The 60,000-nt window shown below is 36.4% G+C and overlaps 2 protein-coding genes across 6 annotated transcripts in view; one reads left to right on the top strand and one right to left on the bottom strand.

Moving 5' to 3' along the window:
* Positions 1–14,675: 14,675 nt before the first annotated feature.
* Positions 14,676–40,038, bottom strand: LOC136848099 (sarcoplasmic reticulum histidine-rich calcium-binding protein-like). Of its 5 annotated transcripts, none has more exons than XM_067120306.1 (7): positions 39,810–40,031; positions 33,359–33,545; positions 28,650–28,804; positions 26,627–26,770; positions 23,495–23,647; positions 16,528–16,780; positions 14,676–15,960 (listed from the first exon to the last, which is right to left on the bottom strand). In XM_067120306.1, the coding sequence occupies exons 1-7, from the start codon at positions 39,825–39,827 to the stop codon at positions 15,839–15,841; spliced, it is 1,032 nt and encodes a 343-aa protein (XP_066976407.1). In that variant the 5' UTR covers positions 39,828–40,031; the 3' UTR covers positions 14,676–15,838. The 5 variants fall into 5 exon arrangements, with proteins under 5 accessions (XP_066976407.1, XP_066976405.1, XP_066976406.1 ...); XM_067120304.1 differs by having other exon boundaries at positions 14,676–15,350; XM_067120302.1 differs by lacking the exons at positions 14,676–15,960; positions 16,528–16,780 and adding an exon at positions 20,284–23,155 and having other exon boundaries at positions 39,810–40,038.
* Positions 40,039–55,907: 15,869 nt separating this feature from the next.
* Positions 55,908–60,000, top strand: part of LOC136847942 (hornerin-like) — a 50,957-nt gene continuing 46,864 nt past the window's right edge. The window contains exon 1 of the mRNA XM_067119961.1: positions 55,908–55,975. Within this exon, the coding sequence (XP_066976062.1) occupies positions 55,908–55,975 (68 nt within the window). The remainder of the gene's footprint in view (positions 55,976–60,000) is intronic.

Here is a 60,000-nt window from a genome sequence, read left to right as displayed (position 1 = left end):
GGTTTCTTTTTCTCCTGTTTTTAGATGTGGGGATTTTGAGTAATTTGTCAATTCTTTTAAGACAAAAGTTTTGTATCATTTGCGTTAATTGTATCATTTATGTTCTTTGTTCATTTGTGTTATTTGTACCATTTGGGCCATTTGTATCATTTGTATCTTTGAAAACTGTTGTGTGGTAAAAGTAGTAGGCGTAAAAGGGCGTTGGTTGTTTTAGCTATGGGGCGACTGCAATGGCGATAGCAGCGATAGGTGGGGTAGTGGTTATGGCCCTGACGAAGGTTGGGATATTGGAAGCTAAGGTAGCTTATCAGAGGAGAGTTTTGGTAAAGTTAAGCGGGAGTAACATAGAGTTACGTGAGCGTATTGAAGATTTGGGGAGAATGTACAATGTGTATCAAGTCACTGTTCAGGGGATTAGTGGTGACCTAGATTTGACAATAGCCCTATTTACAGTTCATACGACGATTTTGAGTATTGAGAAAGTGACCGAATCGTTGCTAGACGAGATCAAATCTCAAGTAAAAGGTATTTTACCATTGGGGTGTTAGAATCAATCTCGAGGAATGGAGCTTTAAGTGGGGGTCCAACATAATTTTCACAGGTAGTGATTTATATAGATACAATAGGATAATAAAAGTAAGTTTATCAGACAGGGAGTTAATCGTGGAGATTCCTGCTAGTACTAAGGACCCATTTCGTAGTAATTCAGACCTTTTTCTAATACATATAATAATAGAGTAGTGATGTTAAAGGGACTAGACAATATGTATATTATAGGAACCAGGTTTCAGTCAGTAGCTATTGATTATAAGGACAGATGTACATTAGTTCATAATAAGTATATGTTTGTGATAGTAAGGGGTTTGTTTCGAGGTATATTGGTTTAGAGGGATGTGAGTTTCAGTTGACACATGACTTAACTACTACTACTACCACCGGTTCCAAATGACTACATGGTTATGCCGTTGGAAACTAATTCAGCGATTTATTGTCGAAGATGCAGATTGATGGAGGTTTATCGCAACGCGTCGACACCGTTCCTTCTGGAGGGATCACAGCTATTTGATGGCGCATGCAGAATAGTGTGTACGCAATTTATTGTGGTTAGCAGGAGGATCTGCTATTCGTCGGCGAGGGTATTTATGCAACCTGCGTGATTACCATGATGTTGTGGAATTACAGGCTGTACTGGAGATTACAACGCTGCCAGGGTTGAAACAAGTGGAGGAAATAGACTAAATAGAACTATTACAAGTTAGTCTTATTTTACGGGGTTAAGAACCAGTTGGTTACCTGGCAACGGGACCTACAAGCTTATTGTGGAATCCGAACCACATTATAGCGAGAAATGAATTTCTGTCACCAGAAATAAATTCCTCTAATTCTTCATTAGCCGACCGGAGACTCGAACTCGGGCCTAGCGAGTGCTGGCCGACAATTCTACCGACTCGCCCAACGAGGAACTGTGCTTTCGGTGCGTTACTGATAATTATCATAGTCATGTGTGTCGCCATTTTCTTAAAGTGTAGGCGACTATGCTGCTTCAGGGAGGAGCAGTCTCCGCAAGTGCAAATGATGGTGAATCGTGAAACCGCACATTGAATAAGTGCACTTTGTGTTGGGGCGACACAAAGGTAGGTGGTCCGAGCTCTGTGCACTGGTGTAAGTAGGAATTTGTGAACATGCTCGCGACACACGACCTCTTGCGATGTTTAGCAAATTTCGCAGGTGGAAGATGTGTAACTTGGGTGTTTGATAATTAAGCACCTGTCGCAACATTGCTTGACGCATTCTGTGCGATTTAGCGTTGACCACAGGAATTTGATCTGAAGTGCTTCGGACACAGTGATAAGTGGAGCGGAGGCTAGCGTCAGCATAGATTGTTCTCGAAGCCCATATCCGGTTAGAAATCCTGATTTTGGGTGCGCCAGTTCCTCGTTGGGCTAGTGGTTTCCGTTCTCAGCTAGCACTCTGCTGGCCCGAGTTCGAATCTCCGACCGTCCAATGAAGAATAAGAGGAATTTGTTTCTGGTGATAGAAATTAATTTCTCGCTATAATGTGGTTCGGATTCCACAATAAGCTGTAGGTCCCGTTGCTAGGTAATCAATTGGTTCTTAGCCACGTAAAATAAATCTAATCCTTCGGGCCAGCCCTAGGAGAGCTTTTAATCAGCTCAGTGGTCTGGTTAAACTAAGGTTTAACTTTTAACAGTGGTAGAGTACCTTACGTGCGAAGGGCCTTTTGCGAAATTTATTGATTGCTGTGAAAGAAACGGTGGCAGACAGACATTGAAAATTCCAAGCTCTCATTCCTTGGTGGAAGGAATGTTTCAAATGGAGCCATGATTAGTCATGCATGTGCACAGACATGCATGTAACTTGGCCATTATGGGGAGTGATCATTTTAAAGGAACTATGACTGACGACATAATTTCAGTGGAGACTTGTCTGGGTTAGAGAGTGAAATGGGGAAGAATCCCATTTATAATGTTGGTGTTTGCCAAGATGTTTTGTTGGGGAAGATATTCATTTATCATTTACATTCTTTGTAGTTATTTTAACATTTTTCTTATTTACCATGTTTTTCAACTTGTTATATGTTAGCTTCACAGAATAAACTATTTGTTGTAAGATAAGTTTGATTTCCACACCTTAGAAATAGGAACAGGAGTATGAGAGAGAGAGAGAGAGAGAGAGAGAGAGAGAGAGAGAGAGAGAGAGAGAGAGAGAGAGAGAGAGAGAGAGAGAGAGATCTCGAAGGCCGTCGTGGTCGGCTACCAGCGTTTGCAACTTTTTCGAAGGTAGGTGAAAACAAAGTTGTATGGGTTTTTCCATACAATATATATATCTACATATATATGTGTGTGTGTTCGTGTGTGTGTGTCTATGTATAAAATGTGTATGTGCCTGCTTGTTTACTAATATGAGCATGCTCTGTTTCCATAAGTTATATTGTCTCTCAAAAATGTCAGACTAATTGTATTTTGTATTTTTTACAATATGACTTTTTTTTTTGTTGATATGTGAATTTTTCCCACATGGATAACCTTATTAAATTTATGGTGATGCCTAATGAATGTTTTTATAATGCATTTGTGCGAGAGGCCTCAAAGGGGAGACTGCCTCTAACCCTCTGCCCCGCGGATGAGGCAAATAAAATATTTTGGATAGATACCAGCATATGAAACATCTTTTTGCGGTACCGTGCTCTTTCTGATTTGGAATATATGTGTTGTAGAGCAACATATTAAAAAATTCCTTAGTAGAAAATGTGAAGGAATGAATGAGAAACATTGAAAAGTTGCCAAATATTTATTAAAAGTAACTATTATACGACTCGCCGAAGAGCGAATGTTTGAAAAAGTAAATATTGTAATTTCGAATAGTAAAAAACATCAGTTCCCTTTGGCTTTAGCGAATTAAAAATCGTAGTGCTTACCGGTATAATTTGAGAAAGTAAACATTCTCCAGTTCTGAAAAAAAAACTTATTTGCATCATTGAAGGTTGAAGAAAATTATTGCCCGGGATTTTTCGTTTTGTCTTGTGAAATTTAGCTTCAGGTTTCAAGCATCTGAGCTTGTTTTTGCAAATATTTTGTTATCCCATGTACCAGTCATGCAGTCAAATTTTTTCGTTGCCATTTAAAGAATTTCAGCTATTTTGTAATGGGGATTGTGTTGATGTTTTTATGAATATTTTTGCTACAGGTATGTTACTTTTATTTTTTAAGAACTATACTCTAATAAATATTTGTCGTTTAATAGTTTATTTTTCATAAATCATTTTTATTTTCGAAGAATCAAACGCATGTGCTAACTTGTCTGAATGCAAGAGTATGGGAAATTTAAGCAATGGGTGATTTACGCTGAGTACATATGTGATGACTTTGCGATCTTGGCTATTGCTCAATAAAGATCCGCTCAAGCAGATATACAATGACCATTATGCTGTGGAAAATTGCTTCTCAAATTATTTGTGAACATGAAATGACTTTCATACCAAACTCTTAAGGTCTGCTGCAAGTGTCAGAGCATTGATTTTTGTAGGAGGTTGCCCAAACACATTCGCTAACAGGTGTGACTGCTTACGTACCAACTCAGTGCTCCATAGCATCTCTGCTCCACAGATTAGTGGTGTAACGAATCTTGCTGCGGACGTCAGAATTACTTCATATTGTCACATCTCGATCTAAGACTTTGTAGTGGCAGGCGTATCCAAAAATTGCGAATTCGAGAACTTGAGAGGGAATTGTGGTTTTCACAATTACATAGTATCTGGTAAATAATGACTAGTAGATTCTGCATGTATGTTATTGCCTGGTATTCATTGATGGTCAAAATTCAAATGCTGACTAACCACAATGTTATTATCATCCATAGTATTTTTGATATTCATATTGATTGTGTTTAGCTTGAATATTCCTTGATAAGATAATATATGCGTACATAATAAGATGTTATTTATTTACTACTATCCCTAGTTTAATTTTTTAAAAGTAGAAACTAGTTTTGGTAATAATTTCCTGGTCTTAAATATTATATAAGTTCCTTATTGACAATAATCAGAAACTAGAGATGACCATAGCAATGCAGATGTGATTCCCTAATAAAAGATTAGCAACGCTCTGAGTTTGCTTATTCCTCTCTCTCTCTCTCTCTCTCTCTCTCTCTCTCTCTCTCTCTCTCTCTCTCTCTCTCTCTCTCTAAAAATTCAATTTCTTGGAGAGAATAAGGAAGTCTAGTAACGAGAGAGAGAAAAAGATAATCCCGCTTGCATTTTTGTTCTGAAATTAGCTCTTTTTTCCCCTTCAGGGTGCCTTCGCCCGGAGGACATCCGGCCTCGTGTAGCCATTTCCTCTCTTGCTTACGCCAGTTCAGTTGCCTGCTGGAAGACCTTTCTTTGTAACGATGCTTCAGTTTGCTTTCGTCAGTTTTTTTTTTATTTCTATAGAAGGTCTTTTTGCTATCCTCTTATTTTCTACCAGTAAAACCTCCTTTTCTCTTATTTATGTTATTCGCATTACTGTAATTTCCGAACTACTCATCTTACGTCGTCTTGGTAATTGTGGTTACTCTAGTTCAACTATTTCATTCTTTCAAGAGAAAACGAATTAGAAATATGTTCCTCATTTATGGAAGTCTACAAGATTGAGTGTTGAATTTAGAGTACAGATTAAGAGTTATCTTGGAAGTTCAGTGTTGTGGGCAAATTCCGGATGGCTGCTCAATCAGTAGAAAACGGCTTTGTAAGCCACGGCAAGTGGGCGTTTCCCGTAAGAATATTTTTTTCAGTTTAATGCCACTACCATTACTGCTGCTACTATTACTACGTAATTGCTGAAGACTGGGTATAAATATAAATTAAAGTATTTTGGCTTTACCACACCAGTATGGTAAAGCCAAAATACTTTAATTTATATTTATACCCAGTCTTCAGCAATTACATAGTGGTACATCATAAAAACGACAAAAACCAAAGAATGAGGTTTTTGGAGATTATGAGTGAATGAAGAAATGCAGGGGAGAATGCCATTAATAATTATTTAATCAGTAATCTATAAAAAAGGAAAACTAAAGAAATAAAATCAAATTAAAAAATGTTTTTCTTAAAATTTTTTAGCTGAGAATGTATTGTGTCCAGTTTGTTCTATGTGCTAATCTAGTGAGCATTTCACCCCCTCACGAGCTGACTTTCTGAGCCTTATTGTGGCCTGTTTACACTAAACCAATCTCTGAGGTTTGTGAAAAGCTCCAGCAATGGCTACGGAAGCTTGTTTGTTATTTTTGACTCGAGTATGCTAGTTTTTAAATGTCTCAGCAGTTATAGGTCATACATGTATATGAATATTCAAGCACCAAAATCGTTGGCTTTTGACCTCATCGTGACCCAAGCAGTAAAGGGTCTTAAGGAGACTCAAAGGCTAATATAATGAGTAGCTAGGCTTGCCTCAGGGGTTAAGTTGTGCAAGAGTCAGTGCTCTAGATTCTGACGTCATTATGACCCATTGCAGCCTGTTGCTGACTGTCAAGATGTACTGCATATTTTATTAACATTTGGTTTTCACAATAAATGGGAGTTAATCATACGCCCAACACGCTTTATTTTGCTTTTATCCAGTCGTTTGCATTGATGGTTTTATAAGTAAACAACATTCTTTGCATATGCATTTTCCTTCTATGCCGAATATCATTATATTCTTTCTTAATACAAACAAAAAATTAAATGTGATTCGTGTAAAGCTGCATTCATGCAATACCTGAGAAGATCACCCTCTCTGGGAAGACATTGTAGTGAGAGTGTGAGAGAGACAGCACGCTAATCGTTAATATTTCTCACTTACGTTGAATCGCGTGAGCCAAATTGGAGAGCCAATCTCTGCCAGCAAACACTGGCAGTCTGACAACAAAAGCGCTGTGAAAAATTTCAATTCCCGGTAAAGAGGCGGAAATAATGAATGGCTATGCTCGCTACGGTGAGCAGCTGTGTTTGCAGGTACCACTCTTTGCAATATCTCTCTCTCTCTCTCTCTCTCTCTCTCTCTCTCTCTCTCTCTCTCTCTCTCTCTCTGCACGTCTATTTTTATTGCGTAACTCTTGTTTTCTGGGAGGAAGGAGGAGTGGAAGGGAGTTACTTACAAATCAACCACTTTCATTTAAGTCTTAGAAAGCGTCACTCGTCTTTTGAGATGTCGACTTGATTAATTTATACATAGTAGGGATTGTATTTAAGATGATGGCAATTGAAGCTGCCCTAACGGAAATGAAAGCCATCAGCTTCGATGTTATATTGTTATATTATTTAAATACCGGTAGTCCCAAATGAACTGCCAAAGTGTGATGAGTTGTTGTAGCAATTGTTACGTTAGCCAATTTCTTTAATTCTGCCCTAGTTATTTCATGTTGGCCAATTATTACTGCCGTTAAGTGGATCATTAATATACAGTAATTATTCAAGAATATTTTCAATTATCAAGAAAAGTATTACCGTTACTAATTTGCTTTTTGGTCTTATTGTCACCGATTTCCAGACTACTAAGTTCCGTTTCGAATCTCAGCTACTTTTACAGGGCTTTATTTGCAAATGGCATATGCCAGTCATTGGTGGTGTAACTTACAAATACTGTTTTGCAATATAAACAAGTAAAAAATGCGCCGAAGTTTCTTCAGCGCAATCTAGTTTTCTGTACAGCCGCTACAGCGTTTAATCAAGGCCACCGAAAATAGATCTATCTTTTCGGTGGTCTCGGTATAATGCTGCATGAGCCGCGGCCCATGAAACTTTAACCACGGACAGGTGATGGCCTGGCTTATGTCGTTGTCAGAAGCACGATTATGGGTAACTTTAAACTTAAATAAAATAAAAACTACTAAGACTAGAGGGCTACAACTTGGTATGTTTGATGATTTGAGGGTTGAGGATCAACATACCAATTTGCAGCCCTCTAGCCTCAGTAGATTTTAAGATCTGCGGACAGAAAAATGTGCGGACGGACGGAAAATGCCGACACAGTTTTCTTTTAAGAAAACTAAAAAACTTGGTGGTATGTTTGAGAAATTGCATAAATAAGTGAACGAATTTGCTTCTAAGCGCCCAGTTACAATTCACGAAGGAGATTGATATATCCTTCTCTTATTAACAAACAAACTTCTATGGCAGGCTTAAGAATGAAGACGAGGAGTTATAGAAGAACTCAAGAATCTTTGAGATAGTTTTCCTTTGACTCAGAGCATTTTGAATGTCACTTAACGACCTAGTTATACATATACGTATATATATATATATATATATATATATATATATATATATATATATATATATATAGTATATATATATATATATATATATATATATATATATATATATATATATATATATATATATATATATATATATATATATACAGTATATATATATATATATATATATATATATATATATATATATATATATATATATATATATATATATATATAAACTTGTCTCCGTAAGAGAAATAACTTGACATTTTCTTCCTTAGAGGGATTAATACCAGAGGATGTTGACCTCCAGCTCATCACGCCATGCCCCTTGAGGCGCAAGGAGCTTATGTGGTGATTTAGTCTGGCTATTTTTTGTCTGTTTTTATGTAAAACTGTGCCTTAAATTTGTACAACCATGTCACTAATAGTAGGACTGCATGCATGAGAAGTGAACTTGACATGAATCGTGATGGAAACATTGATTTAGACGTGTTTACATAGATTTGCCAAATACATCGTCAGGACTTTCAAACCAGTAAACTTGTTTGGAAACATACCGGTATGAACCTTTCCTAGGCATGAATATTTGTTGGAATAACCATGGACCCTGATTATAAGAATTGAAGTAAGAAATGGGATGCGTAGAAGCAGAACAGTGAGAAGGATCCTGACAGAGTAGAAGTTATGAGAAAGGTTGAGACTTACAGGTCAGTTTAGGCTAGTAATAAATAAAAAAAAAATAATTCGTGTAATAGATCTGAAAAGGATCTCTGAGGTCATTATTTAAACGTTATTTACTTGACAATTGAATTAGATATAAAGTCAATTGTTTCCCTTTCAAAGTAATGATTGTATACTAAGAAAAAAGCTTAAACTGTTACAGGTATTATGATTCAAGAATATAACTCCAGGCTTTGCAGTCTCACGGGTATTATGTGGAACTCACGAACTCGAGCGTTAGCAAGTTTGTTCAGTTCTGCAAGATGTTAAATCCATTGCCCTCTCAGTTCCTTGAGTCATTACCCTTTTTTCAAAAGTTGGTTCCCACTGTCATAAAAGTTTATGTACACGTTTTTATTTATTTGTTTTCTAATCACCGAGCTTTTATGTAGGCACCCATACATGACTCTGCTTCTTCAGAAGAAAAAAAAAAGTAAAAAATGCGCCGAATTTTCTTCGGCGCAGTCGAGTTTTCTGTACAGCGTATAAGCAAGGCTACCCGAAATAGATCTATATTTCGGTGGTATCGGTATAATGATGTATGAGCCGCGGCCCATAAAGCTTTAACCACGGCCCGGTGGTGGCTGACTTTAACTTTAAATAAAAAAAAAATTAATGAGGCAAGAGGGCTGCAATTTGGTATGTTTGATGATTGGAGGGTGGATGATCAACATACCAATTTGCAGCCCTCTAGCCTCAGTGGTTTTTAAGATGTGAGGGCGGACAGACAAAGCCATCTCAACAGTTTTCTTTTACAGAAAACTAAAAAAGGGCTTCACTACATGTAAGAAAGGTGACAGGAGACAAATAATGAAGGTAAAACCTTTAACAATGTAACTTATACCCGGCGGCCGAAGTACGAGTAAGGTCATGGTATCATCAGTAATGAGCAGTAGTCCTTAATTTTAGCAAATGGCGCTAATCATCTTCGATGAGGAGGAAGAAGTAGGGGGATGGGAGAGAGGTAGAAGGAGGTCTGGGACCTTTGAAAGGGAGTTCCTCAGATGAGCTGCATTGAATAGACGCCAGCGGAATTAAGGTCACTGAATAAGTCATTTTAAACCTTGCTAATCGCTCGTCAGCATTATGAGCGTAAATGATAATGATAATACTTTTTTTTTAGGCATTTACAATTTGAAAATAGTTGGTGAAAATTGGTTAAATGAATGATGCAGGACTCGTAATATTCGTAACTACACTGAAATATTAACGTCATATTGAAAAAATATCTTAGTTAACCCTTCAACTCGTTCGTTCGAACATTCGTCAAAACGTGACTTCCACTGAAGCTTGTCAGGAGAATGTCTTGCATACTCCGAGATGAGATTGTTATTAGGAAGGATTTCATAGGAAAGCAAAGAGGGTTGTCATCGAAAGTATTATTGGCTATTGACATTTCAGAATTTGATTACAGCGCTAGTATATTATTTTAGCGTTATTTCCTTGAATTACAGAAACTTGGCTTCCATTTATTGACTATCGTACTTGTACTTTTTTTCTTCTCTTTTCTTTCATTTTTATCATTAAATATTTCTACAGCATTCGTAAAACAAAAGATCATTGACAGAGGTAGCAGTTTTATTAATTGTTTCTTAAATTTATATTATGGACACTGCAAAAACAATTCTTCGAAGGCCTTGTTTTCTTAAACTAGGAACTGTTTCTCTTGTATTTCCAATATTAGAGTATATAATACTTACAATCGTTCAGTTGATGATTTTTATGCCTGAAATTTGACTGATATATTTTATTTGTTTTATACTATGTTTTGAGAGTGTGCCAGCTATTTATAATTCCAGTATGGTGGCCATTTTACTAAGATGGCTGCCAGATGATCACCGAATATGTAGTCGATTATGATGTTCCGATACTGAATTTGTCAGTCATTCCCACCTGACTGAATCTGATTAGTGTGATTGCAGAGTGAAGTACAGCACGGTTCTTTCTCTGCACATTTTACTTCTTATCACCGCATTCTGTCTTCATGCACATTTTGTCAAATCCACTTAACTTCTTTTGACATTTCCCACTTGGAAGGACACCAGGTTCTGGATGACACATTGGCCTTAGATATGCCTTTTTGATGAGTAGTTCATGTGATGTTTTGCATAAGTACACTTTGTGTTGATGGGATTAAGTTGTATGACCTCTACTTTTGTGCAAAGAGCTTAAGCCTTGCCTCAGCTACAGGCGTGCAAGAATATTCATGTTGGCTTCCGTACGGGTAGAGGGAGCCAGCTCCTGTTGGCTGATGTAACTGCACTTGTGAGAGCATATTCCTCCTTTGTCACGATGGCTATATTGCTTGTAGACTTTTTACATGATAGCCACAGCATCAACAAGGAATTGCAACAGGCTAGTTATTTCAGCTTTTCCGGACACAAAAAGTATTTTGCTTTTAGAAGGAACAGGTTTCTTTATCTTTTGCCACAGTTCTCATCTGTGTCACTGGATGTGCTTAGAGTAACCAGCTTTTGTGCTCTTTCTAGCTTAGTGCTATTGAATAGTAGTCTTCGCCTAGTGTGTTACTTTGCTTCATTTTGTAACAGGGTGGATTCTAGCCTTGCTGGGTGAATTGGTAATGGCATATCACTGATTGTCATAAAACAATTACACAATTTTATTAGCGTTAGTGTAACCAGTAGTCTTGTTTCCTCTGGAATAAATGAAGTTTAAAAATTATCCTTTCACCACGATATGCTCATTTTGATGTCTGGGATACAGATAGGTTCATGCAGTAACCCTAAACTTAACCCTGTCATTCATACAGTATCATTTGAATCCTGTGAGTTGTGCACTATGCACATAACGTTGAAGGCCCCTATGATCCTTGGCTGAGCTACCCAGCTCTGGCATAACAAGTCAATTTAGGTGCAGGTATATAATACCGTAGGGGTCTTTTAGATAGGATTTGGGATACTAATGTGATGTTTAGCTAATGGTGAACCCTATGCTGAATTTCCCAGCAGTCATTGTCACCAGTATTCACTCAGAGAGCGCCACACACACCTTTCTCATTTCTCTCTGCCTAGTTTGTTATCAAAGTTTCACATATAGATAAACTCCTTTGCCGGGCTAACGAACTTTACCTGACCAGAGCTCCTAGTTTTCAGGTGCTAGAGACCCGTCTATCACTCCACCACTATCTTCAAAGGCACTCCTACTACCGGAAGGCTAGGATGAAAACTTGTGTGCCTGAGGCTTTGCGGGTTGCAAGCCATTGATGTATTTTTTTTGGGGGGGGGAAGAGGTCTTGCTTTTTGCCATCCCAACATTAGCAGTTCTTTTTTGCAGGCCATCTTTTAATATAAGTCTCTGGTAAAATGTCATGGATTCTAACTTGCAACTCCAATTTTTAGACTCACTGCAGTGACTTTTTTTTTTTTTTTTTACCCTATTTTGGATTGTTTCATGGTGGCCTGGGATATAAAATACTTATTTGGATGTTGTACCAACGTACTTACTAAAGAATAAGTTGAATAAGACAGGTTATTTAATCAAATGAAAAGTTGGGCAAAGCGACCAAGTTTTATGTTTTATATTTGTGTCTCCGTGGCCTGGCGACCATATTGAAAAGAAAGCCATATTCGAATGTTTCATGGCTAGCACTATTTTTGTCATGAAGTGACGTCGAGACAGCTTTCATACCAGTTTTCGTGTTCTTTTCATCGTATCATCAACTGATCAAAATAGGAAAGAATTGCAGCAGTAATATTCATTTGTATGCTTGGAAATGCAAATTTTTCCATCAGCAGTATAATGAAAGAACAGCAGCAATGATATCGATTTGTATTTTTATAAATGCAACTTTTCCTCTTTTTTTCCACTGCAATTAGAGTCGGTCGTTAACTGTAGAATATCTAGAAAGGCACTGCGTTTTCCTCTCTGAAAAATTTCCTGGTTGTGTGAAAGATCAAAGGGATGGACGAGTAACGAGGAACCTCTCGGATGCTGCTTCTCCTTTTTTGGCTGTTAAATTTTTTTTTTTTTTATAAATTTCTTTTTTTTTATAATTTTTAATTATATCTTATCATACTCATATTTGCATTTTCAAGTATCCTAAAACTTAGCATGGCAAATTATGGCATTTTGTGTTGTTCCACTTTAATATGGGCACACATAATATGATGGAGACTGATAACTGCCATAATTTTCGTAATGATTGTAACAAGCAAACATTCTCCAGTTTCCACAGATACAAAATCTATAAGTTAAAAGAGCATAGTGAGGAGAAAATAGTTAAGAATACGAACCACATAAAGAATGAGAAATATTCCTGTTACTCTCAGCACTTTTGCTGCTGCTAGTGAAAATGATAATAATAATCCTCTTAAAACGTTTTTTTTTTTTAATCACTGTATTTACTTTTTTTATGTAACCTCCATCGCCACGGGTATTTAGCGAGGGACTAGTATCTGTATTAACACACAGCCATAAAGTAAGGAGAATGAAGGTATTTTTTCCATCTTCAAGGCGGTACGTAAGGATGATAATCTTCGGTAATCAGACGCCAAGAACGTCCTGGTTTTACGTGTAGACTCTCTCATATTACCATGTTTTTTTCACGATTCGGGGACGCTAGGTATTACACGAAGGATAGAAATAATCTCTGGTACATACTGTAGACGCTATTTGCTGAATTGCCAGAAAATCATAAATGGATTCTCTAGTTATCGGGTTACTTCATCAAGCGATAATCCTGTCAGAGGAAGTAGCATAGTGACTTGATTTAACAGAGGAATTTTGGGAATTTTATTAGGTTTTGTTGAGTGTTGGGTATTTTTTCTTCACTGTTGAATATTTGTTTTACTGCGCGCAGCTGTTTGTTTAATTTTCCCCTGCCGCGGTTAGTTGCACTTCATAGTGAAAGCATTTGCCTATAAACTGCTTACATTTCATCATTTACATGAGTTCTTCATTGGATGGGTCGATATCGTACTCGGCCAGCACTCTCCTAGGCCCGCGTTCGATTCTCCAGCCGGCCAGTGAAGAATTAGAGGAATTTATTTCTGGTAATGGAAATTAATTTCTCGGTATAATGTGGTTCGGATACCACAATAAGCTGTAGGTCCCGTTGCTAGGTAACCAATTGGTTCTTAGCAACGTAAAATAAGTCTAAACCTTCGGGTCAGCCCTAGGAGAGCTGTTAATCAGCTCAGTGGTCTGGTTAAACTACTGTAAGGTATGTATATCATTTACATGAAAAGTATGAGGCTATTTAGGCTAAGAATGCGTTTTGTAGATGATAGCTTGCAGAGAGATCTTTGCAGTGTAAATGGAACTTTCGTAAAAATGTGCAAACTGAAGATTAACACCTGAAAATACAATAGAAGAAAGAATCGTAGTACTTGTATTCTTGGAAATGTAATTTTTTGCTCTCTTTTCTTTCATTGCAATAAGAGCCAGTCTTCAAATTTAGAATATCAAGAAGGTTTTATACCATATTTACAACAGAGTAGGCCTATTTACATAATTGAAAGCAAAAATACATATATTGTAATTTGTGGGGTAAGATGGTGTTGTTGTGATATGTTGTGGCTGGTGTTTGGCGGATGATGCATTGTTGATAGTAAAGGAAAGTTTAAGAAATCTTTGAAGTTGCTTGTAGTAGCAATATGGTACCAGATTCTGTATATAGGAATTCAGTACGGATGTATGACCGTTGCGCTGACATTTTGTAGATGACGTGAGAAGTGTAGAGAATAGTGAAAGCGTCTGCAAGAAGAGGATCTTAACGCTCTCTTGCATGTAGGTAACACAGTCAATTATTGTCAGTAAAAGAGGTTCCAAACAGGTGAAAGCATATGCGTGTAGATAGTACAGTATTGATTAATATCAGTGAAGAAAAGTTGTTAAAACTGGTGAGAGAGGTTTCAAAAGAGACCTCTGGATAGATGTTATGGAAAATAAATTAAAACTAGGATGATGTTTTGTGTTGCATTTTGTTGTTTGTCACTTGATTACAGATTTTCCTCCATGTTAATTCATTGATATGAGGCCGTACAGTGACCATCTGATTTATGTAAGCACCCATTCGTCTCATAGACACATTCCATAATCATTGTGGGGAACTACTGGTTTGGAGCAGAACACTTGGCTTTCATCTAGTGCTTTGCCAACGAGATTGCAATGGCATGACCACGGAGATTGCCCCAGTATCAAATTGATGTTACATTTTTTGGAAGGATAGCAAAAGGAAAGCAAAGAGAGAGAAGTCGTTTTTGTTATTTAATATCTGAGAAATCTACATTTAGTTTTGAATATTAATAGATAATTCTACATATGATTTAAAAACAAATCACATCTGTTTATGGCATGACGGTAAATGGAAGATGATAATGAATCTGCTCACTCGATGACTGGTATGAAATCAACAAAAGATGAATGTCATTGAAGATGTACCGAGATTCTCTTTAAATGAATCATTCTTTTGTTATTTTAAGCTTTTGTTTTATTTCTGATCCAAGCAAGACAATCATTATATGCTCCATCAAATTAGAGACGGGGGAATGCCCCCCCTCAGGTGAACTTGCCGAAGTTACCGAAGCTCTCGAAGTTGTGTGCTTGGAGAGGCTGGAATCCGTAATGGACTCTGACGGGAGGCGCACCCGCGGAAGACGCCGTTGGGTGGAACGAGGATGCTGCCACCGGAGGTGCTCGTGGGGCCACCAACTTCGGCGAAGGATAGAAGCCGTAGGATGCAGAAGACTTCTCCCTGGACGCTTGAGGAGCAGGGACATAGACAGGGGCAGGGCCAGAAGCAGGGTAGGTAGGAGCAGGGTCAGATGCAGGGTATGCAGGTACAGGGCCATCATGCTTGGCAATTGTTGACACTGGATGGACGTTGGAGTGGGATCCGTAGCCCCCGTGATCATGATGGCCGTAACCTCCTGCAGTTTGGAAGGCCGATTAGGTTTGGGGGATATGAGCACTAATTACAAAATGGAAAGGAATAACTGAAATGAGCACAGCAAAACCACAAGAGTAAAAAAGAAGTTAGATTTCGAGGCCGTTTAAAAATTCTGGATGTTAGTGAATCAAGTCAGATTCGTAGAAGTAATGTACAGTTTTAAGATTAGTTCCAGAATGGAGGTTGAATGCATTGTCAGTTATTTTATTAGAAAGAATAACGAAATGTTAATTGTTCAGCAAGTAAAAATAACTATCTCGTACTTGAATTAAATTGAAAATAACAGCACGTCGTTTCGCCGGGCGAAAGTCAATGCATTTGAAAAGCCGACAATAAATTTTTATTGAAAACTGAATGTCACTGCCTACTTAACGTGTTCAATGCAGAGCATCAATTAAGCGGCCAAGGAATGTTATATTATTGGGCAGTTCCTGGAAGAGTTAGTAAATCATTCTTATTGAATGGTTATCAGAAGTAAGGGTATGGGAAAGAGTAAACAGGTGGAGGAAGAAGAGGGGCGCAGTAATCTCGCCGATAGCAGTACACTGGCACTGGCATTCTGGGAGCAAATGCCGGGTACATCATGTACCCTGTTTGGAAGAAGTGGAAGGTGGAACTTTACCACATGACAGTAGTTGTTCATGTATATAAATGCAAGATTCCATAATGAAAACTATAATTTTTTTAATGTGTAACAGAATGACTGAGACATACTGCAAGAGCGTGAGGCAATTTATTTTAAAGGAAATGTTATTCATTATATTTGTAATGTAGATTACACGCTGATGGGCCATCAGCAATATAACAATTTTAAGATATATAACTATATTTGTATAAACATATATATATATATATATATATATATATATATATATATATATATATATATATTTATATATGTATATATATATATATTATATATATACATATGTGTGTGTAATTTATTTTAAATGAAATGCTATTCATTATATATGTAATATTGCAGATTATGCAATGATGGCCCTTGAGCACTGTAACGATCGTAAAGTTTTTCCAAGACCAGTAGATATGTGGTTACAGTTACGTTGATTAGAGATGACAAACATTAAACAGATAAAGAAATAAAATAACTATTGTTTTGCCCTACCGTTTACACCTCAACCATAAAGTTATCTTACCATGGCCATGATGGTCGTCGTGGCCGTATCCGTGGCCATGGTCGTCATGGCCATACCCATGATGGTCATGGTCATCATGGCCGTAGTCGTCGTGGCCATAATCCCCCTTGTATCCTCCCTTCTTACCGTAGGAACTCTTGTCCCCGTAGTGGCTCTTGTGGTCATAGTGGCCTTTGTGGCCCTTATGGTCATCGTGGTATTTGCCCTTCTCGTGATCACCTTTTTTTCCGTACTTGTCGTGGTATTTTCCTCCCTACGGAATGGGAGAGAATAGAGACGGCATGAAAGTGAAGAACTCTGTTATTTTTGTGTAAGATCTAGCTCAAATTCGATGTCATTGCTGGTATATATATATATATATATATATATATATATATATATATATATATATATATATATATATATATATATATATATATATATTATATATGTGTCTCTGTGTGTTTTGTCTTTACCGTAGTCTGGCGACGTCCTCGAATATGAAAAGACTTATATGTAATGATCACAAAAATAAGCCATGTATTTTGGTTGGCATTGCTCTTTAACCTTGATCACTGGTAGATGTGGAAAGAAGGTAGGTCACCTACCTTCGTTTCACATTTTCCACTGACCAAGATTGAAGCTGAGGTATGTGGCTTTCGTGTTTAAATATCGTAACATCATTCTGTATGTATATATATATATATATATATATATATATATATATATATATATATATATATATATATATATATATATATATATATATATATATATACACACACATACATACACAGTATATTTATATATATTTATATGTATATATTGTGTGTGTATATGTATTGCTTAAAGCACCATATAGGCTATATTCACAATTCTTTGAGCTTTGAAATAACCTCGAAATAAACTCCATGTCTGAATCCACCCTCGCCCAGCTTGGAACCATGATGCTTAGTAAAGGTACCTTACTCCAAGATATTTTATATGGTAATGGTACTGCATTGTATATGTATATGTATGTATATATATATATATATATATATATATATATATATATATATATATATATAATATGTATATATATACACATTACCATACAACTCCCCCCCCCCCCCTTAGAGAAGTGCTGGCAAGTGTTAGACCTCGCCAAGTTTCTTTGAATGAATCTCCTATCCCCGCAGTGTGCTCTAGGGCGTCTGGCATTTTTAAATGGTAGTTATTTATGTTTACACGAAAACCACGCTGCATAATATATAATTTTGCTTATTTTTGTGTTTTATCTGTACTTGTCGTTACTTCTTTTCTCTTCGCTGCTTTCCTTTCTGTCTCATATAGGCATCTTGCATACAATTATTCGTACGTGTAATAATTCTTGTGTACATGGATGTAGGTGCATTAGTATGTTTGCAAGTATTTTTAAGATAAAAACTTATAGATGTTTGGATCTAATTTTTGTAGACTAGAAAATGAGAATCATAATATAGACAAGTAAGAATGAGACGTTGTTTGAAGTGCAGGATGCCAAGAATAAAAGTGAATAAACAAACGTCTTCTTTGTTCGAGTAAAGATACTGTAAATATAAAAAAAAATTAGTAATTTATGAAAGAGAGCGCTAAAATGCGTAAGCTTCCATCTTCACTTTGTTTAGTATGTGTACGTCTGTGACTATGTTAATGCACATTAGGGTTTTCATACATGAAAATATATATTTGCAAGGCCCAATCGAGTTGTACGCCGGTGAAACTTTTGCGTACCGAAGACATAAGTCCTTTTAAGAGCATTTTGAAAAGTTCCTTTCAGAACCTTTCCCTTTCCTTTCCATCCTTCACCTCTTCTTTCATAACTGTCCAAAGAGACAGACACATCTGGCATCCCGGCGAGCAAACGAAGCATTCGTCTTTCCTATTGCAGACTGAATTGGGGAACAGAGTTCAGCTTATTACGAGAAGGCAGTTTTTGCTCGACCCCTTCTTACTCGATTTTTCAACTGCTTGCAAAAGAAATGAGATAAAGAGTTTGCTCAAGTAATGAAGCTGGTCTTTCATCCTTTTATATCTTTATTTTTTTGTTTGCTTTCATTGAAATCGTCAAGCAGTTGGAAAAGAGAGATTTTTTTCTAACCGGCGTAACAGAAGATTTAAGTGACTAATATTTTTGCGCCCGCCAGGGATCGTAATTGGCGTGACGTAAGTTTTAAATGTGCGATAATTCCTGGCATGTCTGAAATTGTAATTGGCATTCTCTAAACTCTTGTGTAAAATTCGCTCGAATTTAATGAAAGGTGTGTGAAGAGTTTCATGTATGTATGATAAAAAACTCTTTTTACTACTACGGTATGAAAGTTAGAGTACATTAAGTAGTCTGATTCCCATTGTAACTTATGACATTTTAATTTAGCAGCTTTAACCATTTGCTTCATCCGTCGTATTATTTCCATCACAGTAATGAAAATTACTTAAAAATTAAATATTCCAGGAAATATGCTTTATGTGTACGTTACGAACAAAGCATGCAGTCGACATCTTGGCGATGTTGCCTTTGCAAAAGAAAAATACAGATCATGAATAAATCAGCAATAACATTCCAGGTAATGTTTTAGTATTAATTGCACGTTCTAATTTTAGAATTCAGATGAATGGGAGGTGAGCAGCTGAGAGTCCTTAGATGAGAGTGAGACACAATAGTTGGCTGAGGCGGGAAGCGTAGGTAGTTGCAATTATGGGAGTTGGGAGAAGTAGGATGACTAAGAATTAACCTGCTTAAGCAGAAGAGAGAATTCAGGCGTAAGGGTCTAGAAATGTTTTATCTGTTTTAAATATGGATGTAGCTGATTTACTGAAGGTTTCATATATATTTTTCCTTTGTGATTAAATTTATTTTAAAATGAAAATAAAACTACTGACATTTCTCAATTATTCAAAGCTATCATTATTGGGGCTGTAGTTAATATTATTGCTACTGTTAACTAATGGTGGTGTTTAGACTCTTATGTATACGTGGACGTACAGTATGTCTGTATGTATGTTTTATTATTATTTTCATAATTTTTTCTAGAATGGACTTGGATATTTCTTCAGATTTCGGTTCCTTTTCAGCTAATCTCCGAATTATTTTATTCCTGTTTTTAATTTTTTTCTAGGGGATTTTTTCCACCTAATCTATTCTGAGGATAATGTTTCGTAGCAAGGACTTTTTCTTTGTCTCAGTTGGACCTTTTCTTGCCAAACTTTGGCATCTGTAACCCACATTCTCTCTCTCTCTCTCTCTCTCTCTCTCTCTCTCTCTCTCTCTCTCTCTCTCTCTCTCTCTCTCTCTCTCTCTCTCTCATGGTCTTTATCCTCTTCCCTGTAAGATTCATGCTATCTTTGATAATCTTTTCTCAACATTTTAACATGGAATGTAAAGATGTTTTTGTTTTCCTTATCATCTGTCAGTAACGGGACTACATTCTTGGAATTAACATCTGGAAAAAAATATTAATAAATAATCTAAAATTATGCAAGATCCGGGTAAAAGGGGAAAGGTTTTAAATATAGGGATACTCGTAGATAAAGATGAAATTAGAATATTAATAACTGAGAAATGACGTAAGGTCCTGTTAAAGGAAACGGAGGTAAAAACGTCAAACGCGATGAAGGTAGAATGCACCTGTGAAAGAAGCTTTTGTTGTTTCATGCTCTTTTACCTGTCTATATTTACGCCTGGCTCGTCTCTCCCATGCCCTGCATCTCTCGTTTTCTTTGCGGGGGTAACTCCTTTGTTTTCTGTATTTCCTCTTTGTGCGCATATATCTGGCCCTTTCTTGTTTTCGCCGTTGGTAAGCCCCAGCTCTTCTCTTATCCCTTTTTATCGTAGCCTGACAGTGCTTGACGTGCTTTTCCAGCTTCCGCAGGGAACGCTTATCGCAAGGATAGATTTCTTTCCTGTCATTTCGTGTATCACGTTGTCGCTGAATTTGTCCAGATAGTTTGATGGACAAGGCAGCCAGGGATTTATATTGCCTTTTGTCTCGATTGGATGCCCTTTTAAGGAAAGTACTTTGGCAGTCTTTCAGGTATTTTCGTAATTTTATGAGATTTTCTTTTTTGCAGACAGTAATTTTCGAGCCCTTCCTCAGACTTCGTCGGATTGCGGCAGAACATTTCGTAAGATATTTCGGAACCTTCCTTAAATCGCCGACCTTACATACCTTTCGTTTGCTAGCTGCTGTTTGTTTGTCCTTCCTGCGACCTTGTTCTTTTACTCCTTTCTTCGATATGACAATGAGTTTTTGGTACTGTTTCTTGTCAGATCTGGATGCCTTCCTTAAGAAATCTTTCTTACACGACAGCAGGAATTTCTTCATTTTACTTAATTTTCCTTCTCCGCAGCCACTTCCCTACGGGCCTGTCGTCTTCTTCCTCTTGACGTTGTCTTGGCAGTGCATCTTATAAGGTACTTTTTAACTTTTCTCAAATCTGTCACTTTGCATTTGGGATGCTTGATACTCTCCTTCCTCTTGTGTCGTCTAGGAGTGACTTTTCGCTCTCTCCTCTGCCGCTTGTGACTTACTTTAGATTCTTTCTTCTTTGGTATTCTCTTGGAGAGAGCAGTCAGTTTAGCATATTTCCTTTTATCACTTCGAGAGGCCTTTTTGGTAAGTGTCCTCTTGCATGATGTCATAAACTTATGTACTTTTGCCAGCTGCCTTGGCCTACACTTTTTTGATGTGGCACATCTGCTCAGGTATCCTGGGATTTTTCTTAGATCACGAATTGAGCATTTAGTTGTGGAGCTGTCTCTCCTTCGTCTTACAGGTTTAATAGCTACTGGCTTATTTAGACTCAGTTTCTCTGACACATTCATAAGTTTTCTGTATTTTTTCTTGTCCCGGTGAGATGCAGTACTGGTGAAAGGGATTTCACACATGAACAGGAACCTGAAAACCTTTGAAAGTTGCTTTTTCTTGCAGGCCTTTGTTTTTGCACAATCACGCAAGTACTTCGGAACTTTTCTGAGATCGTTTAGGTCACAGCGCATCCCTCTGTCTCGTCTGTGCATCTTTTCCTTCTTCCTCGCCTCCTTGTATCTCCCTTTATCAACTATTTCTGTGGACCATCGAAAAAATTTAGCATACTTCCCCCTGTCTTTAGGGGAAGCTGCTATGGTAAAAAAATCTTCACAAAGACCAAGGAATTCTTGAAGTTTCAATAACCGCTTAAGTTTGCAATCTCTCGACTTATAACAGGCTCGTAGGTATTTTGGAATTTTTCTTAGAACATGAATTTTACAGACTGATTCTATACGTTTTTTCTCTTCAACGGTCTCTTCTCTCCACTGTTCGATGTTTTCTCGGGTACTTAACATTTCTGCCTTGATGGTGAGTTCATTATACTTACTTCGATCCCTTTCGGATGCCGTGTGCAAGAAGAACGTCTCACACGACACGAGAAACTCGTAAACCTTCGACAGTTGATTAGTTTCACAGGTCTTGGACCGATCACAAGATCTCAGGTATCTGGGTATTCTTCTGAGGTCTTTGATTTTACATTCTGCTATATTGTCATCTACCCTTTCTTCTTCTTGTGGCTCGCTTTGTTCACCTGGTTCTGTTCCGAGAACTTCTGAGGTCAATATGAGGTTCGTATATTTACTCCTGTCCCTTTCTGATGCATCTCCCAAGAAAAAATCTTCGCATCCCAACAAATAACTGTTTATTTTTAGCAGATGTTCACGCTGGCAGACCTTGGCCCCATATTTCCTTTTAGATTTGCCTCCTTTCAATAATTTTTTGCATCCATTCACATATTTATGCGCTTCTCTTAGATCTTCAATCAGACACTCTGGTTGTGGGTGCTCCTCTTCACTACTACTATCAGTTTTATCTACTTCTTGAATCATGGCTGAAGCCATTGAAAGAAGGCGACTATATTGCCTTTTATCTCGCCGAGAAGCCTTAGACAGGAAAACCATTTCACAGGTTGAAAGGTATTCAAGAGACTTCTCGTAATTTGCAAGCTCACAGGAGGGTCGCCCACTGAGAGGTTCCTTCCGAGAATAACAGTCTTCGATGTAGATTTTCATTTGTCTCAAGTCCTCGACATTACAGATTTCAGCAGCATACTCAGTCTCTTGATATACTTCCTCATCTTCAATAATATTGTTTCTCATGTCTAGTTTCTTTGCTATTACCTTGAGTTTCCTGTATTGTCTCTTATCTCCTCTGGAGGCTTTAGCCAGAAAAGGTATCTGGCAGAAATTCAGATATTTTTTAATCTTGCCCAAGTCCTCCTCACTGCAGGGTGGAGCGCCTTCTTCGGGAGGTCCTACGTCACCAGAATGCTTAATGCAGTACATCAAGTATCTGCGTATCATCCTAAGGTCGTGGACCTGACACTGTTCGTTATAGAATTTGTTTCTTTGGAAGCGAGCTCTTCCTTTCGAACTTCTATCGAGAAGAACGCGTCCAGCGTATCTCATGACCCCGCCAAAGTATTCATCCGGCTTTTGGGTTATAGGGAGGTCCGTCTCTCCATGGCTTTCGTCTTTCGCATTCGAAGAAATATCGTTTATTTTGTCGAGGGCGGATCTCAACCTTGCTATAAGCAATGGCTCTTCAATGTGCTCCTGATTATCTGTGCTACTGGGATATTTATCTACAGTTTCTCCCTAATGGAAAATAAGAGAAAGGATAAACTACATTTGAGCTTAAATTAATAAGTTTTCTGTGATCACTGAAATATTGGATAATGAAAGCATCTATGGGTATGAATAAGGTATGATTGACAGTTAGAAATAGAAATAAAAATTATGTGGCATGAACTCCAACAACTCATTATCTGTATAATTTGGTGTAAGTTTCCAAAGTGTTTCAGAACAAATAAATGAAAATCTTTATGACTGTGAAGTGGAAAAAATGTGCAAAAAGTAGAGCTACACAAACCACCATGAATAAGAGGATGACGATGTGGTCAAAGTAACAAGACGAGCAATGTGGCTTAGCCTTACCTTATACTCTTTACCCTTATAATCCTTTCCTTTGTTGGCCTTGAAATAACTGTCATAATCATCATATTTGTCGTGGTATTTCTTCTTGTCTTGATCATCATAGTACTTTTTCTGGTGGTGATATTCTTCCTTGTGGTACACATTCTTGAAGCCCTAAAAAAACATTTTAGAAAAGCATTGAAGTAATACTGGTTGCAGAGGATTTGTTGTGAAATCTGTTTCAGTAGGATAGTCACTTGTTTTAAACTTATGTATAATAAAGTGTGAATTACAAATATCATATTATTTATCATAGTTTTACCTTATTGGGCAAAGAGACTGAGGGCTCATTTAGGACATAATTTTAAAAGTATTTTGTGGATGAAGATGAAAAATTTTGAGTATATCTTTTTGCAGATGAGATTTTTCAAATCATGGCTGATGACCTTATACAATCTAACAATTATTCAGCAAGGCCCCCAAGCCTGTGTTTTAGTTGAAAGTTACTTTTACGCAATTTAAGCTGAAAAGTGTGCAAACACTGTCATTTTCTTATTTTTCAGGTGTGTAATAGTAGGGAAAATAATTATTATCGCCAATTACTTTAAATTTTTTTCTTAGTAAAGAAACAGTATGCAAAGACTGTTGACTTCTTCACCTAAACTCAGAGTTGTTCGCCTCCTTTTGAGGCATCCTCAGTGAAATGCTCTGCTCTGCAAGAAAATGTAACTGGGATTGATGACTTCAGACTGGATGGACTAAGTTTTATTGCTGGGGGCCAGGTTCAGAATACCAGCCTCAATCAGTGATCTGAATTTTCATTGACTGATGGGGTGAATGGATTGTCCTGGGAGTAAGTATATGCTCTCTCCATCCTTAATGCTGTCCTGGTCACTGATCCCGAGGGCTAACTGGCCACCCGACTAGAACTCGCTGTTGGTTGGCTGGTTTAGGGTAGTGTGGCTGCTTGGTATGCTCCTCCTGAAGTGGGTGATGCCTTGAAGAACATGCTGTTCCTTCTGGGGTTTCGCACCCAAGGTTAGTGTTGCTCCTGATGGGGTTACTGGTCCCTGAGGGCTTGCTGCTGAAGATTGGTACTGCTGCCGTGGGTATTCAGAAGATATTATGAGTCTGCAGCTTGCTGAATGTTGATAGAAGGGGGCTGACAGCTGATGGAGCCCACTTCTTTAAGCTGGGTTATCTTGGAGTTGGTCCCTGTGAACTGTTTGGGTCTGATTATCTTCTGCAAGGGAGGCCTCATGTTGTGTGCTTCAGTGAAGTGTTGAAAATTTTGGTTTCTGTAAAAGTGTAGTGTCACAGGATAGAGGGGGTCCTTCCAGTGTAGGTGTTGGAGTCGACAGTAAAATTCCTACTACTTTGGTGGTGACCTCTCAGGGATCCTGGTCTCTGTACTATTCTGCATTACCAAGGATCTTATGCAGATTGCATTATGATCTTTTGCACACCCACAGGAGCAGCTCCCCATCAAGATCAGTGCATCCCTCCAAAAGCAGACTTCAGCCATGCAACCTTAAAACAGCTACCCACCAGCAAGTTCCAATCATCTCTTAACTGACTAGCTCTAAGACCAGTGACCAGAGCAGCACTGAGGATGGTAAAACCATTATTGTGCTTCATCAAAATTAATGGCCTTCTTATCTAGAGTGATTCAACTTCATAGAATTTTTGTCTTTCTCTTCTCTTGCCACTTAATATTTGTAAATCATATGCACTTTTCACAAACCTATCATAATCCATTCTTTCTGCATGGCCATATTGGTTCAGAAAGCTGATATATTATTGCAGTTGCTATCCTTTATACCATTTTATGTATGCCGTCCCTTTTACTATTCAATAATGTTTTGCACACACTGGTCCTTTTCTTGCTTCACATATTCTTTGTCTATCTTTCATCTTCCCATTATCCACTTTATTTTCTCCCAAATATCTGTACAAATCAACTGCTTTCATTTTTTCATTATTCATATTAACTATTCATTATTTCCTCTTCTTAGTTTCTATTCGTCCTCACAGTCTTACTCATGCTCACATTTATTCTTAACTTTCTTCTTTTGCCAACACTTTCAGACTGTTTTATTAGTTTCTGTAGTTTCTGTTTATTATCTTTAATCAGTGTTTTACATCGGCAAATATCAACATTCCATACCTCAGTCGTGACTCAACTTTGCACCTACACCTGTTCTTCTTTCAATGAATTCTCCAATCATTCCATTGGTGAGGATATTAAACAGCCACTTGCTACAATGTCCTTTGCTTCAGATTCCACTTTTACACCGATCGAATCATTCTCTTGTCTACCTGTTCTAATGCATACTTCATTTACACGGTAAAAATTCTTATTTATTTCCAAAAGTTTGTCATTTACGCTATTCATAGTCAAACTTTCCACATTGCTCTCCCAAGTTCATGCATGCCTCATGTATATCAAAATTTCCTTGTCATCACATCCATTTTAACCTTTTTGGGTTGGCCCAAAAAGATAAAGCCTCTGGTTTCTCAGTAAGTATTTAGGGGTAACGTTCGTAGCTCCAAAACGTTTTCATGACCCCAGCAGATGCCGGTACTTAATTGCAGCTGGATGGACTTGTGAGCGATAGTCTAGTAGCAAACTTAGCCCGCGCAATTGTAGCTGAGCTCTGTAATAATCAGCCATGGAGCCCACTGACCCATCCACAGCTTGTGGTGATTGTATAATCTATATTTTCAGTAGAATCTGACAGACCTGAGCAGTTGTACCTTTTTCTGTTAGGAAGTGCCAAGTGCCGGAACCAGAGGATGTTAAACTTATTGGTTCTCTGCAAGTTTTTGTTATGCTGTTGCTAACTCCATTTCTTTTATGTTTTCGAATTTATACGAGTTACTGAAATGTGTAACTAAAAGATACAACACGAGATTTGAGAAACAATGGCTGTATCAAGACCACGTCAGTCAGTATGACCCGTAATTTTGTGGAAGTCTTAAGAAAAGTTTAACGCCAATTGCCCCGGAACATAAATGAAATGTTTTTTTTATACACTACTTGTAACCGGGCCATGGGAGTAAAGGCCAAGCAATTTCATAAGTTCAGCCAGGCATTATCGGAGAAGTTCAAGATGTGGGAAATGGAACACAAAGTACTTTCAGCGACCCTACCTTATCTTTATGACCCTTATTATGGTGACCCTTCGATCCGTAGTGGTGACCTTTCTTTCCCTTCTTGCCTTTGTGTTCGTCGCCGTAGTACTTGTGCTTGTCCTCGTGGCCTTTGTAATGCTTGCCGCCTTTGTCATGATAACCCTGATTTGAAGAAATTTAGTGTCTATGAAAATCCTTTAAAACATCATGCTGCTATTTTTCCTTTGAAATATAAAAAGACAATGTAAATAAAATAAAATGTTAAAATTTTAGTTGAATAGTTAGTTAATATAAATCAGTGTATTATAGGATTTTCAAAATAATCCTAGCTTGCTTGGTTATTTTCATATAGGTCTAGTTAGGATTTTGAAAACAACCTTAAGAAAAATTTTGGATTACATTTTTAGAAATTCTTGAATACGGCAGTAACCTTTTAAAGGAAAATCCAGATACCGTTACATTTCTTAAAAAAAAAAAAGTTCTTTTGATTAGTATTGAAATTACAATTTTTCATAAGTACCTGAATGTTTGTTATAGTTAGGTCGAAGAGGAGGGTGTCATAATTGTAATATTAGACACGGTAAAACAACCGTTGACGTAAAATTTCAATAAAACCCAGAGGGGTGGGATGGGTGGAAAATTTGATGCGGAAGGAGAAGGATAAAAGGATAGTCTCTTGGAGGGTCAAAAGAGTATGGACATCGAAGATTCGCGTGGAGACCGGAATGAACTAGCATAAAACAAAATTGACCTGGAGAGATCTGGTGTAGTGGGTCACAATGGGGCCCTCGAGCCAACAGAGAGTGAATGGAAGAATAATTTTAAGAGAGGGAACAACATGAATTGTACGGAATAGTGATGGTTTCTTCGTGCCAAACATGCGTCTTTAAGATTAGGAATTACAGTTATTGTCTAAGACTGACAGATGACCTAAGAATAAAAAAAAAAACGAAACATTAGAGCTTTGTTATACAGACCCAACTTCATGAAAATCTGTCTCCAGGTTTGTGATAATATTAGAGTGTACATAATTTAATTATAATTAATTAGAATAACGAAGTAGCAATGTTTAAAACAGACAAACAAAAGTGTACAGCCAAACATACAGCCTTGTCAAGAAACTGTAAACTGTAGAAAGAAAAACAGACATTAAATTTTGTGTAAAAACTCGTACCTTACTGTTAAATATACTGAGGTTTATATTGAGCATTAAAAAGACTAATATTCAAGAGCGATTTTGCTGGCAATGTTCGAAAAATAATAAAAAAAAAATTATTGAAAAATATGTATGCCATCTAAACACATAAAAATATATGCATGATAATGAAGTTGATGAGAGTAACATTGTCATAGTAAGCGCACGTTCTTATTGCATTAGCCCCAAGGTCGTGAGCGTCCCTTGTAAGCTCTGGAAAATGGAATCCATTAATAAATGGAAGTCATCAATTCTAAATGATTACCTTTTTACAACCAAGGTTCTTATAGTTTTCTCAACGTAAACGGGCAGATAAATCAAGAAAATTAATGCTAATGGCACGTTATAAAGTTGTACCAGTTTTCGGAGAAATAGTTTGTAATCTCATTCTAAGTGAACGAAACAAAACGAAAAGGTTCGTTTTTACCGAATTTTACCGCGACATAATTTCGATTTCCAGAAGAGCAACAGGTGCACTGCCCCACTTTGCAAGAAAAGATTTCCCAGATGGTCTTATCGAAAATCGAAAGTTCTTAGCGAAGTCGAGTACCTTTTTCTTAAGTGCAACGTCAAGAAATTGTAAGTTTAGAGCGAGATCAAATCCAGTTGGCACCCCGGGCGATATCAGAATATTTAATCAATAGAGAAATAGTCAGGAATAGACCGGGAATGAAACCTATAAATTTACATTGATATTCTCTCTCTCTCTCTCTCTCTCTCTCTCTCTCTCTCTCTCTCTCTCTCTACCAACTTGTAAGTGATGTGCAGCAGTTTAGAGCCATTAAAAATCATAACAAGAACAGTAATGAAGCGAAGACAGAACGTCTTCAGTTGAGGTAAACTCACTTTTTTATGATCCTTGCCATAGTCTCCTTTATGCTTCTTCTTGTGTCCTTTTTCCTCCTTGTGTCCCTTTTTCCCTTTGTAGCCTTTCTTGTCGTGGTATTCGCCTTTGTATCCTTTGTGCCCTTTGTGATGCTTGCCGTATCCTTTGCCGTAACCTGTGGAAAAGGAGGGCTTGTTAATGAAGTGGTTTCAGTTATCTTCTCAGACTAATGAAAATGTCACTAATCTTGGAAGATCTAGAGGAGAATATTGTCTCGGAATAATTGCTGTAATGTGAAGTTCTGCTAAACCATGCGTTGTTCATGCATTATAGCATTCTACATCATTTAACTAATTTGCAGGAATAATTCCAATTAGTGATCTCTATGAACATTTTACAAAGACACACAGTTTTACAAATGAGGAATTTTTGGAAAACGAATATAAGAAAAGCCATCGTTACATCTTGGAAGTAACATTCTCTTCATTAAAATGACGCAATGGTAAACTCGTCTCGTATTTACTTAATATATGAATAAAGCCTGTAAGGTATATGTATATATATATATATATATATATATATATATATATATATATATATATATATATATATATATATATATATATATATATATATATATATATATATATATATATATATATATATATATATGAGAACGGAAAACGTAGGAGTGTGTATACTTTAATATCATAGGTGGTATGAACTTAAAGTATAGGTCGTTGCCGCAACAAGGCAAGTTCGGGAAATGAGTCGATACAAATTGTGAAATGCAGGAAGTGGTTCCTTCCAACCTCTTCGAAGCTTTGATCTATGTATGAACTACTGAGAACCCGCGGTTGAGCTGAAGGATATCTTGGCTACGGTAAGACCCTTTCTAAAATCCCAGCACATCTGGTGGGGATTAAGTGCCTTTGAGAAACTATAAGATATCTGGGATAAGATCAGTCAGTCTGAAAATCAGGGAATATCTCGGGGTAGGGTAAGCCCTTATTGGAGGGACCGGGCTTATGTAATAGGATTATGAAATGTCCATTTAACTGATACTTATTACAGCGGAATTAATGACATCATTAGCTGAGATATTTGGCTTTTAAAACTGAACAGTATATATATCATTAGATTTGTCCTGTGGTGTTAAGGGGGTTCAATTACTAGTGGTGAATGTGTGTTTCTATTTCCTTTTGAACTGGGTAGCTATTCAGTGTAATCCGATGTGTGTTTCACGCAATGGCCATAACATCCTACAGAAATGATAGAAAGCTGAACGAGATTTTATCCATACTAGAATTATCACTGGAACAGTTATGAAATACTTTTGCATATAATATATATACTCGTGTACATACATACATACATACATATATATATTATATATATATATATACATATATATATATATATATACATACATACATATATATATATATATATATATATATATATATATATATATACACACCCATACATCCACACACAATTTTATATATATATATATATATATATATATATATATATATATTAATATATATATATATATATATATATATATATATATATATATATATATATATATATATATATATATATATATATATATATATATATATACACACACATATATATATCGATCGTGTGACGCAGAAGACCTCTCTGAAAACTTCGCCAATCATGACGTTTTTGGGCTTTGCCTTCCGGAAATCTGTACTCAGCCATATATTTAGTTGCAAATGTCAGCTGTATTGTGGCAGTTGTAAGTTGCTGATCACTGCCATCTCTATACCTCCTAACTTCCCCGTGTTCTTCTTCTTTGTAGATCAGTACCTGGTATAATCCATTTTGCTTCTTTGACTGCCATGTATGTATGTATATATATATATATATATATATATATATATATATATATATATATATATATATATATATATATATATATATATATATATATATATATATATATATATATATATATATATATATATATATATATATATATATATACTATATATATATATATATATATATATATATATACTGTATATAAATGTGTGTGTATTGCATATATACACAAATATGTAATTTTAATTACCACAGTGCCCTTTTAACTTCTCGATTTCTTAACACTTTGGAAATTTTTGTCACTACCAAGCCAGCTCATTACGTGTTAATATGACAACGTTGCTATCCCACGCCCTGCCCCCTGTCCAAAGGGCTTTACTGCCGACGACGGCCTATGTCTTTTCTTCGTGGTAATACATCTGTATGCTAAAAAAAAAAAATGTTGCATAACTTCTCTTCGCGAATGGCCAGAGGTACAGGGAACGAAGTGACAAATGATTTCTGTTAGGCAAAGATCTTCGACGTTTATTTCAAGATGACTCCAATATTTTTCTTCGATTTCTTATCATGTTTTTTCTTGTTTTAATTACAATTACCATTTTCTGAGACATATTTTAATGTATTGTCATATATATATATACTGTATATATGTGTGTGTATATATATATACACATATATATTATCTGTTAATTTTCCAGTGGGTATTTTTATTATTAATCTAATGAAATACCAAATGCGTCGGTGTCATGAGAGTAAATTTCTTAGTAAAAACATATTATATAAGCAGTATCACCAGTCTTGAAAAATGTAATATGGAAATATAGGCTACACGATTCACTAGATAAAAAATGAATGTGTAGGTGATCCTTGCCTTGTCTTTTTTCAAGGTTACCACCTCCCTTCAGGTAAAAAGAATTAACGGTAAAAATTATTTATAGAAACGTATGTATACATACATACATACATATATATGCATTTATGTGTATACATATACAAATGCATATATATACATATGTATGTATACATACATATGCATTTATGTATATATATGTATGTATATATATATATATATATATATATATATATATATATATATATATATAAAACACGGTATAAATTGTCTATAAGCGGCTGTTGCGTTGAAGATGACTCTTTGATGAGAGTTTGATAGAACCCAAAGCGGCGTCGAGCTAAAGTTTAATCCGATTAACAATATAATTGAAGCGATATGGGATCTGCAAGCATTTCTCAGAAGTACAGGCCCTTGATGTAAGGTGATTGGTCCATCTAAGGTATTCAGAGAGAGAGAGAGAGAGAGAGAGGTGTATGGGTTGGTTGATAGGGGGAGAGAGCGGGGATATTTATAGCCAAAAGGTAATGAAAAGAATTGTTGTGAAAAAGAAAATAGGTGAAAATTGTAATTTAGGAAAGGATTTTTAAATTAATAGGCAAAAAAAAGTGGATTGTGGCTGGCCTGATTCTACAATTCACGGTTTATTTTACATTTTTTGCAGAACCAAATATATTTTTATCGTTTTAATTTGCTAACAGTGTTTCTAGATTAGTTTAAGAAGCCTGAAGAATCTAAGTACAGGGTTTTCTTTTTCAGTATGAAAGTGGTAGAATTTCACTTGATGAGCTTAGAATGAACAAGTAATAAACGTAGATCTGTATCGTCGCTGTAAACGTAGCTGTAGCTATTATTGTAGTGTTCGCCCTGAAGTATTTATTAATATAATGGTTGAGGCGCACGAAAAGGTTAGTGGAAGTTGATTAAATTCCACCGTATTGGTTATGGATGCAGGGTATTTGAGTTCTGTTTTTCCACACGAGGAAGCCTTCCCATGAAACAGGGTAAAAGCACTATTGGTTTTCAAAGCGAATCACCACAAAATAAATTTACAGAGTATGAGACAATGAAAAAAAAAAATAGTTTCATTGGAATGTTCTGTGAAATAAAGGACTTCGACTGTGAATACTGATTCAAAACGATAGGATGACTGAATTAACAGAAAAAGGAAATCCTGTGAAAACGAAGCACATGCTAATCTTTTGCGAGGGCGACAAGGCCGAAGACGTCAAGGAAAGAACCTCCAAAGGAGTGACTTCGTTTGAGTGTTGATTTATGACATCATATCGTAGACGTTCAGATATGCAGGCGAAGGAAGAGAAATAGTAAGGAGGAAGAGTGCGAAGAAAAGGAAGGATGAGGAGAGAACGCTAAGGATGAATAAACAAATGGAGACCAATCGCTATTTTATGTTGTCTAATAAAAGAAGGGAAGAGGAAGAAGGAAATACGAAAGTAAATGAATCGGAACTCAGTCTGCGTTGGTGCCTTATGTAAATAAAACTGAAATTAAGTTCCGAACTGCGGGGTATAAATATTTCACGTAGACGTGATGGCAATAAAACAAACAATCATTGTTTTCACTGTACACATAATATAGGTCAGTAGTGTTTGCATGTTTTCCATTGGTTTGAATGCAATTTTGTCGCTTGTGAGACCGGGATAAGTTAGTACTATTGCAGCCTGTTTGAGACTCATAAAACATGTGAGAACGACGATATCCGAGGGAGACAGGTACATAGAGAGAAAGAAATATGAATACATAAGCAAACATAAAACTGATGGTGGTTTAGTGAATGAACTTGGAATATTATTACAGGCTCGAGGTGAGAAATGCAAAATTTACAGGCATCGGGCTCCTCGTTCGTTAGTAAATAAAACATCTTCCCATGCTTATGAGGCCCGAAGACATTGGAGAAGCGACAAAGGATATTTAGGGAAACAGATACCTCTATTTTTCCAAACGCATCGGGAATCGAACACAGGAACTAAGCGTTCCAAGTACACAAACAGGAGTCTTTACCTGAGGCTGACGCTTGAAGGTCAGGGGCTGCAACTACGGAGATTTGCTGGCTCTCTGCAGGCACTGCTACGGATGTGTCTCCGCGGATCCAGGGGTTCTCAGTCCCTCCATCGGTTTCCTCCAGGTCCTCCGTGCCAGATCCGGATACACATGCCGCAGCTGTCGCTACTAAAAGACCAACTGTTACCTGTCGGTGGAGAATACACGAGTTTGTTTTAGTGTGTGTTGTTTGGAATAATATTATAGTTCATTTCAGCAGACATGTAAGCATAGAAACATTTACGTGTTAGTATAATTGTTCAACAAATATATGCAGAAAATGCCGTGCACATGCTCTCTCTCTCTCTCTCTCTCTCTCTCTCTCTCTCTCTCTCTCTCTCTCTCTCTCTATATATATATATATATATATATATATATATATATATATATATATATATATATATATATATAGGTATATATTTTTTTATAAATATGCATATATATATATATGCATATATATATATATATATATATATATATATATATATATATATATATATATATGTGTATATATGTGTATATATTCATATATGTATGTATGTATTCCAACAGTAGAACACTTCTCCTAACAAACATGGCTCTAGAGGGAAGACAAGATGATGATTGCAGATTAAGACCCAAGCAGAAAATATCCACAACATAGGCACTGCATACACCTACCCGGGAAGTTTATCAGCGCTCTTGCTTCCTGAATTCTGAGGCCTCTCCTTTTCAGTACCTCTTACACTCCATCTCACCTGAAATTTATACGCCATACTCTCCTGAGCCTTACAAATCTACATCTGCTCTCCTTTTTTGACTTCGCAAAACCATGATGACGTACATAACGTACCCTCTTCTCCGCCCACTTTTACACCAAACTGAGTACGCATCCATCTGCAAATTCTAACACGTGCTTCACCTTTATCATGAAAACTAAATTTAATTATCGCTCTCACAAACTTTTCTCATATACAGAATATCCTCAACACTCTCTGCATTGTATTTCTATTAATTTATAAAAGTTTTTTGTAGGTCCACATAGGCCACATTCAGCTTTATCCTTTTACTTTCACACTTCTCACATAACTGTTCCATACTGGCATTTGCTCCACGCGACCTCTTAGTTGTCTAAACTGACATTGTTCTTCTGCTGTCAATCCCTTCGTCATCCTACCACACACTTTCCATGGCATACTATTCAGTTTAATGTTTATATAACTCTTATATAGTGTCCTATGTCACTTTTACCCGTATACAAAACATGATTATTCTTATTAACCCACTCATTCAAAATATTTTCCTCATTCAAACGCACTTTATTTTCTTTGGTCAGTAACTAATTCATAATTTATGTTGAATATCTTCAACTCCTGGTGTCTCTGTGTTCATCAGCCGTGTTAATGGCGCTCATATGATAAAGAATTATATACACGAATATTTTTGTGATTTTTTAGGTGCGCTAGAGGCCATAAGATTCGTCTAGTTTATATATGTTGGTATAATGGATACCTTCGAGTTGCTTTTTATTTTCAAATATAAAGTCGATCAGTCAAAAAGGAGAAATAATCTATCTTAAAGTAAGCAACAGAACGCTTAAAATAACGGGTATCGAGCTAGAAAGATGATATTAAAGAAGATAGGTATAGAACTCTTCGTGGAAGAAATTATAATACTGTATGTGCATAATAATATATATATATATATATATATATATATATATATATATATATATATATATATATATATATATATATATATATATATATATATATATAATATATATATTTGAATGTTTGTTATAGAAATCCGAACCGCTTGACAGACCGGACAAAATTTGGCATGCGGCCCTTATGTGACCCCCAGGAAGATTATAATTCAAAATCAAACCCCTTCCCCCATGACAGACATTAAACTAGACAAATTGAATGAAACTTTCGTTTTTACCAAATCCGTCAGGTTTTCCTTATGCTGCTTTATGGATTAATGGTCATTTTTCGCCTGAGCGCGCCAGGTTTTCTTCCTGGCACTGTCAGACGTATGATTAATCTGCAGCAATAAGTCCCCTGTAACATCAATTTTTTTATCAGAATTTATGTGGATTTTGATAATAATGTATGATAATTATTAATATAATTGTTTATTACCTCGATAAAATCAACATTGAAAACCTATATCGGTAAAATTTTTTATGATAGACCATTGAGACTTCGGCCTACACTTTCCCTCAGAAACGCCAGAGGAAACTGAAACGCGTTAGTTAAAACACGCAGGTAACGTAAAACATTTGCCGCTCGTTTTATAGTGTTTAAAATTAACATCGCGATAATAATTTAGTATTTATGCAGCCAACGGACACTGTATCTTAATATGTTATGGATATTCTGAACCTATCCGCCAAGCTGACAGCCTACCATCTTGGTTTTATGCGATAACAATCGCATACCAGTCTTGAAACCGAGGTGGTAATCAGGCGACTGAACAGTCGCTGGTTAACTGAAGTGCGTGTGCCCAACCACACTTCGTCCCCGTCGAGTAGACTAACTGATATGTCTTCCATCAGTTGCGGTTGTGTTTTCGTTATTGCTATGGAATCATACTGTTAGATTCTAACTTGACTGAAAGGGGAGAGAGAGAGGAAGGCTAACGTTAGCACAGGCTTTTCGTTGACGGTGAGGCAGTTCCTGTGTGATATTCGCATTTAAATGTGAATTGATACGATCACTGCCGCGGCATGCTTTTGTTCGTGTATAGAGTATATAATTCGTCCAAGGGTCCCCTACATAGTCTATAAAACGGTTCATCTGTTATTCATTTCCATGAGTGAATCTCTTCACCCTCTAACCTTTCGGTATACGTGAATTTCTGTTCGTTGCGTAAATGCATGACACTGTCACCTTTTCCCCGAGCAGAAAGTCTTCTTTAATGAATTCAAGACAGAATTATTAATCACAGGAAAAACAAGCATTTGCAATGATAATACACATACTTTACACGACAAAACCATTCATAGGAGATGCAGGAAAATTTGTCTGGGTCCTTCAGAGTTTTCTTGGGCAGCACAGGTTGTTCACCTGTGTGTGTGTGTGTATGTATGTATATACAGTATATATATATATATATATATATATATATATATATATATATATATATATATATATATTAAATGTGTGTGTGCATGTGTATGATGTGTGTAGCGGCGAAATGTTGATGTCGAATACAAATGAAAGAAGGAATGTTTAAGCTGCTGAGATGGACAGTCAGTCTGCGTTGCTAATGTGCATTTAATAATAGTGGATAGAGTGAAAGACGTAGAGATGTTAGGTAAAAACGTTTAGCTGTTGTGCAGGGATGGATCAGAGTAATTTGAGATGCTTTGGTTCATTGGAAAGAATGATCGACGATAGACTGGTGAATAGAGCGTATATTTCTGTAGTGGGAAGCAGTAGAGGAAGACCTAGAAAGGACTGGATAGATGGTAAGAAACAGGTATGAGAAAAGAATGGTCTTACTATCCAGCAAGAGCAAGAATGCATGCAAGATAGGCGTGAATGGAACAGTGTGTCGGGGGGTTCGAAACATTGCTAATGTGTAGGCGTATGAAGAAGTTAATTTTGTGGAAGTTTTGCCGAACAGGAGGTTTATTTATAATTCATCAGTTAGCGTGTGAATGTGGCTGTAACTGTAGTGTTTTCTGTAACAGGGATAGGTCGAGAAAAGACAACGCGAGTCACTGCCACGTTCATACTTTTAAACCTAAATCATAGATGAACCCCATTGCAGTAAAACTTCCAGAACATCAGCTGCTTTATACACTTGAACAAAATGCTCATCAGAAGCTCGTCGAACTCTCCTACACTCCCTATTCTATTCACCTTTATCTGACATGCACTTTTGCACTTCTGGTTATATGCACTTCCGTCCTAATAACTCTTTCACACTTCTGTCCAACCCTTCTTAAAATCTTCCTCTCAACCTTCAACCTAACCCTTATGAATTGATATACATTTTACCAACGAATCTTCGTTCATTCTTTCCAAAGGATCAACCCATATGAAAGCATTCTGATCTATGTTTCCACCAATCTAACCTTCTTATTATATCCACGTTTCGTGCAATCAGTTTTTCCGCGGTAGCATATGCCATACAAGAAGTTCATCTCCTCAACTTTACATTACAGATACAAACACACACACACAAACACACACACACATATATATATATAATCTGAAAGAAATTTCTGAATATATCTTCTACTATATCTGGGTGTTAGTATGCACTGAAATGTCAGTAATACGTATATCTCGTATTTAAATAAAAAAATCTTTTGAGCATCAGGTGTGCTTGGACGTGCAGAGATGCTATTTTGTATGTGTGTGTGTGTGTGTGTGTGTGTGTGTGTGTGTGTGTGTGTGTGTGTTTTCCTCTGAAATCTGTTAGTTTACTTCAGATTCCGGAGATTCAATGTATAACCTTCATTCCAACATGATTTGCCCTGAGTTTACACATTTGAATTTATTCTATTTCTGTGTGTAATGTTTGTCCCAAGATTTGCGATATGGGTTACACATTGTATTGAGACGGCAGGCGAAATGGATGTTTACATTCAGAAGAACTTAATTATCAAAAAATATAAAATACACTTGATATAAAATACAGCATTGTTGTACTTTACATTAGTTTTCCGCTTGGAGAATTTGTTCCGTGTTATTTGCGAGAGGAAACTTCGCTATCATCTTAATTACGCAAGTAACTAAAGAAAAGGTAAAAACCATTTCCTTTCAAAATTGCTTTCAACCTGTATCATTGGAACACAGTTTCTTATAGAAGTTTGTAGCCAACTTTTGCAAAGCAGTAAATATGATAAGTAAAATCAGTCACTGGTTCACTCCCAAATGTGACATCTCACAAGAACAAATGCACACGATTTCCGTTGTGCAACCAAATATTGGCAAGATGGTGAAAGGCGCCAGAAAAGGCGCTCCTTTGATGCTTCCCTCAGGTTGAGCTTGCAAGAAAAAATCCACCTCGCCTGCGTTGGTGTCAGTCACCTGATGGCACTCTGTCTGTATCGGGTGGCACTTCCCGCACGGGGCCAAATCATTCATCAGTGGGAAGCGCTGAGGAACATGACTGCAGAAATATCGCCTGGCTCAAAATGGCATCTTTATTTTTTTTTTATTTATTTATTTTATTTTATTTTTTTTTTTTTTTTTTTGGCTGATCAAAGAGTTCTGTCGTTGTGCCAGGAATACTATTTAATTACTTTGTTGATGTTGGGAGAACTTTCTTTTTGGTCAGAAACTTTCCGCCTAAAACTTTTTGTTTGGAACGCTTCTCTCTCTTTACGTGTTTTTGCTTATCTTCAAGTGTGTGCGCTCTTGTGCATGCGTTTTTATGTAACTGTCTAGGTGTGTATGCCGGTGTGCGTGTTTATTTGCCAGTTTGCAATTCTGGCTCACGTTCCTGTATATGGGTAGGCCTTTTGCTTACGTAATTGTTACGGTTCATTATCGTTATTCGTGTCTATATTTGTGCGCATGTTTGTGCCATGTTTGTGCTTTCGTTTATGCTCACGTCTATGTTTGTGCTCGCGTTTACGCGAGTATTTGTGTTCAATGTCTTGTTCTATACTTATCTATGTATGAATACGTGATTATACCCCTCTGTATATGCTTGTTTTTATTTTCACTTACGAGGAGGCGGATTTACTACCAAAATAAAAAAAAAAACTCGTCCCACAAGGTGAATGCCAGCTGTAGTACTCACCAGAAATGCCCTGTACGTGTCAGCCAACAGGTGGTCCCTGGGGTCCGTGGTAGGGGGCATTCAACTTCACTATACTGTACCCGTTTACCCGGAGGGCATTTGAGATGCTCTTATATCACTTTGGGTATATTTTAATTTCTGCTACGCTGATTTTATTAGTGTTAATTTTTGTGCTTCTGTTTTATTATTGTTAATTTCAAATCGGTAGCTGCGCCCCGTGCCTGCGCAGGCATCCAATACTTTATGCTATTTTTAAGTAGAAAGCGTTGGCTCCTTGGCTCTTGTTACTTTTACACGTTTGCTACTGCTACTACACTTGCAACTTACCCTTTTTTCCTTCTTTAGTTAATGTTAGTTTGAAAGCTGTTTGGTTACTGAGTGATTTTCTACTTATCGATATTTCATTTAACGTTCACTTTCACTTCGAATAGTCATTTTTTCCACTAAATAATATTAGGGAAGAAAGGAAAAGAGAGAGAGAGAGAGAGAGAGAGAGAGAGAGAGAGAGAGAGAGAGAGAGAGAGAGAGAGAGAGAGAGAGAGAGATGAATTTGTTTGCGTCCATAATTATATTAATGCGAAATGCATCGAATGTATATATAATGCACCACTGAGCTAGTAAAAGAATACAAACAAACAAAGAAGATGGTCAAAAGTCAACATACCCATCGTAAGCCGAGCATTTTCGTGTCGCCAAAGTTTTATCCTACCACAAAGCGATGTTCTTGGTGCGGTGGGTAGGCAACCACTGAGTGTATCACTTCAACTTTCTCCGTATTTATAGAGACTGTTTACCTTCCACCCGAAGGTAAGATGCACTCGAGTTCCCCATCTTCCGAGGCACCATCACTAATGAGGCAGAGATCACGTCCCCGACCGTCCCGAACAGATTTTGGGGGACTCTTGGCTTTCGAAAGGGATCCGAATCTCTCTCTTCGAGATGTAAAGGATCGGAACTCTGTTTTGATTTACATGTCTTGTGGCTCTTCCCCTATTACGACGATCTGTTGTTGTTTTTTAATAAAGAATAGAATTTTCACTTTTGAATAGTTTATTAGTGTCTGCATTCAAATTGAATGGGTGGTAGATTGAAAAAAGAAAATAATCAATTCGTCTCGTCGTTTGACGCTTGGTGCAAGTCAACAGCAGCAATTCTCTTTCTCGTGAGAACGTTAGTGAAAACCTTCGACATGGCCGAGTTTTCAAAAAAAAAACTTTGTTGCTGGGCATAGCTTTTTTGCTATTAACGACGCATTACTATATTATTTTCCTGTGTTTCTTTTTCTTATTTCCTAGGATTTTTTGTGAATTCCTCTACAATTCCCTCTTGGCGCTTAGTTTGTATATGTGACGTCATCGATGTAAATCACGTCAGATACTCTGGCACGTTGTGGGAGTCTATTTAAAATATACTGGGATAAAAGAAGAATATTTAAGATAAAAACAATAATTTGTTGCCATTTTAAGGAGATTTGCTTACAGAAAAGAGAACGGATATAGATTAATAATAATAATAATAATAATAATAATAATAATAATAATAATAATAATAATAATAATAATAAAAACAGAATTGGCAGTCGTGGTGTTGTTCACTCAGGTGACTTGTTTTTCTATAGACTAATTCTGGTATTAACGCTGAAATAAATCCTGAATGAAACTTCTCAGATGCTGTTATATTTTACTAATGATTATTTTAAGTTCTTAGCATAGATTAAGTGTGTGTGTGTATATATGTATGTATGTGTGTATATATATATATATATATATATATATATATATATATATATATATATATATATGTATATATATGTATATATATATATATATATATATATATATATATATATATATATATATATATATATATATATATATATATTTATATAAATGTAAGTGCGTGTTTGTGTTTAGCTATGTGTGTTTACACACAAAGTTGGAAGGCGGTAATATTGTCATTGCTTCCAGGATATGCAATAACTAAATATCTCGAGAATTGTTGAACGGTTTTCATAAGAGCTGGTGAAAGCATCCACCTTTTGACCCCTTTCATGGTAGATATAGATGCAAACTTAAAGCTATATTAATATAGAAACCATCCTCGCCATTATAAAGAAAAGATTACCTAGAAATCCGTAAGTGATGAGGTTTTATTTGGTCAGTGTATCGGGATAGTGTAGGGATTTAGAAAAATGAAATGGTATTTTGTTTAGATATTGAACTGTATGCGCAACGGTGAATCAGAGGTTACGGTTATCAGTGGTATAATTCTCTTTACCGGAAGGGGCTTTGCGAAGGCTTGATCTCGGCTGAGTGCTCTTTTTGGTAATCTCTGCGCGTTTTTACTTGACTCCACATATAGTGGAGCGGGATAATGGGAAAAAAGTGCAATTGGTGATATAAACTCGGAGTGACTGAGGGATTTGAATGTGATTAATTAGTTAAATACCAATATTCAAATATCCACAGGACGCCATTTTGAAAACCTGTCGGCCATCTTGGAAAATAGCAAAATTTTGTGTGGCCGGGGGTTGATAATGAGACCAAGGGACAAGAAGAATAGTTGAGCCAAGTTTCGTGCTTGTATCACCATTTGCACTTTTCCCCAATTTTTTTTGTAGTTACCCGCTCCACCAATATATTGGCGTAGAATTATTATAACTAATAATGTACATAATAGAATGATGGGTATGGTATAAACTTGTAAGAGCCCCGACGCTGTCTCTTCCAAACACGTGTGTGTTCGTGTGTTCGTCGATCGTCATCATCGGAGTCGACAGGACAAAACAGGAGCGTCTCGTTTTCTTTCTCTACAGGAACGCGATTTCAACCATACAATATTTCAGTCTTTCTCCTAAGCATTGTTGTCTTAACGTATGTACAATCACCACTACTTGCATTGCCATGCAAGCATTCTGATCATGTACTCATAATGTTCCAACGAATCTTCTGTATCAAACTGTGTGTATGTTTCTGTTTGTAGAAGACGCCAAAGGTCTCTCCATTTCACATTTATTATGCTATTGCATTGTATCCATTAATGTGTCTTGAATCTCATGCAATTGGCCATATGTAGAATTTCCTGACCCTTCCACTGATGTATGTTTCATCACCATATGTTAATCATGTCTCTTGATATCGCCATCTGTTTGTCTGCCGACAAACACAGATGTCTGAACCTTTTATGTCCGTTTTACCTGTCTGTGTGTAGACGCTACATTACCGCTCGCACGCGTCAATAACATCTTCCAAGATTCTGTACATTTATCTCAGTAAGGAACAACCAATAAACCAGTTAACACCCAGCCAGTATGTCGCTCATAACCCAGTCCTTACACTGGTGACCCCGGAGTGACTCGAAGGACCCGGCCGACCCAAGATGACGACCCACGCCTGATAGACCCTTCGCCGCCTCGCTGTTTCCCGCCGTTCCTGAGTTCTCAGTATTAGTCCGACCCTCCGAGATGACCCACTCCACCACCGAGCCCTGGATACCTCCTCCAGGAAACCTGAAGCCGCCCCGCACTCGTACTGGACGAGCTGACCAACGAAGGACCAGCCACGTCATCCTTCAGCCTGCTGCCGCCCTCTCGAGCTGGCTACCAAGGATCAGCCGCCGTCATCCTTCAGCCCTCGAGCCGGCCACCGAAGGATCATCCGACGTCACCCTTCAACCAGCTCCCGTCCTCCTCGAGCTCCTGCTGGCCGGTGCCGCCCTTCAGCCTCCTACCCGCCCTAGCCCAAGCCCTTCGAGCCAACTACAATTGTCGCCAAGACAATTTCCGCATCGATGCCTCGCTTGTGGGGGAACATTTAAGAGCCCGTCGCCGTCTCTTCCAAACAATCAGACGTTACACACGTCTTGGGGGGAGAGTATTTTGTAAGAGCCCTGACGCTGTCTCTTCCAAACACGTGTGTGTTCGTGTGTTCGTCGATCGTCATCATCGGAGTCGACAGGACAAAACAGGAGCGTCTCGTTTTCTTTCTCTACAGGAACGCGATTTCAACCATACAATATTTCAGTCTTTCTCCTAAGCATTGTTGTCTTAACGTATGTACAATCACCACTACTTGCATTGCCATGCAAGCATTCTGATCATGTACTCATAATGTTCCAACGAATCTTCTGTATCAAACTGTGTGTATGTTTCTGTTTGTGAAGACGCCAAAGGTCTCTCCATTTCACATTTATTATGCTATTGCATTGTATCCATTAATGTGTCTTGAATCTCATGCAATTGGCCATATGTAGAATTTCCTGACCCTTCCACTGATGTATGTTTCATCACCATATGTTAATCATGTCTCTTGATATCGCCATCTGTTTGTCTGCCGACAAACACAGATGTCTGAACCTTTATGTCCGTTTTACCTGTCTGTGTGTAGACGCTACATTACCGCTCGCACGCGTCAATAACATCTTCCAAGATTCTGTACATTTATCTCAGTAAGGAACAACCAATAAACCAGTTAACACCCAGCCAGTATGTCGCTCATAACCCAGTCCTTACAAACTTACTTTTCAATCATCAATCAAAATATCAGTTATTTCTCTCTCTTCTTTTGACTTTGTAAATTTCTAGTTGCGGTGTAATAAAAACGGGAATGAAGCTTCTGTGATTAATGCGCGTAAGGCGAATGGAATATTTTCAGAATATGCTGATAAATTTTCATCTTCACGTCCATTGTTTACATCTACTCCACCTGATGGGAGCTGTCTCTCTCTCTACTCGTGTGTGTGTGTGTGTGTGTGCTAACCTTTAGGGATGTTTTTCTTGTCATTTATTATTATCAGATTTGTACAATTTTCTGCCTCACCCTCCCCTCTCTCGTTGAGTTGTATAAGAGTGCTTCTGGGGTATTTTGTATGGTAATATGCTCTCAACAATGACCGTAGCAAAATGAAATAGCAAGCTTCTCTCTCTCTCTCTCTCTCTCTCTCTCTCTCTCTCTCTCTCTCTCTCTCTCTCTCTCTCTCTCAAATAATGCGATCTCAGTGAAAGTCTATGCACAATGCTACCTTGATAACTGACCTTAGCAAATGAGCGCATCAATTTCATTGTGCCAAGAAAAGAAAGTCATCTCGATAGTTTCAGTCTCACTACTTTCATTAACTACATAACCGGGCTGTAATTTATTCCTCTCTCTCTCTCTCTCTCTCTCTCTCTCTCTCTCTCTCTCTCTCTCTCTCTCTCTCTCTCTCTCTCTCTGTCGTGTATCAATGGTAACCTGCATTCGGGAAAGGGAACGGTATGACCGGGTTTCTTTAAAAATCTAGTAAGTCCGCCGTTAACTTAAGCCGTGAATTATGTATCTGGTTTATAGGTATCTCTTGTAGGTTACCCACCGAGGGTGAAGAGAGAGATGTAGAGAGAAGGAGAGAGAAGCAGATGGTAGAGATTAGAGCCCAACAGTGTGTAAATCATCAAATAATTATAAAAGGGAGAATCTCGACGAGTTAGTTCTCCTCCCACTGGGATGAAAACTTAGACTAAATCCACCAGATATTCTCTCTCTCTCTCTCTCTCTCTCTCTCTCTCTCTCTCTCTCTCTCTCTCTCTCTCTCTCTTATTAATTGTTATGGCTGTTTTCTTAGCTACATCCCTACTGATATCGGAACAAATTACTCTCAGCTTGGCTTGACCCTTTTGCAGCATTCTTGAAATGTTTGAATTTTATTATCAGAAGGTTACACCCCTCGCTTCATCTGTCAGCCGTACAAGTCTGTCGAATTTTAAGTGAGTGGACTCCATGATATTTCAGTTTTTCTCTACTATTTATACTGGTAAAAATTATGGTTTTTTTACATATATGTGGAAAAAAGGTAACTTTTTAATTATCTGCTTCAGTTTCGTGATGTCAAGTACTTTATGTGATGTTGTATATAAAAAGGTGTCAATAAGTAAATGGTCATTAACTTGCACGTCTATCTGTTTGCTATCTTAAGTGTATTATTGCATTTGCTCCAAATGACTTTTGTTATCAAGAGACCATCTATTTTATTCCATCAGCGGAATATTTTTCTTCGCAAATCTGAAACAGCTCAGTCATCCGTACACAGAAATTACTTTTAAATATGGGTAAGTAAAGGTTTCCATAAAAAGCAAGTCAAATATTTACATTTCTCGAAGAACAGGCCGTAGCGGCTCCACTCCTGGGAAGAATAGCATGTTGATTTAGTAGAAATGTTTGTTCGTATACATTCATGGTGAACAAATAGTGCACTGATGAAAAAATTTAGTGCGTATTTCCAGTTAGATTTTCCATAGCTTATTCATGTTTGCCAGCGTGGAGTGTACGGTTGCAAAAGTTGAGAAGAAAAAGCAATAATACGAATGTCGGGATCCCCGCATGTGTTCTTACGCGATCGGCAACCGACATCAGATTATTGTGTTGCGTTTGTGTTACACATTGGAAGTGCCGTTGCTGCTGTTTATGGTGAAACATTTTCCATACAAAGGCCTGTTTGCAAAGATCCCAGGCAAAACAGGCCTTGCCGTGACTGGGAGACATCAGAGAAAAAATCTGCAAGCAAGCCTGGATTTCCATTTGTCGGCTTATATAGAAAAAGCTGTGCTGTATGTTCATAATTTCGGTTTGGTGTAAGTTAAGTATACTCGTATCTTAGCTTAACCAGACCACTGAGCTGGTTAACAGCTCTCCTAGGGTGGCCCAAAGGATTAGATTTATTTTACGTGGCTAAGAACCAACTGGTTACCTAGCAACGGGACCTACAGCTTATTGTGGAATCCGAACCACATTATGACGAGAAATGAATTTTTATCACCAGAAATAAATTCCTCTAATTCTTCATTGGCCGGTCGGAGAGTCGAACGCTGGGCCAACAGCGTGCTAGCCTAAAGCTCTACTCACCTGAGACAAAGTGATGTAAAGCAGATTGAGGTTTGAGTTGTTCAGAATGTGAATGAGTTCCACCTTAGTGCGTGTCACCTTTGCACAATAGAGATAATAAAAAAAGGAGGGGAGGTGGTAGGGATGGGGAGGGGCTAAGAAGGAGGCACGTTTTTTGACAAAATAAAAGGGGCTGAAGCGCAACCAGCTGGGAGCGAAGGTAGTTGCTCAAGCTGCTTTGTGACATTGCACGTTGAGAGGTGCCAGAAGGCAAGTATCAAATTGATGAAGGCGTACATCAACATAAATTTACTATTTTCCAAAGCGGCTAGCAAAATTTCAGTGATGCAGTGATGATTAAGCCAACGAATTTTCTGGGACATTTACAAATCGCGGTGGAGTGAATAGTTAACAGCACACACGCACGTATATATATATATATATATATATATATATATATATATATATATATATATATATATATATATATATATATATATATATATAGATTTTCTTGATAGCTTCTAATAGAGAATGCTTAATCAGCCACTCATCTGTCATTGGCTGTCACTCTGTTAAGTAGTCAATCATGTCCTTTAGGAATGACGAATATTTATAACGACTCCACTCATCCGAGTTTGGTTTCCCATTATCTGGAAGCATGAAACAAAGACTGGACTATATATGACCCCGGAAGTGTGTTGACAGAAGCAATTCAAGTTTACGTGACGTCGGAACCAAGCCCTTTGACACCACCATAGTGTGTAATCTCCTTTACTGCATCAGTGGGTGGTTGGATTAGTATATTCAATGAGCCATGGGCGCTTTCCTGCCTGACAGTGAAAGTGCTCATGTCGTCCACACACAAAAGTGAGGCTGTTAGGACAAACCAGAATATTGAAGGATTATTAAAGCAAGAAATATTCGTCAGTCAACTACAAGACAGTACAACGCTGCATTACTATCTTTCAAGCCTTAGATCTTTTATTCTCAATTAATCGTAACGCAACAAGATATTGCAAGCCATTCAAATCAAACAAGAACAAGCCATCAATATGAGGGTCAGTAAAGGACAAACGGACGTACGGTGACGAACTGATGAATACATCTTCCCAAATTGTATTCAGGCATATTTATGGAATTCATACAAGCGGTGAAATAGAATGATCATCAAAACGGTTATGGATGACAGTTAAGATTCATCAATCAAGGGGGGGGATTTTATCCAAACTACGAAATGACTGCTGTACGGAACTGTTATCACTGAGCTTTGTGACAATATTACATTTTTAATGATGGAATGAAGCCGGGTTCATATCTTTAATTTGAATACAATGAGCGTCCATAGGTAATTGGACTGTTACCATGAATATCTGAATAATTTTGTCTATCATTATAAGTTTGTATTGCGAATGTATAGTTGGCTTTCTTATCAAAAGCATTCAAAAATGTTTTTTATTACTGTAATTTGAATGACTAAAGGCATCAAAGCCGAGTTTTAATTCAAAGAATAAAGAATTCAACCTTCAAAAACACTCTGGGCAAAAAACTCGTGAATTTGAAAAAATTTTCTGTAGATTTATTAATGTGTGAAGAGGTCTACGAGTTGAAGGCAAGAAGGGTTACTAAGAAGAACTGTATGCTGGTTTAGTATACAGAAGAAACCTTCCGTTCATGAAAAAAAATACTGAAATCTCCCATCCAATCAGTACAAAATAGGGTAGATAGAAAAAAATAGTCGTCCCTCCCGAAAATATCGGACAATTTGATGATATATTTTCAAATCCATGTTTCATTTATCTTGTCCAAAGTGGACAAGTGTGGAAAGGTCAGAGAAAAATTACGTCGTATTGTTTTTGTAGTACTGTTTTTTTTTGAAGTAATATATTTTTCTTGATTTTCCACGGGTTCCTCCCGGACTAGATGTTATTATGATATAGTACATCTTGTGTCAGAACTGGGAACGGAACGCCATAAGATTTCGGGACTCTCTCTCTCTCTCTCTCTCTCTCTCTCTCTCTCTCTCTCTCTCTCTCTCTCTCTCTCTCTCTCTCTCTCAAACACACATGTACGTAGATTACGGAGGTCAGTTGCTGCTGTAATTGGAAACAATGTTGCTGTTGAAATGCTGAATGGAATTCAAAATTATTGAAAAGCGGAGAGTGTGATTCTCATGATCAAGAAATTGGATGATCCTCAACAGGCGAACAGCAAAACATTGTCAGTGAATTCTTCTGCAGAAATCCTTGTGAAAAAAAAAGAAGAAAAATAGACAATCTAAAGCCCACAAGTTTTATCCCATTTTGTTTCCGGCAATTTGGGAATACTGTGAGAGCTGGGTTACGTTGGGGGAAATAAGGGTGAGGTTCGGTATTTCTCGAAGAATTTTAATCCTGTGGAATGAAGAACCACGAACCACCACAGAATATTTATGGAAAATGGTTAGGTGTCCCTGTAGTAAGCTTCATTGGATCTCATCTTATTATTCTTATGCAGGATTTCACACTGGATCTTTCATTTTTCTGTTTTATGGAAAACACATGCTTTCCCTACAGTTTATAATGGAGGAGGTTCAGTTACCATTTCAAAATATATCATAAGATTTATTCTCAGTATTCTTTTTTTTATAGGATGTTTCATCGCATCTTTTCGTTTTCTATGTTAAGGGTAGAAAAGTTATTTAATTTCCTGGCCCAGAAAATTTTAGAACGGCTGATCAGATCGTTTTTCCTTAGCCTTTTTTTAGGATGTCTTGATGGACTGTTTCTTTTTCCGTTTTACGGGTAGAAGGATTACCACGTTGCCTTGACCATGTAGGTAATTATTGGAAGAATAGTGCTAGCATACAGTGCTTCAGATTTCTCTTTATTTGTACCGCTTTAGCTGACCAAATTTATTTTGCAAGTGACTCAAAGCCCTTTATTTCTGCCAGTCAGTTGGAACACCTTCTTTAGGCAAAGCTATGAATAATACTGTAACCTTTAGATACAAGACACTAGGGCATAAGAGTGCCAATTCTGTTTTTTTACTTGACCCACATTAGATCAGTCAAATTATAGGATCTCTCTGGATAGATATTCTGCAGAAACCTGTATGGAAGTCAAATGACCAGTCTTATTTCTTAGACTGTAAATCAGTATCTATTTACCAGAACTTTCAGACAAGATAGATTGTTATAGATATTTTAGACAATAGTCGACCTTGTACATGATGACCAAGGTCGAGTATGATGATAAAATGCTAGAATTACTTTCAGATAGAGAGGCATGCACAGAAATAAGAAACAGTACTTTGGATAATGCTCTTGGTTAGTTTAACAAGAGCATCAAAAGTATTCATAAAGTCATAAAAAAATTAATGCAAAAGTTTATCACTATAAATCCAATATTACCGTATTTGTATGAAGTTTTCAAAACGCTTAAGGGAAATATTAAAGTTAGAACCATCAAAGTTTTGTAGGCTTTTGTGACTATAACCTATCCATGGGGCTTGTCAATGAGTTGACTCCGGTGTTTGGAAACACATCAGGTGTGTCTGTAAAAAATAATGTGGATTATATAGATAGGTTAAGAAGGTGTCCTTTTAGTATGAAGAATCACTTAGTTTCATAATCAGCATTTCATTCATATCATAATTTTCACTTCTCTTTCATAATCATTTCTCATACTTATTTCAATCTCATCCTTTTAGAGTTTGAAAGATTTCTTTGTATGTTTATGTGTCTGTTTGTCTATGGCCACATGTGTCCGAAATAAAGCTTTTGAATTTGAATTGAATTTACTTTTACAGATGAATATAAGTTAATTATTTTTGAGTTCAGCTCATTGTTCACGAACTGTATGAATACATGGAGGAAGAAATAGAGAAAATACACTTACTATAAACACACGTTTTATGACTAAACTCGTAAACTACGTGTTAATGGTTGTAAGTCTGTATTTAGAGAAAGGTTTATGAACGAAAAATTGGACTGGTAATGGACAATCCGTTATATCCTACTACTAAGCAACATTTATTTGGAGATTTTCTAAACTAAGTACCTGCCTAGGTTATTATACGTTGATATACTTTGTGCCTGACTTATTGACAAAGATGATACGAGTTTTGTAATAGCAATAAATGCCTTGGGACCTTTCGTAAATTTTACTACAGAAAGTGAAGTGGATAATAAGTTGGCGTATATAGATCTTTTAGATTTAAGGAATGGTAGAGATTTTGAATTTTCTGTGTATAGGCAGTGTACGAATGTAGACTTCTATATCCATTTTTGTATGAATCAGGTTTTTAGGGGCGGTGCTGGTCAGTTGCAACAAATCCTAAATACTCCTGTGATTTATTGACAAGGCTTTTTGTAAAGAAAGAAAAACTTTTTATGTCCTCGTACCTAGAAGTGATTTCAATATAAAGAACGTATTTTACCATATTGTAACTAATTCGTGGCGATCTCTGGACCGCCGAAACCATTTAATTTTAATATTTTTTAAGAACTATGTAATTAAGAGCATGTTGCTCAGGAGAATTCCGTTCTACAGAAGAATGGTTGCTTATATGGAATTCCTTGCAATCAGTGTAATAAAAGTGTAATAACATGAATGAATGTAATCACACTACCGGTTGCAAAAGAGCCAAAGAGATCATGTTGGTTTACACATTTTGCAACGAAACATTGACAAAACATGTGGAATAAAGAAAAATGGCATTGGTTTGGTCAACATCACTGACGGATGTACAAATTGAACGAACTACTTGTAAGTGATATTTTTAGGCAATGGGTCTTAAATGGTTTTATAACACTTTTTTATGTTTATGTATTGAAGTCACAGAGGTGACTTTGTAACCACTTATGATTTTTTTCTTTTATCACTTGACCGAGAGGTGTAAGTACACGAAAGCGTTCCTCCAGTTCATTGACTATATATATATATATATATATATATATATATATATATATATATATATATATATATATATATATATATATATATATATATATATATATATATATATATATATATATATATATATATATATATATATCGCTCCATCGTTACAAGACTGTCGTAACTCCAAAATCTTGATTTTTTCAGGAGAAGCGTTTTAAAGTTTCAAAGTCGTATAACTGCACCGAGATTTTGATTTAGACTTAAAATCTTCCCAGCGCCATCTCTCGGCCAAAAATGCACTTAGACTTACGACTTTATTACCAAAAGACGCAGAATTAAATGGGCAATCTTATGAGCTATGCAACTCAAAACTTCAAATTTTTGAGTTACGACAGTCTTGTAATGATGGAGCATGATATATATATATATATATATATATATATATATATATATATATATATATATATATATATATATATATATATATATATATATATATATATGTGTGTGTGTGTGTGTGTGTGTGTGTGTGTGTGTGTGTGTGTGTGTGTAGTATGTATTACGTATATACATACACGTGTGTCAGTATTTGAATGTGTGTTTGTGGTGACGCTGGTTTATACATAGTAGTACATCAATTAGTTTTTCCCTCTCTTTCTCTGTGTATTTTGTCCTCCTATGTCGTCTTTTTAGGCCTAACTTGAAATTCTATATTGTCGGTAATCAAATGAACGGCAGGTAAAACAATGAAGTTCCTTTTCCCCTCGCTTCCCTGATTGAAGAAATAACAGAACAAGAACACCGGGGATGGGCGGGGTACCTTCTCTGTCCTCTTTATTGGAAGTTATACGCTTTCCACACTTTCGCTCCAACACTTTCTGCTACTGTCTTCTGCTGGTCTTTATTCCGGAGTTTTGTGTCGTAGGGAAAGTAGCATAAACACTCCAAGAACAATGTATTGATTTATTTATCTCATCATAAAAATAAATCATTGGGGTTTGAGTTTAGTATTGTTGATAATTCTTGGTGGTGATCGTATTATTTTGGCACTCGCGAACTCTACCATTGTAAGTGAAACAGGGCCCTCTGTTCTAGCCACAGTTACATTTCTTACCCAAACAACAGAATTATTCTTCTGATCTGCGTATGAATATTGGACTCGTATTTCTTCAGTGTCAGCAATAATTTTGCGTGCTAAACTCGGATTATGCTTGGATGGTATTGGTGGATTGACTACATTTATATTAGTGCGTAAATAGATGTTGTGGCATGCAGACCTTTAAGTATATCAAATTATATTGTGTTGCCTTTCGTGCTTTCTCTTAATTGCAGTCTCCACTCAAGTTGTTTTTCTTCATTTAGATCACTGTAGTATCTGTTTGACTAGGCCTTTTGAAGTCTTGTTTTTATGTTACTTAAACACTTGCTAGACATGTAAAGGTGTTTAAATAGGTTTAATACTGAACATTTACCTGGATGAAATACAAATAATGGCAATAGTAATAATAAAAAATGATGACGACACTTGGTTCGGAGGACCATTATTGGATGTCGTCCATGCAGTGGAGACGTTGTGATAGATGATTGCTGAAGAGGATAACAAGGAGAAAGATCGGGGGGAGAAGAATAAGGTAAAGAAAAGGAAAGAGCGAGAAAAGGGTTTCATTTTGCCTCCTTGGTATGTAGCGTTGGATGATTTTATATGTACTGTATATCTTCTTAATGCCGCCACTAACGTTCAGTTATACCTGCGCAGTTAGGCCTGCACAGTCGGCCTGTGCAGGCAAAACTGAACCCACTAACGTTCAGTTTTGCCTGCACAGGCATAACTGCGCAGGTGTAACTGAACGTTAGTGGGTTCAGTTTTGCCTGCACAGACATAACTGCGCAGGTGTAACTGAACGTTAGTGGGTTCAGTTTTGCCTGCACAGGCCAACTGTGCAGGCATAACTGCGCAGGTATAACTGAGCGTTAGTGGCGGCCTGTATCTGGAGTCAAACTTTTCAGGAATACAGAAAGAGGGGGGGCGGTTTCTTCCATTAGATAACGAGATTTTAAGGTCGACAGCTATTTCTTCGCTTAGTGACGTTATCTATAGGACTAAATGGGCAAGGCTATAATTGCCCTACATACCAACTTGTAAAAAATGCTTGTAACTCATACGGATTTTCTTCCATTTGCACAACTTGCTGATGAACAAGGAAAGTTACAGTGATGAGTTATTTAAGCTCTACTCCCAAATTTTGTAGTTATTTGTAGATCTTACGGATTTGTTTATCAATTTTACGTACATTTATAGATAGGTTGTAAAGGAGGGCACCCGAAATATTTTGATATGTAAGAAAGACATTTTTTATTGCCTTCATACAGCTGCTTCATGTAAATAAAATATGTATCCGTATCATTGCCTGCTTCCCTGAAAATACCGTCTGCGGGCGAGGAACATCTGTTTACTATGTATTTTTTTTGTAAATGGGTGAAATTATATATACAGTATATACATATATATGTATATATATGTGTGTGTTTGTGTGTATGCATATGCGTATGAATGTGTATAAAGCGACTATTGGTAGGTCAAAGAAAATGTAAGTGTAGATCCGCAGATACAGATCAGTACATTATATATATATATATATATATATATATATATATATATATATATATATATATATATATATATATATATATATATATATATATATATATATATATATAGAATATAATGGCATAAGTAACGCCCTTTGTTTGAGTGGAACAAAATTAAAGCCTTTTTGATTATCCTTAATTTTTTCGAACATGAATGTATTGCCACAGGTTAATAGATTAATATAATATATTAACAAACTTAATATAATGCTTATTCGGTCTAATAATGTTCAATATAAATGATATTTCGGCTTTGCACCCTTGGGATGTTAAACTCAGCTGATAACAATCTTGTGGTTTCAGCACCATTTTTATTGTTTTGATAGTACAATTGAATTGCTTTTACTCTCTGTTCCTTTGTTAATCTCATGGTTGTATAAAACATCTGAAAAAATGAAGATTTAGCAAATTAATTAAAGAAAACAATAAAGAAAATATACATTATAAGATATAAAATTAAAAAGGGCGTTACTTATGCCGCATTATTAAACCGAATAAGCATTATATTAATTTTGTTAATAAATATATTATATTAACCTATTAACCTGTGGCAGTACATTCATGTTCGAAAAAATAAAGGATAATCAAAAAGGCTTTAATTTTGTTCCACTCAAACAAAGGGCGTTACTTATGCTGCACTTTATATATATATATATATATATATATATATATATATATATATATATATATATATATATATATATATATATATATATATATATATATATGTGTGTATGTGTGTGTGTGTATAAAGTGATGTAACTGGTAGGTCAAGAGAGTGTAAGCATGGATCCCGTCTTTAAATGATCTTTTGTATTTGTAGAGACATGTATTCGTAGGAAGGTAATCTTGAATGTGTTTACTTTTATTTAGCCTGTTTATTTGCCTTTTCCCTTTCGCTGTAACGATCAACAAGGTCTGAAAGACGAGATTCTTACTCCTTTTACTTGAATCAGACTTTCTCACTTCTCTCTGACAAAAAAAGAGTCAGCTCTACACATACGATATCATTCTTACTCGGAAGACTGAAGAATCCCCACTATATCTCACTTTTTTTTTCTAGTACCTTTAGTGATTACCTGAGATTTTGCATGATATTACCTGTATTTCACCTGAAATTCTATATCGCAGTTACCCTTTTCTCTGTAATCTCTGTCTTACTTCAATACTTCAGTATGCTTTGAAATATTTTGAAGACAAATATCTCTTTGTCTGGTCTCTGTTTTCAACGTTCGTATAAATTTTTGATCAACATATAAATCTTTGACTCTATTATTATTATTATTATTATTATTATTATTATTTATTATTATTATTATTATTATTATTATTAGGGTGCAAAGAAAATAAGTTAGCACAAATATACATCAGTGCAATTAATAAGCAAGTAAGGAGGGTGCTGGAAAGGTCCTATTCACAAATGAAAAGAAATTTCAAAATGAAAATAAAAGCGTAATGAAAATAACAGTGAAGATGAGAAACCAATTTATGATTACAAATGTGCTAAAGATAACTCAAATACAATTGTTATCTTTTTTCTAGTGACACCAGATGAAACTAATTACAAGATTATGTTCCATATTCCTATCACAAGCAAAACAATTGCAGAGATGATTTCATACATTAAGAGCAGTACATTACTAAAAAGCCCCCGGAATTCTGTCGGAAATTGTATTTTTAATTAGGACTTATTATTCAAGAAGAAATGAATATGACACCCTTTAAGGAGTTTGCGTTAAGACTCCCAACGTGGAATATGCAAACAAAAACTTGAAATTCAACACACTTTCCAGGCGGCTCTTACAAGTTCAGACCCATTAACTACCGATGTGATTTGCTCGCATGGAATGGCTTGTAGAGTATGTTTTTCCCATTACCTTAACAGAACTACAGTTCATCGTTATGCAACGAGGTCATTTTCACAGTTATCCGAACATTTCATGAAAGAAATGAAACGTTGATACATTCAATTAACAGACTCAAGTACCTTCTACAACTATCTTTCCGGACTGGTAGAACTTGGAAAATAATTAGTAAAATGTTACTCACAGACGGCAACTAAAACAAGCAGTAGGATAAATGTACCACCACAGCAACAGTCGCGAGTGGGCAGTAAAAACATTACCCGGATAAGGATCAATAATGTTCCTTCTCTACGCAAGAGTAACCCGAATACTGGTACTGTACATAAGTGACGGACAAAATTATAACAGTCTGTGATGCACTGTTGAAATAATGACAGTGATGAGGACAATGATCAACGCAGTATGAGAAATGTCGAGCCCTCTAGCAATCTTTTCATAGAAGCGAAGAGAATTCGAACTATTGGTACGGCGCCGATTTCATATGGAAAACCCCCGTCCTCTCAGAATTGACGTGATGTTTGTGCCAACTGCAGATCCAACTTCACACGATGTCTTCTGTGATTCAGAGTTTGAACTCCTTAGGTAAGCAGGAACTCTATTGTCCTTTTGTTTTCGTACAGCTCAGATTCTTCAGCCTTGAGTTTGTTACACTTGCCAGCTGGATAGAACTCGAGACCCTCAGGGTGCAAGTTTCTGACTTTATCATTAAGCTGAAAACTTGATAACTTTTTCCTTCTTCAGCTACTCTATTACCCTCTTTACGTCAACAGCCACTCCATAATCATAAAATTACTCTTAAACTTATGTCATTCATCATTGATTCCATTGTATCTTCCACAACCAATTCAAAATACTCACGGCATTGACTTCAGACGACATCTCTCTATATGAATGAATTACTTTGTTTTAGGATCCCTATATTTATACAGCTTTATCTCTGCATTTACATGTTGTACAACATGTAAATGCAGAGCATTTACATTTACAGAGCATAAGAAGTTGTACAACAACTTCTTATGCTCCCGAAAGTCCTTGAAACACACACACACACATACGCACACACACACACACGTTTATAGACAGTCACAAATACCACCTTAGTATCGAATTCACTATACTTTGGGAGTAACTTTCACCCAAAGGAAATAATATATGGTAAGTGCAAATGACCCTGCCAGAGATATACCAAACCCAAATGGCATAGGTTCGAATCTGAGCCGTGCGGATGCAAGGGGTACTTGAGACTTAACATTTGTGAGCATGAAAAAATCGTGTGTATAGGTGACTAAACTATCTCACATGCATATACATGCATATACTGTATGAAAACTCTCACATGTATGTATGTGTATGCGTATGTATATGTATATATATATATATATAAATATATAAAATATATATATATATATATATATTATATATATATATATATATATATATATATATATATATATATATATATATCTGAGAATATTTATAAATAGAATTGACTAGCCAAATTTTTATCAGATACAAACATAATTTTGATAACAACAGTGCTCTCTTACCTCCTCAATTTCTTCACAAATTTTGGACATGCCAGAGGTCCAAGTGAAGAGCCAAATGATAATATTCTGATGTCCAGGCAGGATTCGAACCTTCATGTGGATTTGGGAATCCTACCTGAACAAGTGGATTTCGTCCTTTGGTTCTTTATTTGGATCTTAAACTTTGTAGTGACAAGCGATTCGAATCATGCCAGGGCATCAGAATTTCTTCATTTGGTTCTTCATTTGAATATTAGGCTTTGTTTATCTTCTATTTTTGGCGATTAATTAATTTTGCGTTTTTTATCTTTATTGTCTTTTCACGCGCTTAAGTTTTGCTTGTGCCATTTTATTACACGTATCACCAGCTTTATTGGCAGCCCAAACTAACATTCCAGATAAAATAAAAATCTTCTCTACTTAAGCTGTACCATTACATAACAATATATATATATATATATATATATATATATATATATATATATATATATATATATATATATATATACATATATATATATATATATATATATATATATATATATATATATATATATATATATATATATATATATATATATATATATATATATAATGTATGTATGTATGTATGTGTGTGCGTGTATGTGTATTGTATGCATATATTATAGATATATATGTATTATATATATATATACACACATACACACACACAAACAAACATTAGTCTACAAATGTTGTATAATATCCAAGTCGCTCTACCTCGGAAATCATACCAAAGGGGAATTATAAGTGGTACGTCACCATGCGGTTTCGAATCCCCGCAGTAGCTTCCTTCAGTGATGAGTTCTCTTATCACTGGGCTGTCAAGAAAGTTATAACTTGATACCGACTCTTCCGTACATATGCCTGTCGAATGCAGGTATTTGTACTTAGTATTGGCATCAGCCCACCCCCACCATGACTGCCTATTGGTACATTTGACGGGCAGAGTCGGTATAAACTTATTCGCTTTTAACAGCCCAGTAAATGTGCAGTATGTGTGATTGCAATAATATTATAACACATGTACGGAAACATTTTCACGAATAGTTATTTGTGTATATTTATGACATTTTCAGTCTCTTGGCCTCCATTTACATAAATAAATCGCTGTTAGTTAAATGTAATATAGCAAATAGAATTATCTGTAAGTACTCTGCGGGAACAATATATTACAACATATTTTTCCTGTTAATTAAGTGTCTCGCGCTGCCGAATTCATTTAACCATTGAAATATTCGTCGTTCCGTTGAGACGGAAATTTAATTTATAATTTTTACTAACAAATTATCGTTGGAAAATTCTCTTGTCCATACCGTTATGCCGTCGTATACAGAAATTGAGGATTGTATGTTTTCTTGAGTATTCTGTTTTAAGTAACTTTTTCTTTGCGTTTTTGGTAACTAATCAAGCCAGTGCATTTTTCACTTGAGGAGAAGCAACATGTTACGTGAATGGTCTACTGAATTGAGAGAGGAAAGTGAATTATATAGGGATTTCTTAAATTCCTTTTGCACTGCCTCAATGTAATTCAGTGTTTGAATTCATTCTTAGACTGCTTCGCCTTACTGAGAGATGACGAAGTTGTATAATTTATAATTAACATGCCTACTCTCTTCTGTGGGATTTTATATAATACGTAATTACCTATCTTATTCGTTGTCATGCTCTGTACTTGTTTTACAATTTATTTCCTTTTGTCTTAGTTTTCCTGTTAGTTTCCAGAATTCTTTTGGTATCTAAAAATATTAATTCACCATCCCATTCGGGGATGAACTGTAAGTGAATAATGACTTTATAGCGTAATTATCATGTTAATTCTTCAATAGCAGATTCCTAATTTTTCGTTCAAACGTGGTTTAATTATCTCTACGTTATGACAGAAAGAAATAGTCCATACTGGACTAATGAGCTTCTGAACATTTACGGTTATATATATATGTATACAGTATGTATATAAATATGTGTATATGTGTGTTTATATATATATATATATATATATATATATATATATATATATATTGCATATATACGAGTATACAGTATATATATATACATATATAAAATCAGCAGTAATGCGATTCCTTTTACAGGGGGTGGCTCCGAATAAAAGCAACACAGTGGTCTTTGCCGCTTTCATACTTGTAACTGTTGAATTGTGGATGCAACCATTTTTCCTCAAAATTCGACTAGATTACTCCCTTTATATTCCTTTATGCGCACCGCCGGTATCCACCAATGTAGTTCTGTATGTATTCATATTCCACAAGAGCACTTATCTCCCATATCCCCAGGATGATATAATATATGTGTTAAATAAGGAAATATTGAATTCATCCCAACTAGATTAATATTGTCAGGTTGGAGAACTGAAATATGGCTTCTCATTATGTCCCATGGCTATTGAAAGAGCACTTTAGCCATCCAATCTAGCCGTCATTATTCAATGTGAAAGAGCTATTGGTCTCCCTTTGCGTGTCCTTGGCAAGAAGGGAATATAAAAGAAGTCAGCTCTTTCTCCTTTATTGTACAGTAAATATGGTTTCATCCGTAGTCGGTGTTAGGTTCATGTATGTTCATCTCAAAGGAAAAGTCCGGCATATTAAAACATATGAGGTGGAATATTCTTTTGAGTTTACGTTATCATATTAAGTACTCTTGCAAATGCAAGTTATCAACACCATGGAAATGAATAAAAACTTGAAAGAAAAAAGAAAAAGGCCTCATCTATGAAAAAGTTTAGTGTACGTTGCACGAAAATATATGAAAATAGAAGTTTCATTGTCAGCTTGATATTCTTCAAATACGGGCATGACGACAGATCATTGACGCTCTGAAAAGAAAAAAAACTTTAGGGTTACAGGACTAGGCTGCTTGCTAAGGTGGGTTTGTTTCTCTCAGCTGCACCTGAAAGATAATGGAAAAGAACGGAAGAATAGGTGCGTCATTAATTTTTGTCATGTACGGGCGTCACAAGAACGTTCATCGTCAATGGAAAAATTAGATGGGAAATCTAAAAGTATTTAAGAATAAAGTAATGAATTGGTAGGAATAGTAAAA

This window comes from Macrobrachium rosenbergii, chromosome 18 (assembly GCF_040412425.1).
Source record: "Macrobrachium rosenbergii isolate ZJJX-2024 chromosome 18, ASM4041242v1, whole genome shotgun sequence".
NCBI classification, from domain to species: Eukaryota; Metazoa; Arthropoda; class Malacostraca; order Decapoda; family Palaemonidae; genus Macrobrachium; species Macrobrachium rosenbergii.
The sequence above is the reverse complement of the archived record's forward strand: the minus strand, read 5'-3'. Positions and strand labels throughout refer to the sequence as shown.

Bases quoted from the DNA above. Each gene is read 5' to 3' on its own strand.
- LOC136848099 (XM_067120302.1), bottom strand. The intron at 26,771-28,649 runs GTGAGTTTACCT...TCTTCAAATCAG, and splicing joins ATGGCAAGGATCATAAAAAA to GGTTATCATGACAAAGGCGG. The intron at 23,648-26,626 runs GTAGGGTCGCTG...ATGTTTTTTTAG, and splicing joins ATAAGGGTCATAAAGATAAG to GGCTTCAAGAATGTGTACCA.